General features: G+C 47.2%; 2 protein-coding genes across 2 annotated transcripts in view; both read right to left on the bottom strand.

The window, feature by feature from the left end:
• Window positions 1–587: 587 nt before the first annotated feature.
• PSKH1 (protein serine kinase H1) lies at window positions 588–31,868 on the bottom strand. Its single transcript, XM_015413957.1, has 2 exons — window positions 30,874–31,868; window positions 588–952 (listed from the first exon to the last, which is right to left on the bottom strand). The coding sequence occupies exons 1-2, from the start codon at window positions 31,819–31,821 to the stop codon at window positions 635–637; spliced, it is 1,266 nt and encodes a 421-aa protein (XP_015269443.1). The 5' UTR covers window positions 31,822–31,868; the 3' UTR covers window positions 588–634.
• Window positions 31,869–59,638: 27,770 nt separating this feature from the next.
• NRN1L (neuritin 1 like) overlaps window positions 59,639–71,908 on the bottom strand; it is a 31,193-nt gene continuing 18,923 nt past the window's right edge. Inside the window, exons 3-5 of the mRNA XM_015413950.1 lie at window positions 71,781–71,817; window positions 62,526–62,688; window positions 59,639–59,927 (exon numbers count right to left, since the gene is read on the bottom strand). Coding sequence (XP_015269436.1) covers window positions 59,639–59,927; window positions 62,526–62,688; window positions 71,781–71,817 — 489 coding nt within the window. The remainder of the gene's footprint in view (window positions 59,928–62,525; window positions 62,689–71,780; window positions 71,818–71,908) is intronic.

The following is a 71,908-nucleotide window of genomic DNA, read 5'->3' on the forward strand; positions in this document are numbered from 1 at the left end:
CTCCATCCCAACCACAGACCTGTGCACTTCCCCGTCCCACACTTCTGATGTTATGGCAACTTCTGGAATGTGTTTCTACGCAGTGCAAGTGGCTGTAGCTAGAAGGAAACCAAATGGGCAACCTCTGAGCGCACAGAGAAACAACCTTGAACCCCCCGATGCAGGGAACTCTTTGGACTCTGACTTGAGTCGAGACCCTAAGCCAGCCATCCACCAGACCCCCACAGGTGGGTTTTTAATCACTTGGAATCAATAAATAGTTAGAAGCAGCAAGAATCCTTGGTTGAGGAAGGGCTCTCTCCTCTTCGTGTGGCTCCAGGATTTCTGGCAATGAACTCTGGCCTTCTTCCAAGGCCTTTCCAAGAAGCGGGCATTTCCTCTTGTCCCATCTGGGGGGAAAGACTCTGTGGCTGACACTACCCAGCAGAGGTGGACTTCGCCCTGGCAGCAGTGAGGATACTGCAGTGTCCAGAAAGTCCCACCTCCTTTGAGGAGGGAGCGTGGACGCGGAGGCTGCTCTTTGAGAGAGGGAAGAAGGCAGCCACGGCCTGGGCTTCTCTTGCCTAACAGATGCAGCCCATGACACATCCCGATGGGAAGAACAAACGAGTCCCTGCAGCCTCCTGGGGAGCGGTCAGCCGTTGTACTGCTGCTGGTAGCGCAAGTTCAGCTCCCGCAGCTCCCGTTCCCGCACACGCCGGGACTTGTTGGATTTGGTGGAACGGCTGGAGCGGGTGGACTGGGCCGATTTGGTGCTTTGGCAACGAGATGACGCCCTCTTGAGGAGGTTCTGAGAGATGGAGCGGTGCAGGTTCTTCATGGAAGACGAAGCGGCCATGCTGACCACCCAGGGGTGCTTTAAGGCTTGCAGAGCCGTCATCCGGTCGGCAGGATCCACTGTCAGCAGACGGTCAATGAAATCCTTGGCCAGATTGGACACGCTGGGCCATGGCTGAAAATTCAAGAGACACAGGTAAGGGGAAAAGGTTTAATCACATATTTTGAAGAGCTAATAAAGGCATGACCGGAAGAGTGAGCAAAGCTGTTTGTTTCAAGCGCATAAGTATTTCCTCAGAGCTTGCTCAGGGAATATGGGAAGGACTCCACCAAAGCTCTATTCCTGCCCATGACATTCCTTCATTCCGACCTTTCTGGAGGAGCATGGAAAGAAGCCATAGAAAACCTGCTCAAATTCAACATGTATTTTTGGCAGGAGGACACTGGATTTCCCTACCCAATTCCTCCCAGACAAAGCTACAATTGTCAGGGGTAGCACATGGACTATCATGTCTCCAAATGGAACCCTGCTGAGGCCCAATTCACACTTGTTTGGCAATGTGCCTGGAGGACTTCCTGACGATCACATCTGCCACTAGCGCTGCAGGATTACTGGGACACAGGAATCACACAGGTGAGGTTCTAGATCAGAGGTGATAAACTCATTTGTTATGAGGGCCGGATCTGACATAAATGTCACTTTATCGGGCCAGGCCATGTGTACCATAAAATGTGACACCAGGTACTGGAGATACAAACTTTATAAAGGACACAGGCAAGCCCAAATAACAATATTACTTTTTACTCAAAATGCAAACAAAATCAGTTGATTCCTAGCAGTGAAAGCAACTGATTTACTGGGGAACCCACAAAAGCCCCAATAAATTATTTAACCGTATAGACTAGGTTTTTCCCAGGGATACCATAAAAGGGGGAGGGGGAGTACTTCACACTTACATCCATACCAGTTGCTTGTGGGCTGTATAAGAGCCCTGGACGGGCCTTATGCTTGACACCCCTGTTCTAAGAACATAAGAGATGCCAATGTTGGATCAGGCCAAAGGCCCATCCAGTCCAACACTCTGTATCACACAGTGGCCAGAAATACCAGTGCCATCCTGAGGTCCACCCAAGCACCAAGATGACAGAGCATCACTTGCCCCAGAGAGCATCACTTGCCCCAGAGAGGTTCTAGATGGTTCTTTTCCACCAGAACATTGCCTTCTTCAGCCAGGCAATGGCTGGGTGAAAAGGCACTACACAATTAACACCTTCAACATGACTCCTGTATCCAAAAAAGTTCCAGAGAGAGACACGGGGAACTGCCCATCACACTTCTGCCAAGAGTACATGGATTGGCCCCTAAAGTATGCCAAAAGACTGTTCAGGAAAGCAGTGAAGTATCACACTGGGGCAAAACAGGATTAAAAAGCAGCCATGCTCCAAGAACCAGTGGGAGGAACCACCTTATACAGCACTCATATCTGAGAGCCTGAAAGTCTATATTCCACAGCTACTTTGCAGTGTTAACCATCAGTCTCCATATCATTCTTAAGACAGATTAAAAGATTTCATGGTGTTTAGTTGCAACCGGTGCCAGTTCCAGAGATCCAATTAAACCAAGAGCCATCTTTCGGAGTGCTCTTATCCCTCAGGCACAATCGGAAAAGTGGGGATTTCTAAAGGATCCGTGCTCACACCACCTTAAAATCATTTCGAGACACCTGCACTTTTGTCAAGTTTAAAGGCAGGTTGCATTCAAAGCATGCTCAGCTGAGGTTTTTAAAGCCCCTTTCAGACAGGCCATAGGGCTGAAGGTTCAGCTAGACGATACATTAGATGCGAGTAAGGTTGGGTCGCCCTGACTCAACCGGTGTACGTGTAACATTGGGGACCTTACATTTCCAAGCACTGCAAGACTTAGCTCATGAGCGTGGGGGGAGGAGGGGCTTCCACCTTCTCACCATTTCCCAAGCTGAAATGGCCACAGAGAAGGCTGTTTGCCCTGCCCTTAAGCACCACACTCTGCAGTCAGAACACATGGGGCAAAGAGGGTGCCCTCCCAGCAGCCGAACTCAGATCAGACATATCCTCTAGTTGAGTCCTCAGTCATTGCTCAGCAGGGTGAATGTTTTAAAGTGCCCAAATGCAAACAAAACTGCCCTGTCATGTAGAAGACATAGATCTTCTGTCACCTTGCCCCTTATTGTAGACCCAGAAGGTACTTGCTAACTGATGATTTATACAACTTTATAAAGTAGCTGTCAATTAATCCATCAACCCATTATTAATCCATCAACCCAAGTCCACCATGATAGGCCTTCCAAATCCGTATTGGTTTGTTTTTTTTTAATTAAGTCCTGGGGTCTTGCTGAAGACCAGCTGACAGGTTTACCAGAATCAACTAGTAAAAACGTAGTTTGGGTCGTACCACCTTGGGTTGCAGGCGGGGCCAGGGCTGTTGCAAGTGTAAATGCTCTCTCACACCTATACAGAAGCAAACAAAACATCATACCAGAAAGAGAAAAACAGTGTGCCTGTAAGAAGAGTAGGTTAAATTCTTCTCCCTGGCATGCTAGATTTGTATGCGGTAAGAAGCTAAGATGGGGCACAGTCCAGTGGTACACACAGTCCAGAAATTATCACTGAATATCTTGAATATATATAAACTGGCCATGTCGGGGGTCAGAATTCAGAGAATGTAAGAAACTAAATTTGCCCAATGAGGATAGAAGCCCCACAATGCTGTATCACAAGCAGTCATTTTAAAATTAATTAATGCTGCTAGGTAGGAAAGAGTCAAAGGCACAACAAGCCCTTCTACACAACTCTAAAGAAGTTTGCTGGATTATGACTCAGATCAGCTATTTTCTCCTCTGCAGAACAGTCTTGGATAATACAGACGCACACAATTCTGTGAATACTCGGAATCTCTGCAAATCAATAATCTAAAGAGAGATTTGCTATTCAGAATTGTTAAGTGTCATCGAAACTGATCAAAGATTCCTATTTTTAAGGCAAAATGCTAAGGTTTATTCAACACGTAGGCAGGAAACCTGGGCCAGTTGCCCCCCTCCCCCAAAGTTTTAAGATTAAAAAAAGGATTAATTAGTTCGAGTTCATATTATACTCTAAATGTAACTCCTACAGAAAGCGTTAAACATGCTCCACTCTCACATAAGGAACTAAGATCCAAAATAGACAACTGGAAATAAATTACCACGTTCTGCCTCCATGGGCGAGTCAGCATTACCAGCCCAGCTAAGTGGAGCTAAACAGAAACAAACTCCCCCACAAGAGGGAATTGGATTTCTTATCCTTCCAATTAATCTAGCCCCGTCACAAACGGGGAAGGTACAGAGCACTAGTAATTAGAAATCTCTTCTGGTCAGCAAACACAAATCGGTTTATTGATCTGTTTATGCTCCTGGAGGTTTCACCTGCTGTACTGTACGTATCCATGCCTTGATTTAATTAAGCTACCTGCCTGAAAAAAAGAAAGCAAGAATATATCCTGCTGAGGTTACAAGTAAAGATGAGTTTAGCAGTTTCTTTGTCTAGCTCCTGGAGGAGCTGATCCATTTTTTGCAAAAGTACCACATTGGTTACTGGTTGCTCTAGTCTCCGCAACAAGTAAATCTCAGTGTTGAAATTGTGTGTGTGTTTAACAAAAACAGGAAATCAGGACAGAATCTTGCTTGCTTATAAATATTTGCCTTTGGGTTTCAAAAGCCATTCTAGGATCCTACATCGCAACCCATATTTTACTAGAGGCTGCAATGGGCCAGACCCACACATTCCTTGGATTCCTACTGTACCGTATATTTACCTGATTTTGGTCTATTTCGTTCATGCTCTTTAAACTGCTTCAGCTTCTGAAGGCAAACAGATTTTTTTTTACACACATGTACAGGATAAACCCCAACAACAACAAAACTGAATTCAAAAATGGTTTTGGAAAACCTGGGTTAAATCTTCATTAAATGCAAGAAGACAATGTTTTATCCTCAAGGTCCGTGAAACCATTAAAAAAAAACCCCTGTTAGCCTTCAAAAGCCAAAGCGGGTTTAAAGAACCTGTATGAAAGGGACTGTCTGCACAAGTTTTAAACATCAATGGACAATATTTACATGGTATTGCTCATACAGCAAAGTAATTTATTATTGTTCTCATTTTACTATGAGCTCAAAATGACTTGGCCAAGGAAGAAGAAGAGTTGGATTTATACCCTGCCCTTCACTCAGCGTGGCTTACAATCTCCTTCCCTTCCTCTCCCCACAACAGACCTTTTGTGAGCTAGGTGGGGTGGAGAGAGCTCTGAGAGGACTGCTCTTGAGAGAACAGCTCTGAGAGAACTGTGACTGACCCAAGGTCACCCAGCTGGCTCCCCAGTTTAGATTCTGTCGCTCTTAACCACTACATCAAACTGGCTTTCCCTGTGACCTTGAAACATATTTTAGTCTTCAATCAACATATTTCAGTCTTCAACCAACCAACACAGAGGAAAAGATCAAGAACAAAACCTAATGGGGAACACAGATACATGCATTTATCTATATTAATATAAACAACAAATGCTGATGGGGAACATTGTGATCAGATCTAACATGAAGCTAATATCCCTGTGCGCCGATGACAAACATCAGGCAGTCATCTGTCGGCTATCCCACCACTTAGGGTGGCTCATCTGGCATTGACCAGAGCCCAGGCCTTTCCCATTGTGGCCCTGGCTCTGTGGAATGGGTCCCTCAAGAGTTGAGGAGAGCCCCCTCCTTTGAGATTTTGAGGCGGCATCTTTTAACGGCGGTCTGAATGGCATGCATCTTTTGGGGGGGGCAAGAGGGGAGGGATTTTAGGCTTGCTATTTTATCTTTGATTTCAGCTGAGGATGTTTTAACTATTACTGCCAGCTGCCTTGAACCACGAGGAGAGGAGAGAATGGGAGAGACAGAAAGAAAATCTTGGAACTTCGGACATATGATCCTCCATTCCGGGATTATTGAAGTCACTGGGCACTTTGTTTACAATTTAGGATTTTAAGAAGTATTATATGTTTTAAATTATTAAATATATTATGTTTTTATTCTGGCAAGGTTCTGCCTTGCCTCTGTAAGCCGCCCTGAGCCCACTGGGGAGGGCGGGGTATAAACATGAAAAATAAATAAATAAATAAATAAATAAAATATATCCAGTTAGACCACCTGATCCAGTAGGGCCCACTCTCTCAGCAGGTCTCCAGGGTCTCGGAATTCTTTCCCGTTCCTACTATCCCGAATCCTGCAGCCTGAGATGCCAGCTGCCCAGACTGGGGCTTTGTACAGGCACTCTGTCACTGAGCTACAGGCCCTTCCAAGGACAGAGGTTAGCTGCCAGCAGGGACTGCGAACCATACAGAGCCAACAGGGCCAAGAGTATTTACTCTGTCTATGAATCCCAGATCTCAGACTTTGGATATATTCTTGAGAGTTTGCAAAATGAACTGTGCATTGTCAGACCTCTCTCTTTCCACCACCGCTAAAAGAACAGCGGCCATAAAAGTCAAAACACTGACTTATTTGCAGATCTTTTCAATTGCCTGCATGTTTGACTTTGTGATGAAAAAACTTTTCAAGAAAAAAGTAATGAATACCGAGACCTGTTGTAGCATCAGGTAACATCTTTCAATGTCATTTACTTTAAAAAAAAAAAAAAAAACGCAAACTACAGAAGCAACAAACAAAACAAAACCCAGACACAGAGATGACGCTTACTGGTCATAACCACACAGTTATAAACGAGCAAACTGGGGCCGTTTGTCTCATCAAACGTAATATCGTGCAAGAAACAGCTGCTTAGTGATGCCGAGAATGAAGACTGTCCATTAGCGGCTGCCTTAAAGAAGCCGTTGCTTATAAGAGATTGAAATCAGGTCTCCCGTCTTCTGTTAAGCGGGTCCTTTCATCAGTCCAGACAACATCACAGCGTGTGAAGCGCTGGACTGATGAAGTGCTCATTATGGTGATTGGTTTGCAATCTGTGGCGGTTGATGAATCAACCAACAGTCGCTCCTCTCTGGGTGCCTGCGAGACAGGGCCACACAAAGAGCTGGTCGGTTTGATCAGGCTAGCAGAGCCTCGGCACAGTTGCAAATTCACTGGTCCTGTGGAATGCAATTATTTTCCCAGCGTGATCATCTTTATTTCTAGTGGAGAACAGAAACACAGAGATCTACAAAGCTGCTGTAGATGGAGTTAGGCTACTGGTCCGCCCAGCCCGATACTGTCTATGCCAGGGGTCCCCAACGTGGTACCCGTGGATGTCATGGCATCCGCTGACACCCTTCCTGATGCCCAAGTGTTTTTAGAAAGAGGGTGGGGTCAGACTTGTGATTGGCCACTGGAGATCTGACGGGCTGCGCAGATTAAAATAACATTGTTTCGGTGGGAGCTGCCACCGCAGTGTTGGTTTTATTCTCTTGCACTCCTTTCCCCCCCAGTGTATCTTTAAAAAATATTTCTCTTGTCCCCTGTAATTGAACATCCTCTGGGTGTGTGACTCCACCTCCTCCAGCAGCCATTTTGTGTTTGCAACCACCACCCTGCGTCAGAATTCCAAAGGTGCTCACAGGCTCAGAAAGGCTGTTCTATGCTGACTGGCACCAACCCTTCAAGAGTTCAGACAGTGGTCTCTGCCAATCCGGAAGGCACAGAGCCTTTCATCCAGAAAAATTAGAAGCTGAAACGGTGACCTTACGCATGCAAGTCTGTGCTCCACCACAGAGCTCTGGGCGTTCTCTTTAAGAAGGGAGCAAGGCTCCGTTTTGGATGGTGTTTCATTTAGGATGGCGATACCAGCTAGCTTGGCAGGGCCACAAATCAAACTCTGTATTACCTTACCTACATGTGCATAACAGATGCCTGTTTTAACAGAGAACTCAAGAGTTTAAGCAAAAGATTACCGTCATACGTTTCATCAGCACTAAATGCAGCCCTGAGGGTGAATTATTCTGCAAGCAGTGCTCGGCGGATGCTGGGGGCTGGCTCCTTAGTAACAATGCATGCCGGCTTAACCGAGGACCTCAAAATGCTTGCTTATGCACACATTGAAGACCCAAGCACATGAGCTCTTTCAGTAGTTTCTTTAAAAATGCAATACTGGAAGCTCAGATAAAATGTATACCACAGGCTAGGAAAGGTATAAATAGGTATTTAAAAAGACCTGCATGGTTAACCAACAAAGCCATGGAAGTAATAAAAGGTAAGAAGGATTCCTTTAAGTGGTGGAAGGCTAGTCTGAGTGAGGTAAATCAAAGGGAGTACAGGCTTTGGCAAATAAAATGCAAGTTGGTGATCAGACAGGCAAAAAAGGGAATAAGAGGAACATATTGCAAAAAACATAAAGACCAACAAATAAAATTCTTCAAATACATTAGAAGCAGAAAACCACCCAGAGAGGCAGTGGGGCCCTTGGATGACCAAGGGTTGAAAGGATTACTAAAGGATGACAGGGAAATGGCAGAGAAGCTGGATGCATTTTTTGTTCTGTTATCACCGTGGAAGATTCAAGGTACTTAACCACTCCAGAACCATCAGGTTGAAAGACCTGAGTGGGATTGAGGTGACGAGAGAGGAGGTCCTACAACTGATGGACAAATTAAAAACTGACAAAATCACCAGCCCCAGAGGGCATACATCCAGGAGTTCTGAAAGAACTCAAATGTGAACTTGTGGATTTCCTGACAAAAATATGCAATCTATCACTAAAATTTGCCTCCATTCCCAAGGACTGGAAGGTACCTAATGTAACCCCAATCTTTTAAAAAGGTTCCAGTGGAGATGGGAAATTACAGACTGGTCAGTCTAACATCAATACCGGGTAAGTTGGTGGAATCCATTATCAAAGACAGAATTAGTAGTTACATTAATAAAGAAAAGCTAAAGAGAAGTATCAGCATGGATTCTGTAAGGGAAGATCTTGTCTCACTAACTTTTTCGAGTTCTTTGAGGGAGTGAACAAACATATGGACAAGGGTGACCAAGTATATGTTCTTTACCTAGACATACAGAGCAGAGATCCATGAGTGGCTATTAGCCACAATGTATAGATGGAACACTATGTCTGGGGCAATGATGCTCTGTACTCTTGGTGCTTGGGGGGCAACAGTGGGAGGGCATCTGGAGTTCCGGCCCCATTGGTGGATCTCCTGATGGCACCTGGGTTTTGGCCACTGTGTGATGCAGGGTGTTGGACCAGATGGGCCATTGGCCAGATCCAACATGGCTTCTTAGAGCAGCCAGTATGAGACAACTAAATATCTGCTCCCAAGTTCAGGGTTCCATGTGTGCTTAGATGCATGCATAGACTCTGCACATGTGCAAGGCTAAGGAGTTGTTCATTACAAAAGAGGGAGCCAATCCATCATGCACTAGCCTTCTAAACCAAAATGTTCCCTATAAACTTGTCTGGAAGTGAAAGGCAGCATGGTGTAGTCCAATCTTGTCAGATCTCAGAAGCTACTCAGGGTTGGCACTCGGAAGGGAGACCACCAAGGAGTACTCTGCAGAGGAAGGCAACGGTAAACCACCTCTGCTTCTCTCTTGCCTTGAAAGACCCTTACTGGGGCTGTCATAAATTGGCTGTGACTTGACGGCACTTTACACACACACACACACCCCTAAAGCACAAACTCGACTAAGCCAAATCTACCAGGTGCTGAACATTATTCTAGGAGAAAGACTGGTTTGCCATTCCTCTTTGCCATGGCAATAAAATCTTTACTTCACATGGCGGAATGTTTGGCCTGAACAAATGTAGGTGGGAGTTGGTATATTGAACACAAGTGAAAGTTTATGCAAAAAGTAACTTGTGAAATTGCATAATCTTCCGATTTCTTGATCCAGCACTCTTCCTCACTCAAAGCCCTGCCGTGAACTAAATGCTGGGATTGCTTTACTGGAAAAGGGATTATAATCTTGCACCAGAAAACAAATGAGTTAAGGTCTGCTGTAGCAACAAGGGAGCTTTTTCGGCTGCAAGAAGAAATATGCTCCTAATCCTGCAGTAAGCTCCCTGGGAGCTGGGGTCTGTCCCCAGGACTCTCAAACCTTGCTTTCAATCTAAAGACTTTTTAAAAAGGAAAACACTGAGCAAGGTTTTTTGGACCTGAAGGATCTTTCAGAACTATGAAATCCTTACTCTCCACCCGCCCCCCAACATCACACAGGCCAATTACTACTACTGCTATGTATGCAATAGGCAACTGAAAAACTATATGACCTTTGCTCGCAGCAAACCAGTTACACGAACCAATTCTTCTCAAGCACAGATCAGAGTTGTTGTTCGGTTGTACTGCCAAACTGGATGGAACACTGGTTTGCTAATCCAAAATTCACAGCGAGCTGTGATTTAATCCAATTCAGAATATCCTCAAGGGGGGGGGGGGGAATCAGACCGCCTGTATTTTTCCAAGAATAACTCTGCCTTAGCAAGGGCTTGCATCTGAACTGGAAGTACCCACCTAGGGCAAGGCAGATCCCCAAAGAGAGAAGAAAGCAGAGTCAATCTGAAAGGTTCTTAGAGAAGTAACAAAGTAATTACTCCACTGGCCACCCAGGAAGCTGCAGCAAGCAATGGTCTGGATCCTGCCAGTCATTTTTGTGCGGGCAAGGGATCCTGCCAATTCCCCCCCCCCCCCCCCCCCCCCCCTATTCTCCCTCAAGCTGTTCCCGGGGGAGCAGCATTTCAGGGGACATTCTGGGCTGCAAGCAGGACAGAGGAGATCTTCAGCCAGATCCAAACCACAGAATTCTCTGCTGCCCTTTGTGCTTCTGAGTCCAAGAAGCAGCCACACACTGACAGAGGAGGTGGAGCGCAAGAGGGCAGTGAGGAGAGTGGAGCGAAGAAGGTTCTGGATGGGAGGCTGTAGCAGATGTCACAATCCCTACTTGAGAAAGACACCTGGGTGGGGTCAAACTGGAGCATCTAGCAGCACCTGTGCATTCCCAATAGCATTGCCTCAACTTGCTGTCTCCATTCTGGTCATCCTGGCTTGATGATCCTTCTCAGACCCTGAAAAGCCAAGCCTTTGCAACTGCCTCTTTGGTCTATACAACTACTCAGCCAAGCAGGAGCTCTCTTACTCTTTCACCTTAGCCTGCTGATACAATTCCAGGAAACTTGAACTTGCCTGATTCTCGTATGACTTCCTGGGTGATGGACAACTGTGTAGAAGCATGGGCTGTGCCTTAGGTAGCCTGACAAGCTGTTACAGTCACCTTGAGATCACCTGAAGCCTCCTTCATGGGCTCTTTTGTGACTCAGAGCAATCTTGTCCAATCTCAGAGCAATCGTATCCAAGCTGCAGTCTAGGAGATGCCTGCCCAAGTGGTTTCCCCTTGCATTGCCCCATGCTCTCAGTCAGACATGGAGGAGCCACCAATGTTCTGCAGCACTGCTGATCGGGGGGGGGGGGGACATGTGCCACTTTGCTTTAGTGTGAATCAGCTCCAACATTATTGCAGAAGTGCCAGTGCTTTTGGGAGCCTTGCTGACACTTTTTGGGGCTGGAAAGTGTTACTGTTGGAGCCAGAGATGCTTTGGCAGGTGTCAACATTCAAGGGCAGTGAGCTGAGGGCCCACTTTCAGCCCCTACACAAAGCTGGATGTCTTCAGGGGGGTGGCTGACGGGTGGCTGGATTGAGGCAGATGTCAGCAAACCGCCTCCGTCTGGAAAAAACAACACTCCCTCTTCCCAAGGATTCATAGTCCAGGATGCCTGTAGGAATCGCAGCTCAGGAACTTCCTCGTCTCATGTCTACAGACCTGCCGCCCCAGTAACTGGTGGATTACCTCTATGGCCCAAACATACGCCACACCGCAGGATGTAGTGTGCCTCTGCTTTGCATGCAGGCGGTCTCAGGTTCAATCCCCAGCATCTCCAGTTAAGGGTCAGGTAACAGGTGATATGAAAGACCTTGACCCTGAGACCCTGGAGAGCCGCTGCCAGTCTGAGTACTGGCATACTGAACTTGATGGACTAATGGTCCGATTCAGAATAAGACAGGTCCATGTGTCACGGAACACGTCTTCACACTGAGAGTGGCTTCCAGGGCTCCTCTTTTCAGCCTGGAGTGCCAGTCAAGTGGGATCCAGTCAGCATCTGGGCAACAAATCTTAAGTAACAAGCACTCAAGAGGAAGACAGAAAGGATGAGAGAGAGACAACCCCTTTAATAATCCACAGCCCTCTAAGGGTATCTCAGGATACACAAACATCTGGTGCCATCATACACACACACACACACCCCCTGGGGAAGCTCACCAAGCTAGCTCTTCCCTGACATTCTGAAACCTTGTAAAAATGTTTTGATCCCAACAGGCTTTTGGACGGTGATGCGTGTGGCTGTTTTACATTGGGTTTTATTTTACCTCCTGCTGTGCTATTAGTTGGTGTTGTTTTTACGTAACTGCGTCTTGTACTTTAATTAGTATTTAGCTATGGAGTATGTTTGTTCTTTGATAAAGATCTTTTTGTCAGGCACTTCAATGACAGGCTATTTCGGGTCACCAAGAATGGTCTACATTCAATAAAAATGGCAAAACCAATTAAAGAGCACTTCGGTCGGGGTCACAACACCGGCTGGTGACCCCGGGCCCTAAGGAGGCCAAGCTTGTGGCAACAAGGGCCAGGTCTTTCTCAGTGGCGGCTCCTACCTGGTGGAATGAGCTCCCGGAAGAGATCAGGGCCCTGCGGGACCTTGTGCAGTTCCGCAGGGCCTGCAAGACGGAGCTCTTCCGCCAGGCTTATGAGTAGGAGCCGCCACGTCCACTTACACCACCGCTTCTTGATAGAGAGAGACCGCTGGGGGGCTGGGTAACATCTTTCTATTACCCCAGCCTTCCCCCTGCTACACAAGATGTTAGGAGTCTATATGTGCATCCACAGAATCGATTTTAATCTGCTTTATAAAATTTGTATTTTTGTATTCTGTAATTTTGTATATCGTATCCACTTAGTGCCCTATGTGAGCCGCCCTGAGCCTGTTCGTGGGGAGGGCGGGGTATAAACACAATAAAATAAATAAAAATAAATAAATAAATCTGCCATATATGGAGCCCAAATGTCATATTACTCTACTGAAGTCATAGTACAAAGATGAAGGAAAAAGAGGAGCTTATTGCCACAGCGGTCTGCTCTCTGGAGTATATATTTCCGCGCCAACCGGATCCAAATTTCACATCACGAAAAACGAATTCCAAGTTCTCCTATTTGCATACGTTTATTCTTTGTTTCCTAGTCATACAAAAGGGGGGAAAGGGGTATGTAAGTCACTGGTGACAAGAAATCCTGTTCAACGTGGTCCCTCTCTGCTCTCCATACACCTTCAAGTCACGCTTCACAGGCCTGAGGGCTAGAAACACGGATGCATGTTCTATTAAAAAGAAAAACAAAGATCCCCAAATTCAGTCCATTCAAAATAGGCGTGGGCACGGAATACACAGACAGCACTGCTTATGATTCTACAACGGGCTCCCTACCGATCCTACCAAGACCAACTCTGATCCAGGAACAGGGACTAGCTTTCTGGTGCCTCCGAGGAAGGCTGCAGATAGTCAGGTCTCAGTTTGCCAAGGCTGTATCTGAACAGAACATTTAGTTCCCAAGAGGTTGCTCAGTAGCATTCCCCTCGCCACAGATGGCACCCAAGCAGCAATACAAAGAAGCCAAGCAGAAACCTTGGTCCCATCTGCGTCACCCCCAGCACTAAATTCAGCTATGTGTCTGCACAGGGTCACAGTCTAAGCTGAAAACGACCTTCTGTTTATAAGACCTGGGGAAGACGACACACTGATGGACCGCAAAGGACTCATAATACATCAGTGGGCCCAGAGAAGTGAGGGCAAAGTTGGTGACACAGTGCAAGGAAAACTTGTGATGCCATCTGCCACCCAGGTGAGACGATACAACAGACCCGATAGCCACTCTTCAGCAATCAAGTCCTGGGCAATGGTCCCTCTAAGCTGTAGAGTCTTGTGAGCAAAAATTCTACTTTGTGAGCTCCTGGCATTAAAGCTGTGAGCGAGTGATTCGGCGGCTGCATAAATTAGTTTGCTCTGGAGCCATCCCTTCCTGTGCTAAGACACAGTTCCCTGTGTGAGCTGGAGGCTAAAAACCTGTGAGCGAGCTCATACTAACTCCGCTTAGAGGGAACATTGGTCCTGGGTGGTCCTAGAAACCTGACCCAAATGTCCCAGAAAGCTCAGAAAGGAGAGGCTGGATGACCTTCTTGAATTATGCATTCATACATACACATACACAAACTTTTAGTGGCATATGGAATGATGCATTCATCACGCATAGTTGTAGGAACTCTCTGTAGAAGGCTGGAACCTACCAAATCAGTCTCTGAAACCAATCACCTGAAATATGTCAAAAGAATGGCTCCCTCCAGAGTTCCACATGAGAATGCACACAGAGTACTCGACGGGCATGATCCACAGAACCGAACCAGCCAACGTAACAACAGCAGGGGTCACTAACTGCCAGCAGCAAGACGCTTCCACCGCACAACCGACTGTCTGCACAATTTACTGTTTCGCCAATCAACGCTGATCGCTGGCTTGAGTCAATTCTCAGGTTTCAGAGGAACCCCGCGCTTCTTCCAGCAATGAATGTAAACCCAGACAAAGAACTAATTGGTAAACGTGTTTGGGAACTTCAGACTGGCACTCTCCCAGAGCAGCAGGGCAGGAAGAGGGGAGTGGGGGGAGAGAGAAAACAAAGCTACTGACTTCCATCAGCAACAGAAATGTTGAAACACAAAAGCAGAACAAAAGAATTCTCCGCAAGCCCTTCAGCCTTGGGCAGAATGCTGGACATGTACTAGAACAAGCAGGGTAGTGAGGCTGGCTGCTTGAAAGAGAACAGCTTAATGGACTTCTCTGTTTTCATAATAACCAATGCAAGACACAATTAAGAGCAATACAGAGTAAAATGCCAGTACTGTAGATGCCTAGCATATTCAGCTATAATAATTTATGCTAAATACTATAGACAAAATAAGGTTCCCATCCCATCATTAAAAAAAACTTGACTGTACCATTGTATCTAAATTAGCACATCAACTGAACCGCAAATGTAATTGCTGTACTGTGATCCAGTCTAGCTTCCCTACAGCAACTTCTGCCTCACACAAAGAAACATCAATCTGTTGCATGCAACACCCTCGGCTTTGCTCCTGGGCTTGGCAAATTATGCGGATGTTCAAAAGAATGTGTAGGCAAAATGTCTGGTTCTTAAAAGCCACCGGGTTTTAGGATGTCACTAGGCTGAATGAGAAAAGAGACAACTGAAAGATCTTATTTCCTCGTCTAGGTACCTATCTGAGGGCTTACGCTGACAAATAACCTTTTTTTCTGGATGTCATCTTGCTTCAGCATAAGAATTTAGGAAGAGCCGTGCTGGATCAGACCAGTGGTCCATCTAATCCAGCGTTCTGTCTCACACAGTGGTCAACCAGTTCCTCTGGACGGACAACAACACAGCATGGAGGCTTCCTGGCTCTCCGATTCAGAGGTTTCACACTTCTGAATGTGCAGGTTTCCCTCAGTCACCATGTCTAGTAGCCATTGATAGACTTATCCTCCATGAATCTGTCTACCCCCCTTTAAAGCTGTTTATTCTTGTGGCCATCTCTACATCCTCTGTCAGCAAATTTCCACATTTTAATCACTCTCTGTGTAAAGTAGTATTTCCTTCTGTCCATCCTGAACCTACTGCCCATCAGTTTAATTGGATGGAGAAAAATTCTGTCAGCTCTCTCCACCCCTTCTATAATTTTATAGACCTCTATCATGCCCCCCCCCCAGTCAGTTCTTTTCTAAACTGAAAAGTCCCAGACTCTTTAGACTTTCCACACAGGGAATGTGCTCCAACCCCCAAATCATCTTCGTTGCCCTTCTCTGTACTTTTCCAGCTCTGCAATGTCTGTTTGGAGATACAGAGACCAGAACTGTACATTGTATTCCAAATGAGGCCGCACCATAGATCTATATAGGGGAATAACAATATCGGCCTTTTTATTCCCAATCCCTTTCCTAATAATCTCTAATACAGAGTCTGCCTTTTCACTGCCGCAGCACACTGGGGCTGACACTTTCATTGAGCCATCCACCATGACCCCAAGATCTTTTCCCCTCTCAGTCTTAGCAAGTTCAGTTGGGGTTTTTTTTGTCCCAATGTGCATCACCAACATTGAACTTCATTTGCCACATTGTCATCTACTCACACAGTTTGTGAAGGTCCTCTTGGAGCTCTTCACAGTCAGCCTTGGTTTTCACCATACTGAATAATTCTGTGTCACCTGCAAACTTGGCCACTACGCTACTCACCCCCAGTGCCAGATCGCTGATGAATAAATTAAACAGTACTGGCCCCAATACCAATCGTAATGGGACTCCACTGCTTGCTTCCCTGCATTGTGAGAACTGTCCATTGATTCCTGCTTTTTCCTTTCTGTCATTTAACCATTTTTTAATCCATAAGAGAACCCATCCTCTTATCCCATGACTGCTTTTACTCAGGAGTCTTTGATGAGGTACCTCATCAAAAGCCTTAAGTCCAAGTATACAATGTCTACCGGGTCACCACTGTCCACATGCTTGTTCACTTTCTCAAAGAACTTCCCTTTGCAGAAGCCATGAAGATTTTCCTTCAGCAGGCTTTGTCCCTCTGTGTGGCTAACAATTCTATCTTTGATTACAGTTTCTAATATTTGCCTGGGACAGACTTTCAACTGTCTGGCCTGTAGTTTCCTGGTTCCCCTCTAGATCCCTTTTTAAAAATTGGTGTAACATTTCCTACTCTCCAGTCTTCTGGTATAGTTACTGCATTTAGTGATAGGTTATATATATGGGTAGGTAGATCAACTATTGAAACGGATTGAAGTATTTCAGAAGCACAGCAACAAGACACAGCTTAACATCTAAATTACAGCTAGAGGCACTTTCTTGTACTTATCTGGTTATGAGTCCCTTTTCATGGACTCCATTTCCCTCCTTCCATTAAAGGACCAAGACCTACAGTTTCCAGTATATTACATCGCTCTTGAAACAGTTACATTGGCTGCCAGTATTATTCCAGGTTCAATTTAAGGTGTTTCATTCCAGGTTCAACTTAAGGTTTCAATAACTTGCACGGTCTGGGGCCCGTATCTGAAGAACCGCCTCTCCCAGTGCTGCGTCTGGATTGAAATTTTATTATTACCAAACTGTTATGTCATCTGTTTATGTAGATGCAACTATCCGTTCTTACTGGTTTTATAGTATGTTGCAACCCCCCCTCGGGACGGGAAAGGCAGTGTAGAAATTTTGCAAAACAAACAATGTGCTGGTTTTTGCCCGGGGGTTATTCGAGAAATCTCTCACCTCGGCCCAGATGAGCATTTGCCAGATGGTGTTCATTTTATGTAGAAAATTGTTTACCCCACTTCTGTCCTGCAGACTCAGAGCAGTTCACAATAAATAAATCATCATCATGGAAACAACACATGAAGGTGCCTTAGACTGAATCAGACCCTTGGTCCATCAAAGTCAGTACTGCATCCTCAGACTGGCAGTGGCTCCCCAGGGTCTCAGGCGGAGGTCTTTCACATCACCTGCAGCCAGATCTTTTAACTGAAGATGGCGAAGATTGTACTTGGCTGCATAGCGAGCAGATGCCCGACCAGTGAGCCACAGTCCCTCTCCACATGATGTAAACACTACAACAAATAATGCAATCTCTGGATGATTCTTAGCTATTTACTGGAGAGTTCAAATTCTTTGCATTAGCACAGCAAAAGGGGAACAGGCTTCTTGCTCGTTATTTCTAGGTATAAGAGCAGAAAGGCTAGAGGATAACAAATAAAGGCTAAGAAATTTCTTGTGGCAGGAGTTGTTAGTTTAAAAACTCCACTACGGGCATGGAGACAACCTAGGGCAGGCGCCATTCAATGGTAGTTTAACCTGCCTGGATCTAATAAAGCGGCAGGTGGTAGCAATGAAACCTTGAATTTAGGTGCCAGTGTTAACCCCGATTAGCCCATCCCTGCTTTTGCGTGCAGTGCATTTATGAGAAAAACTGGCCTGCAAACAAGTCCACAAAGCTACCCCCCCCCCAATTGCTTGCCTAAGTGCCCCCTGGTCATTTGCATCCACCTCATTGCTTCCCTTGAAACCTCTTTTTGTACAGTTAGTCACCTGTAGGGAATCTTTACTCTGCACAGGTGTGAAGGTGACCAAGCTATTTCCAACTCTGGTTTTCTAGCATCTTGGCTTAGCTAGACAGATTTCTGGGTCTGGTACAGTTCTGCCTGTTACACGAAGGCCGGTCAGACAATTAATCTCATCCAGAGGTGTCAAACTCATTTGTTACCAGGGCCAGATCTGACATAAACGTCACTTTGCCATGCTGGGCCATGTGCGCCATAAAACATAATGCCAGGTACTGGAGATATAAACTGTATAAAAGACAGCAGCTGGTAAGCTCTGAGTTGGTGTGTCCTCACTGCAAGGCCCCCTGCGCTGGGAGGAGGGTGCAAAGGAAAGCCTATATGGGCGGACTGGAGAGCCAGCAGTCCAGCACTGGGCAGACACTCCCATGCTGCTTGACTGCTGCAGAGAAGGCTGTTCTGCCATGCTGAAGCCACAATTGCAGCGGCTCTGCCCACTCCCCCCTGAGCAGTCTCCTTCCTGCTCCCTCCCTTGCACTAGTTGCTTGCGGGCCACATAACATCCCTGGACAGGCCGGTTCTGGCCCCCAGGCCTTAAGTTTGACACCCCTGATCTAATCAGACTGGCAAAAAACAACTCAAGCACGTCTGCACCAGCTTTTCTCAAGCAGCTGAAATATGGGTTTAGCAAAGGAGTGAAGTATGAAAGCATAAAGCCATGGGGAGAAAAGGAAGTCAGAGCTTTATCACAAAGTGTGCATTAGTCAGGCTGACCTCAGCATTCCACCTCAGGCAGAGAAGAGCCTATTTCAGGTACCAGTCAATGTTCCCCTTAAAAAAGGAAAAAAAGGGGGAGGGTGGAAAGAACATGCTGCCTCTTCAACCAAGTCCCCTCGGCTTCCATCCTGACTCGCTTGCCGCTCACTTGCAGCTCTCTTCCCCTGGGACGTAAGAACACATTCCTCTGTAAATGGATTTCTCTTATTCCCAGAGAAGAAAGTGACTCTTAAATGCACTTGAAACCTTTCTTCTACACAACAAAAGCTTCGTTTCCTTGCCTCTGTTTATTCTGGCTTGGATTGGGCTTCGGTTTGTTTGTTCATTTACGCACATTCACAACTCCAGGCCCTCAGTGCCGCATGCGGCACAGCTAATGGAGGAAAAAATTTCTACAGAGATAGCCAAGAGGATAAGAAGTTGATATCAGAGCATCTCCCGATGAGACCACTGGCCATATCTTCACATCCGGATTTAAAAAAAAAAGCAATCAAGCAATTAGGTGAGAAAATATGTAAAGATCTCTCTCAAAGAAAACTCAAACTGGTGCTGCTTTTGAGCACATTTCATTCACTGTGTTACGTAAGAATCAGAATGGGCAGGGCCAAGCACAGAAGACAGAGAAAGTGAACCCCAATTATTCCCCCAAACACCCTTTCTGCAGGTAAGAAGGGGGGTGGTTGGGAGGATGCTCCCAGAAAACAGATCTCTATTCTTTCACAGCAAAACGAACATATCAGCCACGGATAGAGAGAAGGAATCCTCTAGGCCCAGTTAGTCTGAGATTGTGGAAGGCCAAATGCTGAGAGTGGTTCACTGTAACCTACATGAAGAGTAAGATCCAAAGAGGTTCTGAGAGACCCATAGAGAGCAACAGAAAACAAACTCAGAAAACTGCCAGACTCAGCAAATCACCTCCAAGCGTTCTAGTACCAAAGCATTATAAGAACATAAGAGAAGCCAATGTTGGATCAGGCCAATGGCCTATCCAGTCCAACACTTTGTCACACAGTGGCCAAAAATACCAGGTGCCATCAGGGGGCCCAGCAGTGGGGCCAGGACACAAGAAGCCTTCCCACTGTTGCCCCCCTAAGCACCAAGAATACAGAACATCACCTGGCCCAGACTGAGAGTTCCTATCTATACCTTGGGGCTAATAGCCACTGATGGACCTCTGCTCCATATCCTTATCTAATTCCCTTTTGAAGCCGTCCATGCTTGTAGCATCACACCATTACAATAAGCACAGCACCCTTTACTAGAAGTAGAGAAGTCACAGCTAATTCCCATGGAGATCAATTGTTCTCAAGCACACATTTTTCTTCATTTCCATAGATAGTTCACTCAGAAAAGCAAATGTGTTGTTTTTGCACTGCCAGCACAGTGCAGTGGCTAGCGAGTCAGATTACGATCTGGGAGATCCGTGTTCAACTTTGGGTGACTTTGGGCCAGTCATGCACTCCCAGCCTAGCCGGCCTCATATGGTTGCTGTGAGGATAAATATATACAAGGGGGACCAGCAATTCAAAGCAGTACAATAATAATGATGAAAAATTGCTGTGAGTTCACAAATCACAATGAATAGACAATAATAACTAGTACAGAATTGACGCTTGATGATGTTTATAATTTCTATGTTTTCAGAACACACGACGTCAAATACGGAAGGTGAGCGATACGAACATCTCGAGTGGTTGTTCGTTTCGAGACAACTCTTTTTCAACCAAATTCAGTTCTCTGGTTGTCTTATTGTCCGAATTTAGAATTTGTTAGCCCTTGTGCTGTTAAAACTTGTTAGCCTATGTGCTTTACGGATGTTGGATAAGATTGATATCACAGCTAAACACAATAAGACAACCAGAGAACTGAATTTGGTTGAAAAAGAGTTGTCTCGAAACGAACAACCACTCGAGATGTTCGTATCGCTCACCTTCCGTATTTGACGTCCTGTGTTCTGAAAACATAGAAATTATAAACATCATCAAGCGTCAATTCTGTACTAGTTATTATTGTCTATTCATTGTGATTTGTGAACTCACAGCAATTTTTCATCATTATTATTGTACTGCTGTGAGGATAAAACAGAGGAGAGGAGAATGATGCCCAGCCACTTTGGGTCCCCACTGGCGAGAAAGGCAGGATACCAAATAAAGTGCATAAATAAATAATTGCAGGTTGAAAATCCAGATATTTTACCAGATTGATGCTTCAGTCAGCTCTTGCTTGTTTAAGCTGATTCAGTGGAGTCACAGAATACGAAAACACCACATTTGGGAACTATGCAAATGCAACAGTTCTTCAGAGAAAACAGTTTGGATGAACACAGACTGCACTCTCTCTTCCCAGATAACTCTGCATGTCTCCACTCCTTACCAACTCAAGCTAATGCCGACCGGTGAACAATTATGCACAATATCATGTTCCAGACATCTGTACCAAGACCCTTAGAGGCGCACTGTGCGTCAAGGGGTTCTATCATCTGGAGGTGGCATTCATCAGAGAATAAAAGCTGGCGTGAGTCACAAAAGCAGAGGGAATGGAGAGGGTGACGTTGGTGGATCACTGTCTCAGGCAAGCCGACAAGCATCAATGACAGTGGGTTTCAGGCGCCATCAAGACAAATGATGACGCCTCCTCTCTTGAAAACAGGAGCGGAAAACTTTAGGAAGCAGACTTGCAGTCGGCTTCTTTTATTTCCTGCTGGTCCACGCGCTCCCTCTGTTCTAGACAGCTCTCTCAGGGCTCCTTCAAGTGTTATTTTTCATGCCTTGAAACACATCTTGACTCTTAAGGCAGAACTGGAGATGGCAGCGCCAGAGCATGGATGGAGACAGCGGGACAAACCGACAGAAGATGGAACAGGGATTTAGGACTGGAAGCAGATCACGGGAAAGGCCAGAGACAGTTCAATGCCCAAACAGGGTACCAAACTGGCATAGGGCACCCGCGTAGGAGGTGAAGAAGTGACTGCTGTGGCTTATGCCTTTTATTGTCTCCCACCAGATCCACAAAACTACTGCCAGCATACAGGGAGACTTAGCATGACAGCATCGTTCCCCCTCCAGGTCTCATGACATAGAAGTGCGGGGGGGGGGGAGGCTTGCAAACTACCTCTACTGACTTGCTATCCGAAATTTGCAACTTGGTCAGACTCTTTAAGGCTTATTTCTAATTGATCCTCTTGCTGTTCTGTACACTTGAAAGATTCACAATCTGGACCCTTTCCAGTCTGGTTTCAGGCCAGGCTACGGGACACGGATGTCTCTGGTGGCTTTAGCTGATGACCTCCGCCTAATGTAGACAAAGGCCATGCTTCTTTGTTGCTCCTCCTGGATCTGTCTTGCAGCCTCTGATACAGTAGACCATATCATCCTATTGAGGTGTTTGGGGGGCAGAAGTAGATAATCAGGACTGGTTGGATGTGCCTTGGACGGGTTTAAATCATTCCACATGGATCAGACTTCAAAGGGTTGCCATTGGAGACCAGCTACCTTCAGGATAGGGGTTGTACTGTGGGGCTACACTGGGCACAATCTTATCCCCCATGCTATTGTACTGCTATGTAAAGCCTTTAGGAAAAATAATTTGTAGCTCTAGAACTGGATGCCGTCAATAGGCAGATCACACCTAGCTCCCTCTCCCTCTCCCCCCTCCAAATCCCCTGGTAGTTCAGGTCTTGAGCCACTGCCTGACTGCTGTGAACAAATGAGTGAAAGCAAACGAATTGGAACTGAAGCCAGACAAGACAGAAGTGATGCTAGTTGGGAAGGTGGAGATCTTGGAGGCCACTGTGCTCCTCAATGCCTATGGGGACCCTTGCTGATTCCGTTATGAAACCCAGAGGTTTTATCAGATCCAGCAATGCTGCTGTAAAAGCAAGTTAATGCAGCTGCAAAAAAAAAAAAGGCTTTCTTCCGACTCAGTCTAGCCCACATGATGGCCCCCTACCTTGACACAGCTAATCCAGCCACCTGGATCCACGCCACGGTAACACTGAGACTAAACTACTGTAATGCACTCTGCAGACTCCAGTTGGTGCAGCTTGGTTACTATCAGAAGCTAGACAAAGCATGCATATTACTCCCATTCTGCAGTCACTTCACTGGCTGCCCATCAATTACCCGGCTCAGTTCATGGTATTGGCTATCACATACAAAGCCGTTCATGGCCTTGGTCCCTCACGTCCACCTCTCGCCACATGCCCTGCCGTGACAACTTGGTTCATCTGAGCAGAGCCTTCTGCACGTGCTGCCAGTATTCTGATATTTTGTAATGTACTATTTTAAATACTGTGTTTTAATTCTGTATTATTTATGTTTTTATTTTGTATTGTTGAGTTTGTTGTCGGAAGACGCCCTGAGCCTGCTTTGCGGGGAGGGCGGGGTATAAATTTGACTATAAATAAATAAAATGGGCAAAATCAACAACTGCCTGTACATATGCGCTCACTGTTGCGCCCCTCCCCCTTATGGAATGGTTTACCTGAGGAGGGTAGGAAGGCTCCCGCTCTCCTTGCTTCTCACAAACTATGCAGAACTGAATGATTCAGGAGGGCTTTTTTACACAGGTAATAAGGCTGTATGGTAACAAATCGGTTTAGAAAGGTGGTTTGGTAAAGGGGCAGGGAGCTGCGGTGGCTCAAGTGGTTAAGACACTGAACTGCAGGCTGTGGAAGGTCAGTAGTTCAGCAGTCCAAGACCTGAGTGTGCCGCATGACGGAGTGAGCTCCCGTCTCTAGTTCCAGCTCCTGCCAACCTAGCGGTTCGAAAGCAAGAAATTGCAAGTAGATAAATAGGTACCACTTCAGTGGGAAGGTAACAGCGTTCCGTGCGCCTTGGTGTTTAGTCATGCTGGCCACCTGACCACGGAAATGTCTTCGGACAGCGCTGGCTCTTCGGCTTTGAAACGGAGATGAGCACCGCAACCTTAGAGTCTGACTCGACTGGCTTTCGAGCAAGGGAACCTTTACCTTTACTTTAGGGACTGTGAATTGTCTGTTGCTGTAGATATGCTCCTCCTCCTACTGTGTAATTTCTCCATTGCTTCATGTGTCGTGCTTACGGTTTTCTTCAGCTCTTTTCAGATTTCTCCACTCCAAACCCCATTGCACTATTTATGAGATGTCTCATCCTGCTGAGCATATCGACTTAACGCTGAGTCTCAGTGAGAAAGGCAGACTACAAGCGATGTAAATAACCAATATTAAAAATATAAAAATATAAACAAAAACATATATAACAAACATGTTGCTAAAATACTTTTTGTTCAAACCCTTATTAAGGTTTAACAGATTTTATTCGCACTTTAAACAGGGTGCAAATCATTTAAAAAGGGGGGTGGTGGTTCCCAGCCCTGACCCGGATAGCCCAGGCAAGCTATCATCACATCTCGGAAGCTACGCAGGGCTGACCCTGGCAAGTACTTGGATGGGAGGCCTCCAAGAAATACCAGGACTGAGATGCAGAGGCAGGCAATAGTAAGCCACCCCTCCGAAACGTCCAAGCCCCACTAGAGGTTGCCAGAAGTCAACCATGACTTACACACACACAAAATACTCACCCGGGGGGGGGGGATCTCTTTAACAACCTAAAACTTATAGTTCTTAAAAAATTCTACACTGCTGTTTGGAAGATCAGATAAGCTCCCCTGCTCTTAGTCTTGTCTTTGCCCTTTCTCATGCCCCTCTTGAAGCGTCCACCTAATGAATACAGACCCTCCCACTTAGAAGATCTGCTGAATTGCAAATGAAACTGGTAATAGCCGTTATGGGACACTGGTTGAGTAATAAAGCAGTGAGAAGTCAGCCAAAGGCTTAGGGAGTCTAGGAGGCTTCCAAGCTCTTGTGGCATTCCGTCCAGGAACAGACAGAATTCTTTGAATTCCCTGATTATTCCTGGAAATAGCCTTTTCTTCTCTCCTCCAGTGTAATGAGAGACATCAGCCAAATACCTGCCCTTTCAGGCTACAGCTGCAGTCAGGTGGCATAATAAGCCGGAGTTTTTAAACCACAGTTTGATCAAGCTTTGATTAGAGTAATGATGTCTGAAGGGAGGTTCCACTGTGGCTCTCACCCTTGACTTGTGCCTGGCACAATAACTGTGGCTAGTATTGACCTGTAAGTCCAGAACGGGTCAGTGGCACTCCCCTTCTTTGTCACCTGCATACAGAGGTGGTGGCACAGGCTTCCAGAAAATCGAGGCTAACTATGGTGTTTTCTTGGAACAGCCCCTCCCTCTGCTTCTCCCCAGTCTTCCCTCCCAGCGAGTGATGACTCAGCTAACAGGACTCCAACCTCAACTGAGTGGAAATTTAATTTAAACCATAGCACAACAGAAGATCTTGCTTAATCACATGCTTTCATTCACTTTGCCTACATACAAAACAGGAATCGCTCCACAAGACCCACTGTTATAGTCCAAAGCTCTCCACAGTCCACCTACCACCATACTTCCTTTTCCCAATGTGAAAGTTTTTAAGAGAGAAAAAAAGTTTTGGATTTCTGTCTAGTCCAATGCTCCCTCTAAGCTGTGGGATCTTGTGAGCAAAAATTCCAATCTGTGAGCTACGGGCATGAAAGCTGTGAGCGAGCGATTGGGCTGCTGCAGAAACTAGTTTGCTCTGGAGCCATCCGTCCTGAGCTAAGACAGAAATGTGTGAGCCGGAGGCTAAAAAACTGTGAGCTAGCTCACACTAACTTAGCTTAGAGGGAACACTGGTCTCGTCGCTTCACTGAAAGGGGACAGGACATGATCCTCAGACTGAAAACAGCGGGCTTGTCTTGCCCTAAGTTTCTCCTCCTCCCTCTCCTGTTCACTGAGCCAACCACCATTCAGCTCAGTAGAGCAAGTGCAAAGAGGCTTCATCAGCAAGCTGGGAATGCAAAGAAGCTTGGGATAACCTGGTGTTAGACCAAACTGAGGCTTTTCAGTACACCTGGTGAATTAAGCAGGGTTTGTGCAAAAACTATGGATTTAAACAAACCGCTTTATTATGACATCCAAAAACAGCGTACAAAATGAAGGAAATCGTTATTGTTGGGACACTTTAAAAACTAAGCTGTACACACTAAATGAAGGCTAAAGAGTGGAGGAAGAACAAAAAGTACTGTTTCATAAAACCTAATCCAAATTCTGCAAACGTGTTTCCATCCAAGAGAGGCAATCCCAGGAGAGGGCTCTGTCAAGACCTGATCAGAGAATCATCGGTTCACCTGCAGCCATCCTGTAGGCAAGAGCCTCAAAGGGGCTTTTGATCCAGCAAGGAAAGTACACTGCAACATACGCTGTTGTAAAATCTCACGGGCAGCAGCTAACTTGCGTCATGCAAGAATCTAATAAAGAATATGTTCCCCCTGCCTTGCCTCCCACCCACCCCCCGCCAAAGCCCAGATCTCCGCTGCTAATGCGACAGACATCGTGGAGTCCCATCAAGGAAGGAACAGAAGGAGAAATGCAGGCTGACTTGTGAAGTGGTCCCCGTTTCCTTGAGGAGAAATGAGTTGACACCTAACTAATGCAGTTGCCATTGGAGAGACCTGCCTGAGAGCTTACAGCTTGGGGTTCTATTCCGGGAGGAGTAGGCCTGTTTCAAGAGGCTATTAGGCGATCGATGGGCAAGATAGACCATAATAGCTCATTCAGGTCCTGCTGACCTCAACCGTTCTAATTAGCATTCTTTGGCTTCTGCGTGGCATAGAGCTGAGGGGCGACATGTAAACTTTAAGACAGCCCGGAGAAGTAATTTGGCAAGTGCTTCTGATGACGTTAGCTCCCTGGGTACGGGTTACGCTACTCATCAAAGACTGATCAGTGCAACCTATCCATCAAGAACTAATTGGGTCCCTCCCCACCATTCCCTGCAGCTCTTTCTTTGCTTCATCAGTATTCTGCTAAATAAGATGAAGGGCTAGTTTTACTTTGGGAAAAAGAATCCCACAGGTTAAACAGCAGCAAGCTTCTCTGTTTCTGGGGACTCCAGAAGGAAAAAGTGTTGAAAGTGCTGTGGAGGGGTATATCTCTGTTGTGTGTAGAGATGTGCAGGCCTGGAGGGGCGGAATCAAAGTCCCCCCATCCATCCCTGAGGACTTTTTTTGCTAAATTTATTTGCAGTGGGGGGGGGGGGAAGTCAGAGATTTTAGGACACTCTGAGAAAAAGGTCTAGAGAATATTGTCTCATTTGGAATGAGTAGAATTATTTGATAGACAAGGATTTACACATTAACATGTGCGCAAGACTGGATGTAAGACAACTGATAGCCTTCAAGAATTGCATAGTACAGACATACAGTATTTTCAATAACATGTTTATTGTTTAAATATGGCTAATTCTGTATAAATATGATACTACACTACTGAAGAGTCCGTTGATTTTAAGTTAACTTTCTTTTTTGTGTGTGGGTATTTGTGCATGTGTGTGTGTTTGCATGCCTGGAAGTCATGGTGACTTCTGGTGACTCCTAGTGGGATTTGGATGTTTCAGAGAGGTGGTTTGATAGCCTGCCCTGCGTCCCAAGCCCCGGTATTCCTTTGAGGTCTCCCCTCCAATTACTTGCCCTGCTTAGCTTCTGAGATCTGACGAGATCAGGCTTGCCTGAGCTACCCAGGTCAGGGCAATCTGAATTTAACTTTCAATTTGATTTCAATTTCACTTGACACCTAAGGAAGCTGTTAGTCCTGTAGTGGCTGTAGGAAGCTTTCTGTCCAAACAATACACAATGTCTTCTCTTTACTACAAAATTTGTGTTTTCTACTTTCAACTTTCCCTTTTTCCTACCTCTCAGATATTTGGCCTATGTGGGAGATCTTGGTTCAAACTCCTGCTTAGGACCGTATGACATATTACATTTTTAGGGCTGTTCTTAATATACAAATTTGACCAACACTAGCTTACAAACATGCACATCGTACAAGAACAGCCTTCTACTCATTGCTGCGGTTTGTTTTGTTGTACTCTCAATGGCAAACTTGAGCCTGATGCTGAATACCCTCAGAAATGGCCCTTGATGGTGTAGCTCACGGAGATGCCTATGGGCAAGTTGTTAAACCTCAAGGCTGTGGCAAGAATGAGGTAACCACTGTAATTGTATGAAGAAGGCTACCTACTAACCTTTCATGAAGAACGGGAAAGGAGAGCATTATAGGAAAAGTGGTTAACACTGGCTCTTAGCCACAAGCCTGAGCTTAGCAAGAAATTAAAGAATTATGAAAAACTTCCAAGACAAACTCTTGAATCTTTAAAAAAAAAAAAGAGGTGGAACACAGCAATCATATTGGTACTGTGCTATGACACAGCAGTGGATGTTTCTACACTCCCGTTCTACCAGAATTTATTTTGTATTCATTAGGCATAGGTCCATGGTCTACTCAAGGACCTGAAGAACACCGGGTGAAATCTGACAGGAGGACTGGTCTTACAGGAATACCTCTGGCAAAAAGAACTATTAGGTGTACCTGAAAGGAAGACTAGGGTTCCTTCCCCCCACACACACACACATGCCATGCAGAAAAGTAAGAGAATGACTTAAATTTACACACAAGTCAGTTACGTAAGAACATAAGACCATAAGAGACGCCAATATTGGATCAGGCCAAAGGCCCATCCCGTCCAACACTCTGTGTCACACAGTGGCCAGAAATACCAGTGCCATCAGGAGGTCCACCAGTGGGGCCAGGACATTAGAAGCCCTCCCACTGTTGACCCCCCCCCCAAGCACCAAGAAGACAGAGCATCATTTTTAAAACTGCATAACTTTTTTTAAGGGAACGTCTTCCTTTCAGGGTTGTCTTTCCTTCCAAGTTAAGTTCTGTGCAACACTGACCTACAGGGAATGTGAGAGGCATCACAGCTCTTTCACAGCCACATACTGTCTAGAGAACAGGAAATCTTTCTGAAAGAAAAGTAACTTGAGTTTCTAACGCATTCTTGTACCCTGATGCAGCACCGAGAACAATCCAAAGCACATGAAAAGAATCTACATCCATTAACTGAAATGCCATCACGCCTTCGCATTGCTAAAATGCCAGAAATATTAAAGCATCCTATTTATCTTCCAGACAGTTTACTGTCACTCTTCAGCCCCTGCTTCGGGAAATTGCTCTTAGTCATATATAAATACTGTGCTCCATTTCTGCTTGGATCGACCTTACAAAGCTGCAGTTAAGACCAACTTAGCTGAAACTTCCATTTCTGAATGTGATTCCTTGAAGAAAATGGGAAGTAGCCCCATCTCTATGCTTGGATGATGTTCCTTCTCTAACCACGTGGCAAAAGAACAGAACAGATCAAAAGAATAAAATGGCAGGGTGAAACCAGATATGTTGCTCCCCTGGATCTGGACTGCAAGGGCCAAGCTGCATGTAAGGCAGGAGATCTGTGATCTCCCAGGAGGTGGGCTGTGAGTGAGACCAGGGATGCACCACACAGTTACCATACCATACAGCTGGGTACCTGTACCAGGGCTATTTTGGGGCAGGAACGCACAGGAACGGAGTTCCGGCTGGCTCCCAAGTTGGCCACGCCCAGCAGGAACTCATTAGCATAATCGGCCACACCCAACAGCAGAAACTCATTAGGATTGGCTACATTGGGGGTTTGTGGCCTAACATGCAAAGGAGTTCCTGCTACAGAAAAGCCCTGGGTTTTGGCAACAAACAAGGTAAACAGAATAAGAAGCAAAAGGTGGGTGTGGCTGGATAACCATACTTCTGGTAACATGGGGGTGCGGACTAATGCGCTAATGAGCTGTGCTGTCAGGGTGTGGCCTAATATGCTAATGAGTTTCTGCTGTAGGGTGTGGCCCATTATGCTAATGAGTTCCTGCTGGGCTTTTTCTACAAAAAGAGCCCTGCCTGTAACAATTCCTTTCACAGGGCAGACAGCAACACAGGAGGTGGGTAGAGGGCACTTAAACCAGGGAACCAGTGTGGGAGGGGAGCTTCAACTCTCTCTTGCTCTCCGCACTGACTGGAGTCCAGACCATGCCTACTTCGCCACCACCGCCCTGTTCAAGGACGCATTTACCATTTAACAAACAAAGCACTTGGGACATCTCACCATGGATCCAAGAGCAGCAGCTGGAAGAGACAAGCCCATCCCTCCTCCCTGGCTCAGTACCAAGCAGACTCCGATAGTATGCTGCCTTTACAAAGAGCAGCTTATCCAAATACATAGATGGAGGAGGAGAGCAATGCAGGTTCTGAAAAGGCCTGGCCTCCGATGCTTCCACAGTACGAGAAGGAACAAAAGGGGAGGTCCCCGTTTAGAGCAGCTGCAAATCACCGCTTGCCTCCCACTGCTTCAAGCAAAACATCATGGGTTGTTTGTTTTTAAAGAAAGCACGGACATAGCTTTAGTTGCCGGGTACTCCCATCCCTGATTCCCATGTGTATCAAAAATCCTAAAGGCCAAGGAAGAGGTTTCTAGAAGTCCAGAGAAACCCCCAGTTTTCTGGGAAAAGTCCTGTTTTTTCTAAAGACACTACAGAGAGAGTTTTTTTTTCAGGAGGGTAGCCGTGTTGGTCTGCAGTAGAAGCGAAGAACTACGTTTAAGTCCACTGCCACCTCAAAGAACCACAAGATTTTCGGGGTATTAGCTTTCAAGAATTAAAGCTCTCTAGCAAAGAGAGTTTTGACTCTTGAAAGCTGATACCCTGAAGATCTTATTGGTCTCTAAGGAGCTACTGGACTCAAGTCTAGCTCTTCTCTTCTGTAGAGAGAGAGAGAGAGAGACAGAGAAAACACCAAGTAAGATCTCAGCTGCCATTTTGGGTTGCCTAAGCAACGCAAAACAACACTGAGACCCGCCAGCTCACATTGTGCTTTGGAAAACTGGACAACTGAATGACTCACCTGGCACACAACGCTTGGAAGAGAACACTCAAACCAGTTCGCAAATGCACAATTTAAGGGGAAGGTGGCAGTGGGGAAAGGAATGGGTATGTGTGTGAAATTTCCTTTGCAAGGCCTTATAGACCCATCTTGTATCTACATAAAATGGGTCTTGCTTTAAAGCACACTATATTATGTTAGAAGGTGCAGATCAGTTCAGGGGCCACAAAGTACAAGAGCAAATGGGTTTCAGACCACAATAAAATTCTCCTGCACAACAGGCACTCTGAGCTTTGACACACTCACCTCCCCTGAGTAACTGTACTTTCCTTTCAGGATCTGTCGGTACAAACGGGTCCGGTTGTCATCTTCGAAAGGCATAGTCCCACTTAGGAGGATGTAAGAGATCACGCCCAAGGCCCACATGTCTACCGAGTTGGTGTAAGGCTTTCTGACCAAGATTTCCGGAGCAATATACTCCGGCGTTCCACATGTGGTCTTCATTAGGCAGTCATCTCCCTTCTTCCGGGCGCTCGCCAGCCCAAAGTCCGTGATCATTATTTTAGAATCCATTCCTGGGTGATAGTACAGCAAGTTCTCTGGCTTTAAGTCCCTGTGTGTTATCCCCAATGTATGTAAATATTTAACCCCATCCAACACCATCTGCAGCACTCGGGTAGCATCTCTCTCTGTGAAGGAGCCTTTGGCAATGATCCGGTCAAACAGCTCCCCTCCAGTGGCCAGTTCCATCACCATGTAGACACGCTCCTGAGTCTCAAACACTTCAATGAGCTGGATGATGTTGGTGTGTCGCACACGACGCAACACGCACAGCTCGGACTCACACACTTCCCTCCCTTCCCGGTACTTGGTCTCTATCATCTTGATCGCGTACGGCTGCTTGGTGGCCTTGTGCTCCACCCGCACCACACGGCTGAAGCTGCCTCGGCCAATCAGGGCCTTGATGTCGTACTTGGCCGTCACCCTGGGGTCAAATTTGGCACGGTATTTGGCCACTCTGTTCTTGCGGGGCTCCGGTTGCTCCAGGCGTGTGGGAGAGCAGCCACTGGCGTAAGGGTTGGTGTGGCGGGGAGGAGAAGGGAAGCCGGACTTGATGGCGTCACCCCCATCATCCTTGATGAAGTGCTTATAGATGTCATTTTTGTAACCGCAGTATGGCTCAACCTTTTTAACGAGATCCAAGTGGACATCCTTGGGGGGCTCAGGAAGTACCTTGCTAGTCCCACAGCCCATCACTGAATGGTGTTAATTATCCATCAAGACGTTCTCCCGGGGCAACACCACAGCAACATGTCTGGAACAGCTGCAGACGTCACAACATCCTAAGGAACTAGGGGAGAAAAGAAAAAAAAGAGCAATAAGTGTACCATATTTATTCAAGCAAATATCCCCTGCAAGGCACTCCACCTGCTTCCTACCTTGCTTATATAAATCACTTGGAAGCGACCTCTGTTGTAATTAATCACTGCACAACTGTACCTTAATTTATTACATAACCAAAAAAAACCCCATCTTGCCAGCAAACATGCACATAGGATGGAGCAGGAATTAAATTGCTAGCTAATCCAGAGGTGAGAAGGATTCAGCACTCACTTTTCTTGAGCATCTAAACAAGAAATATCAAGCCAACCTACAGAGCAGAAAACATGAGATGAATATTATTAGCTCCCTCCCGAAACTTTTTTTGCTTTATTTGGGAATGTAAAAACAGGGGTAGTTATTTTATACAAGTTCTGTAATCAGAAGATATTCAGTCTTCAGTCTTTACACATTTACTTGGAAGTAAACCCTGTGGAAGCTAATGGGATTTACTTTCACACTAACGCAGCTAGGATCAGACTGTTTGCCCAAGCAATCATATTTCAGTCGTACAAACTGGTTTGACATTTTCTTCTTTCCCAGCAGCAGGTGCCACCGTTGCAATGGAAAGATGGATGCTGAAAACTGTAGGAGTGCCGATTATGATACCAACACAGCTACGCACATGAGAGACATATAAAGTCCTATTGCAAGCCTCAGCACTTTTACAAGGCCTTATGAATTATTTTAAATTCCCAAGTGATACACCTAAGACATTTCCAGTTCATATTCTGAGTTATTCAATACTAGCCTCATGGCTCTAGACACTTGTAAAACTTGGTGCTTGAGCTACCCTCCCCCCCCCCAACTCACCTTTTTCAGGAAAACTCTGAATTCACTCCAGTTTAGGAAAATTACGGTCTCCCATTCATCTGCTGGGAAATGAAAGCAATTCTGTATACAATAACGTTGACAAGTCTGCATGGTTTTAAGGTTTTTGAAGACCAGCACAAAGTCCTTAGTGGAGAGTTTTAAAGGCTACCCTACACGCTGTGACAGCCTGTCAGAAGGTTTTTAAGTTTTTATGAATATAAGAGGTGGTCCTGGTGGATCAGATCAGTGGTCCATCTAGTCCAGCATGCTCTTTCACACCAAGGCCACCAGTAGCCCTGGATGGCAAAAAAACAGGGCATAGAGGTCTGGCATTCATAAGTTTGCTGCCTCCTGTATATGGCCGTTTCCTTTAGCCAACAAGACGAGTAGCCATTAAGGACCTCTCCTCCGCCAATCATTCTACATTCTTTTGATGCTTTGGTCTGGCATCAAACTCACACTGTCCAGCAGAGAACACTGGGCAGCAGATCTAACAGCTTCCCAAAGACCTCTTGACATCCTGCATTTCATCGTTCCTCAGATGAAAGTGAAGCTCAAGCAACTGTGTGGTACAGTGGTTAAAAAGTTTCACGGGGCCTGGAACATGTATGTAATGGCAAGAGTTACAAAGGGTCTTAATGATACCCATACTCTAATAACACAGTCCAACTTTGCTACAATATGGTTACCTATTTTACAATATTTGACACAACAAGAGGAAATACCCAAAATAATAGATTTGCTGCATCTCTGGTAAAAATATGTTTTGACATTCCTATGGTTTGTTAAATATGTTCTACTATATTAATATCGCTGTAAGAATTTGATTGTATTTTTACACTGATCTCATTGGAACTCGGACATACAATCATCTTTGGACTATGACATCACTGAGCACTTTGTTTGTATAGGATTTTAAGATGTACTATGTTTTTAAATTTATTATGTATATTATGTTTTTATTATGGCAAGGTTTTGCCTCACCTCTGTAATCCGCCCTGAGCCTATGCGGACGGCAGGGTATAAATGAATAATAAATAAATAAAATTTATATTTATGTAACTTTGCTTACCTGTTCTCTACTGTATGTTATACATTTATTAATAATAATAAACATTGTTGTTGGGGGGGGGAAGTTTCACAGGGCCTAGGGAGACCCAAGTTCAAATGCCTGTTGTCATGAAACTCACCTTAGGTCAGACTCTTTCTCTCAATCTAACCTACCTCACAGCATTTGGAGAATAAAGGGGGGGGGGAGAGAAACATGGACAATCCACTGCCCTACTACATTCTTGGACATAGGGAGGGATAAATAAATATGTACACACACATACTGCAAAAGAATCTTCTACATTCAGAACAAAATGGATTTTAAAGGCATTACTGGAAATTCAGCACTCAGGCTTTCAAGCAAACAAAAAGCTTAAGGAAGTCAGTGTTCAAAGGTTAACATTTAATCCCCCAAATCTCTTTAAAGACAAACCTCCTCTGCATGGGATTTGAATTATTCCCAAACTCAAGATCTAGAAAGGGACAATAAGTACAGGGGTATGACTGTCTTCTTCCCACATCCCTGGTTTCACTGATGGTTTGTTTTGTGTATTTATGGCAATTTAAAGTACCTGAGGTACATATCAGCCATTCAGAGCTAAGCATTCAAGGTACCCACAAAACAGTTTTAAGTGTGCTATTAGTCATATGGAGCATAAAGGAATTTTTAAAAACACTTTAACAAGCTTATTAGAAGTACGCCTCCAAGAGATAATAAGCACTTTCCCCCTATATGTCATAAATATCTAAGCTATTGGAAATGCACACAAAAATACTCCAAATCCTTAAGAAAAGCTTGCAAGAAAATGTAGCATCTTGGCTTTTCCTGCTTTTAGATCACTGGCATCTATTGCTGGGCCTAGATTTTACTCCTTTTAGGAATATATCCCATTCTCTACAGTGCAATCCTATGCATAGCTCTTCCAGTCTAAGCCCATTGATGGCAATAAGCTTAGACTGGAGTAACTCTACACAGGATGCTCTACTGTGGCCCCGGTCACACGGCAAAGTTGCCGCGGGAGAGGCACGGGAGTCCCGCGGATTTTCCGGGCGCAATCTCACCCCAACATCTGGGAAGCGCAGTGCTCCCGTGGCGAACCTGTGGCTCCTCGCCGAAGGTGAAACCGCGGGCCAAGGGCAGGCGTCTGATCGCATTCCTGGTGGACTTATGTGGCATCCGGCGCCCGCCACTGTTCGTCTCCGCAGGTTGCGCAATAGCGCCCAACAGCACATGCGCACAAAGAGCGATTGCTAGTGCGATTGAGCGGCGCAGCTTCTGTGCTGCACTGCAGGATACCCATCTGATCGGCATTTCCCCCGAACCACGGGACCTCGACCAGGACGTGTGCTCGGGCAGCCACGCGTTAGTTTCCTCTGGGGCAATTAGCCACGCCTCCCCCCCCCCGCGATATCCGGCCCGTGTGACCGGGGCATGTATTATGTAAAAGGATTTAAACACACTAACTCTTCTCAGGCTGCAATTTATCAATAGCATTACTTTTAAGTAAGTTTTTCTTTTTTTAAATAAGAGCTTGGGTTATTTTCTTCCATCCTACATAGGTCACAGGATATGGGAAAGAGGTTATGATCACCATTCCTGCCTAGAAGCTTTTGTAGAAGCTACCAGGCAAGTAAAATATTTCTCAGTATTAGCCTTGTCAGTAGTTATAAACATATGATTGGATGGCAACTAGGACTGTCAGGTCTTCATCTAGAAAGTGTATCTGTTCTTTTCTATACTGTTTTTCTCCTGACTCAGAGAGATGCAAGCTGTCAAAGGAAAACTATTAGACCTCTTTCCCCATAACCATTTTGGGATTCGCTTATTTTTTGTTGGTTTGATTCTGTTTTCTTTAAGCCTTAGGACGGGGCGCTGCTCTTTCTGTGGAAAAGCCAGGAGGAGTGGCAGAAGAACGACAAGGCTGACAAGAGGCCCCGGATCAGGCGAGGGGAAGGATCCGACGGCCAGGCCTTGTGCAAGTGGAAGAGACAGCAATGCAGGCCCCTCTGAGGCCAGCGATCTCAGGACTCCCCACAGCCGAGGCTGCGAGGAAGAGCGCAACACGGAGCCAGGCCGATCAACCCCACACTCACCTCAGCCTGTGGCCGGAAGGGCACCGAGTCCAGCTCCAGCCCAAGCCCAAACGGGGGTTCTAACCCGGCGCGCGCGTTATAACGTCATCAGTGTGCGCTCAGAAAAACACACCACATGGTGCGCAGCCTTTTCTCTCTCCCTCCACTGCGATTGGCAGAGGTGGCTTCGGGGCGGGCCTAACGCACGGGGGCGGGAGAAAGAGGTGGTGGTGGTTACTATGGAAACCCTAGAGGCTCGGCGCGGCCGTTCACTGGAGCTCGAGCGCGGAGCTGAGTTAGCGGCCGCTGAACTCCGGTCTTTGGGGGAAGAAAGGCGGTCGTTATTTCTGGCCCTTCCTTTCCCGTTCCTGCATTTCAGTTTTATTTCCCTACGGGCTGTGCTTACAAGCCACTTTTTAGCCGCAAGAAAGGCAGTTTACTTGTAAATAAATACATAAATAAAATGCACAGTGAAAATGAACACTAGTTTACGAGTTTTGGTTGTCTGCTATTTTATTTCGGTTTTACTGGGTGCAATTTTTCACTCTAATCTTCAGTTTTCATTGTTTTTACAGGCTTTTTAAATTTTATTTCTTGTTAATACAAACAGCACAACAATAGATTTATAAAAGCAATTGCATCAAGAATATCATGTCCGGGTTTACATCATACAGTTTTATCAAGTTGCTTTTCGAAAGGAAAGGAAAGGAGACTGGAAAGATGATCAGCGCTATCCCACAGTTATACCCTCCTGAACTCAGTGGGCTTAGATAGGTGTAACTGTTTAGTGTTATTGTACTACAAACGATGTCAGAGAGCACATTGTATCAACCGTTACATTCCTGGCACTGAGATCACATGTGTGAAATGAATGTGCTACATGCAATCCTCCCAATACACATAACAGCCATTTCTTCTGAAAAGGGTGGATTTTCAGCCTCAGTGCATGCATGTAGTATATAACATTTCCCAAGCACATAACTTGTTATGGTTTTAATATTACACATTGTTTCCTTAAGAATTTAAAATGCCCTGGAGGTCCCTTTCAACTCTATGATTCTATGAAATACCTGCAAATAAACATATTTAAGTTTAAACATAAACTTAAAAAAAAGTTACATAGCAGAAACCCCAGGACAAATTAAACAGCATAAAACAAGACCAGGAAAAATGCCTAGCTCTTACAAGTTAGCAAAACTAATTGCTTGTTAGCAAAATCTCCAGGTATTTCCTAACCCAGAGATGGTGACCCTACTAATATACTTCTGGCTTTTCATGGCCTTTTTGTATTGCTGTTTATAATAATAATAATATAATAATACCTTTTGATTTATTGATCGCTCAATCCGGCAGAGCTGCTGGCTCTGAGCGATTCACAGTTACACGGCTTCACACAAGGGACTAACAATTTCATAGGGGTAAGGGAGGACAACATATACGTAATTCTTTTGCAGCCGACGGGGATTTTTGTTCAGCTGTAGGCTTCAGACGTGTTCCGGAGGCATTCACTTTTCGGCTTGGCTTGATGACGTTGGTTCTTCCTGGGCTGCTTTGAATCGTAGCACCGCACTGCCACTGCCTGGCCGGATTGGCCCATTACAGGCTTCTTAATGCCGAAGAGGTCTTTTTATCAGGCTTCCGAGCTGGACATTCCATTCGCCGGCTACCACCTCCCCTACGGGGGTTTAGTGTGCCCACCCTCTCTAAGGAGTGGTACCCATTTTATCTACTCGCTGAAGCTTTCGAACCACTGGGTGGACAGCGAGCTGGGGACAAGGCTCGTAGCTCACACCAGCGTGGGCTAGAACTGACAGCAACTCTGTTCAGTTCACATGTTAACCAGAGGATAAATCCTCTGTGCCACCGCTCTTTTTTCTCCATACCATGTGTCTCTCAACTGAGGATCTATGGAGTGGATCTATGGCTCAGCAGTATAAAAAAATTTAACCTTCCTTCTGCTGTGCTGCATCACTAGAAAATAATGCTGCTAGCAAACTCCCTTATTCCCATGAGAATAAATGAGATCCAGTTCATTATCCCATAGATACCAGGTCATCGAAATACAGCATGTGGGAATGAGTCCAGTAGCACCTTAAAGACTAACAAAATTTGTGACAGGGTATGAGCGTTTGAGAGTCACTGCTCACTTCTCATTTTGATCTATTAGCATGTGGGAATGTTTTCTGTGTAGGAAACAGTTGTCATTGTGTACATCACATCACATGTATGAATTTTATTGTTACGGCACCCAGCCAGCAAAATAAAACCATAGAAATACAAATCACATCACATGTATAAAATTATTAGTTCCTAATCCTTATTGCTAATAAATACAACCTTGTGTTTTCATTTTTAGATTTGCAAACTCTCCTTTGAACAACCAGTTTGCCTTCTCATCCACACCATCCTCAACTTTGATTTATTGTACAGACAGGGGACGATCCCAGACTCATTACTAAAGATTACCCTTTGCTGTTTACACAGCACCTACATTTTCCCTGTGTTGCTATTAAATTCCTGAGATATTTATAGTAGGCCTGTAAATGCACTGCACAATGTGTTCCAGGAATTCACAAGACAGTGGTGTGTGGGTTGACCGGTGTAAGAGCCCATGGAGCAAATAAAGCTTTGATAAAAATTACTAAAACAATGCGCCTTTTCAAACATGTGGTCAGTTAAATATTCAGATCAGGAGCTGGCATTGTATAGGGGCTAAACATGAACCTAGAGCTGTGTGATCAGAAGTCCAGATATTGTCCTAAAAAGCAACCATGGGGGGGGGGACTGAAGTGACACTGCCAGGGGTGGGCACGTTATTCCCACTACTGGTTCTTTTACAAAAAAAAAAAATGATCCCCCCTGCTTATGCCACAGGAGGAGGTAAAGAGGGTCACACTGCTATTGGGCCTGTCTTTTTCCCTTTCTTGGGACTTAACGCAGCGCAGGAAAACCATTTCCAATTAGAAAAACATCACACAGGGGACAATTCACACACATGCACCTGCCCAGCACTGTAGCAGGGATCTGTATAGCCCCCCCCCCAGCTATTTTATACAGACTAAATACAGGACAGATATTCCAGTCATGAAACTCCATTGTCTCCTGTGGTTTGGCCCTAGCTGTCTTCACTGTGCATTGGGGAATCTTCCAGCTCAGATTTTCACTCAGAAAAACAATGTTGATGTTCAGCTACCACAGAAACAGCAGCAGCAGACCTCCAATGCATGGGGAAATCAGATGTGTAAACTTATAATAATATTACGAATACAGTCTGATATTATTCAATGGCATTTGAACCTCCCACAAACTGGCAGCCCTGTGGTATGTGGTGGCATTTGTCCGCAGCCCCTGTTGGCAACAGCTGCAAGCAGTATTCCTGTGACAGCTTCACATGGTAGCTAAAATACATACAGTCAGCTATGAAAATAATATATACAGACTCGTGCTAGATGCCCAGTTTAGGACTGTGTGTTATTCCTTTGGATTGGCAACCATACATAGCCTGTATGGTTGCCAATCTCTAGGTGAGGGCTGGAGTTGTCCCAAGAATTGCAACTTATCACCAGTGTTGTGTAGTGGGTTCGTTGCAGGAAAGCTCAGTGATTCAGCATAGTGATCAGCTTAGTTTATTGGCACACATACACACAACAACAAAACAAGCCCGCAGTGTCCTGTATTTATTTGGTCCCTAACCAGGGGTCATTTCCTGCGGGAGCGCACAGGAGCAGAGCTCCGGCAGTAAGGAGCCCAGGGGGTGGGCACATGCAACAAGCCCCGCCCCTGCTCCCAGCAGCCCTCAGTCAGGCTATGAGGAGCAAAAAGCAGCCAGGTAAATTGCCGAGCCCCCCCCCCCCGGCCCGCCTTCAGGTACAAGCTCTCCCTCCTCTGTGAGGGCAGATCTGCATGTTCTCCCCCCCACCCATAGCTAGCAATCCAAAACAGTCCAGTGGCAGATACAAGCTCTCCCTCCTCTGTGAGGGAAGATCTGCATGTCCCCCCTCCCCCAATAACTAGCAATCCAAAACAGTCCAGTGGAGCCTGAGCGGTGGGTGTTGCCTTCTGACACACTTCCGGTGATGTCAGGGGTGTGTGGCATATGCAAATATGTTATGCTAATGAGTTATGCTAATGAGCTCCTGCACCTCTTTGTCTACGAAATGACCCCTGTCCCTAACCAATCCCTAGTCAGCTCTCCTCTTCCTACTGGTGGGTTTGAATGCCCACCTCGGGATCCTATTGGTGTTCCTAGGATCCTTGGTCCTTTTGTTATTCAGGACCAATCTTTGACTAAGGCGCTGGCTACCTAGTGACTCTCTGCAGACACAACAACCAGATTACAGGGGTCAGTTCCGCTGGAGAATATGGCAGCTTGGGGGGGCAGACTCTATGACATCACATCCCTGCTGAGCTCCCTCCCTTCCCCTAGCCCCGCCCTCCCCAGGCTCCATCCCCAAGTCTCCAGGAATTTCCCAACTCAGAGTTGGCAACCCTAGTAGCACCACTTACTACCCAGGTTTAGTTCCATGTCACGTGGAAAGTCTCCTCAGCAGCAAATACTCCTTGTAACAGCTGATGGGAAGATATCCCCTCTGACCCACAGGTTTCCTTTCCTTGGGCCTTTGGGCCCACCCCTTCCCAGATCTGTGGCCTTCCAAGAATTAGCAACCTTAATGGAGTCCTATTATCTACCATATATGGGGGGGGGGGCAATCATATTGATCTACCTCATGGGACTGTTGGAAGGAAGCCACCTTCAATTCCAGTCACCAGTAACCAATTCCCTGCCAATAATAAAGAAAGGCTTCAAAAAGCAACTGGCTTCGCTAACAGCCTGCAGGCCTCGGGCAAGGAGAATGGGTGGAAACGAAGGTGCCCTTCTCAGGCCTGTATCTGCTAAATGGGGTAGGAGCCAAAAGAGAAGGATTTGTGTTTAATGAAATCTGCTTAAATCCAACTTCACACCTGCTAGAGTGGGGAGCATTCCAAAAAACATTGCTTGTTTGGGTACAGCCAGTGGTAGCCAGACCCTACGTAGCATTGGGCAAAAATAAGCCCACTTAAATCTATGCTCTCAGGCGCACCACACTCTGTCTAGGATCCAACTGAAAGACTCCAGTGATGTGGAGTAAGGTGACTTCAGATCAGCTTGCCTCACACAGATTTGCAAGAGATCTGGCTATTTTTGGTTTCACATTCGTAACACAGTAAGCCTATTGCAAAGCTGAAAACCGGGTCCTTACCCCACCCCACCCCATTAATTGTTTCGATATGAAAGGATTGCCCAAAATATAACAAGATGCCCATAATGTATGCCTTCTTTTGGATAGTGCTTGTTCCACATAAATAATTATCCTGCAATAGGGAGACTACCATGAGCAAGACTATTTGTCGTTTATCTCTTTCTTTCTGTATTCTTATCTTTCTCTCGTCTCTTGTTTTTATTACACTCCTAGATGTATATGTTCTCTGATTGCTCATCATTCTGTAAGTAAAAACACTCATTTAAAGATTCAAGTGAAAAAATACACCAAAATAAACAAGATTCTTGATAACCATCTATCTATTTCTTCTACTCTCCTATGAAAAATAAATATGTTCTTATACAACTATTATGTCTTCTCCGCCTTGGATACTGTCGAGATCTCTTTTCTTTCTCTCAGTTAGACCCAAAATACCTCACAACATTGATCTCCCCGACTCCATTTTGTCATCACAACAAGGACTTATCAGATCCTGATCCGACATCTCTTACCACTACAACTACACTGTCACCTACCCAGGGTTACCAACTCTGTGCTGAGAAAATCCTGGAGATTTGGGGTATAGCCTGAGGATGATGGGGTTCGGGGAGGGGAGGAAGCTCACCCCCCATAGAGTTCACCCTCCAAAGTAGCCATTTTCTCCAGGAGAACTGATCTCTAAAGTCTGGAGAGCCACTGACACTCTGGGAGATCTCCAGGCCCAACCTGGAGGTTGGCAACCCTATACCTTTTCCATCTGAACGTTTTCTAGAACTGTTGATCTTATTGGGCGGGGGGGGGCGGCCCTGAGTGTGTTTTGTCCTGTCCTAACTTTTTGACATGTTACATCAGGCTGTCAGAAATAATTATCACAGCTTTTGTGAATAAATATATAACCTACAAAAAAATGAAATAATTCCAACATATTGCTGTGTGGCTGTAACATCATCTCCCCAGTGTCCTGAGAAAGAATATTTTCCCCCTATTACCTGGAAACATGGAGGCATCGCATCCAGGGATGTTACAGGAAAGTAATTGCGGGAAGTCCTTGTCCTTAGAGATTGAGTTACCTGGAAACCAGAAACAGGCCAAAACACTCTCTCCTTGGCTCAGGGGACTGACAAGAGGCCCCCAGACACTGGTCAAAGAGGCATTCCTTCCGCCTGGCGGCAATGTTATACCCACAGCAGCTCAGACTTTGGACTCTGAAGTCAGGCAGAAGACTGCTAAAGAAGATGGACAATCAGACACCAAGGATCCTGAAATTGTCTCCCAGAGAGGCTGCCGGTCTGTTTTAAGTGCTTAGAGCAGTAAGAAAGAATTTAACAACTGCAGTTCCAGCCTCAACATCCTCTTCTCTCCCAGCTGATATGAAACAGCTGAAGTCCAGCCTGTGGGAACAAGCAGAAGACAAGGAGTCCCCATTGGAGCAAAGTCTCTGAACTCTCAAAACAACACGACTCCACTGCCAAATCAGCATCTGGCAGGCTTAGAAGCAGTAGGCACACAGGAATCAAGAGAAGGTGCCCATGGTGTGTGTTATGTCCGCGGACCGCCATTGAGCACCCGCGATACAGCGGAGCTTGAGTCCAAAGAACAATAAGGACTAGGCTCCTGCACCCTGCCTCTAGGGGAACCAATGGGACATTGGCGGGAGGTTTGAATGGGCCAATGGGATTCCGCGGGGGTTCCCCAGACTGTATATAAGCGGCCGGTCGGCCGTTGATGGGTGTGCGTGTTGTGTACTAATAAAGTGTGCCGTGTATCCTGCGTGCTTCGGTAGTTCTTCCATGCGGCTAACCCACTACACAACAGTGTGGTATAGTGGACTCCAGTCAGGAGTGGCCTTCTCAGTGGCCTTTGGCAAGTAGTGGTTAGTTTCCCTCTGCCATGCCTGGCCTGCAGAATTGGGTTGCCAGCGAACTGGGGGGGGGGGACAGGCTAGCTCTTGTTACAGCACCTTGATCTACAGCTCTTCACAACCTGAGGATCAGCGAAGCACTACAGCACGGCGTGGTGGATTATTTTAAACTGGTTTTATTGTATTAATTTAGATTGTTGTATTTATTGTTGTGAGCCGCCCTGAGCCCGTTTACGGGAAGGGCGGGATATAAATTGAAATAATAAATTAATAACTAAATGAAGACTTCCGCTGCCTAATTCAAATTTTACCTCAACCATGAACTCACGAGGATTAGGCAAGCCACTACCCCCCCCTCAGCCCTATATCTGGAGGAGGAATGATGTACGTTCCAAAGAGCTATACAAATTGGGCCACTGGGTGGGGATGGGCAATATTCTGCTTGTTCTGTGAGAAGCAATCATGGAGCTGAGCAAGTAATTTGATTAGCTGTCATGTGATGCTTGGGTTGGCTTGTGGAATGGTGTAGTATAGCCCGATCTTGTCAGTTCTTGAAAGCTAAGCAAAGTCAGTACTTGGACGGGAGAGCACCGAGGAAGACTTTGCAGAGGAGGGCAATGGCAAACCACCTCTGCTTCTCACTTATCTTTAAAATCTTTTGGGGTTGCCATAAGTTTGCTGTGACTGTGACTTGACAGCACTTTATACACATGACAATCTTTAGAGTGTCAGGGTAATGTGGCAGATCAGGGAATCTTTATGTGTTTAGTTGAATCCAGGCCAAGGATGGGGAGGGGTCCTAGTAGCTCAGTGGCAGAGCATCTGCTTTGCATGCAGAAGGTCCCAGGCTTAATCTCCAGCATCTCTGGTTGAAAGGACAAGACAATAGGTCATGTGAAAGACCTCTCTGCCTGTGACCCTGGAGAGCGCTGCTGCCTGTCTGAGTAGAGAATACCGACCTTGATGGACCATTGGTCTGATTCAGTATAAGGCAGCTTCCATGGGTTCATGTGAGCTCCAGGTAGAATACACATCCCCCTCCTCATTTTATCCCCACAACAACCCTGTGAGGTAGGTTAGTCTAAGAAAGAGCAACTTGCCCCAGGTGACTTTGTGCCTGAGGGACAGGGTTGCCAAGACACCCGGAGAAAAATGCCCTGTCACCCTTTAATAGAGGCTTAATGTGTGGAGCGGAAGTGGCTCAAGTGGATAAGACGCTGAACTGCAGGCTGTGGAAGGTCAGTAGGTCAGCAGTTCGAGACCCGGGTGCTGCATGATGGAGTGAGCTCCCATCTCTAGTTCCAGCTCCTGCCAACCTAGCAGTTCGAAAGCAAGAAATTGCAAGTAGATAAATAGGGACCACTTCGGTGGGAAGGTAACAGCGTTCCGTGCGCCTTGGTGTTTAGTCATGCCGGCCACATGACCACAGAAACGTCTTCGGACAGCGCTGGCTCTTCGGCTTTGAAATGGAGATGAGCACCGCAACCCTAGAGCAGTGTTCCCTCTAAGCTGAGTTAGTGTGAGCTAGCTCACAGTTTTTTAGTCTCCGGCTCACACATTTTTGTCTCAGCTCAGGAAGGGATGGCTCCAGAGCACACTAATTTATGCAGTGGCCAAATCGCTCACATACAACTTCAATGCCAGTAGCTCACAAAATAGAATTTTTGCTCACAAGACTCCACAGCTTAGAGGGAACATTGCCCTAGAGTCGGATTCGACTGGCTTTCAAGCAAGGAAACCTTTACCTTTACCTTAATGTGTGGAAATGAGCAGCTGAAGATTTTCATGCCATGAAGAGAAATAACATAACTGGTAGATAACATCCCATTAAAGTTCTAGTAATGGTCTGGGACAGGGGTGGCCAAACTGCGGCTCGGGAGCCTCATGCGGCTCTTTCACACAGATTGTGTGGCTCCCGGCAGTGTGCCTACTGCTTCCCCGGCTGGAGAAGTGAAAGGGAGGCATGCCTCCACGATCAGTCTTCCCTTCCCCAGCCAGTGTTCCCCTCCCTGGGTAGGATTGAGGTGTGTGTGTGTGGCGGGGGGGAGCAGAGAAAGAAAGCAACATAACCTTTAAATGCGTTCTCAAATGCATTCTCTCTCTCTCAAGCAAATAAATATCACTAGCAAGCAAGCAAACATCATTCGACAAATAAGTATCATTATTAATATCTGGTTTGACCCCTTTTGGTTTTATTTTTAGCAGTCTCATTTGATGTGAATAAAAAGCAAATCTACGTATTTTTCAATAAAGCCCTGTGTGTAATAGTTGTCCACGTCTTGTGGCTCTCAAACATCTGACGTTTATTCTATGTGGCTCTTATGTTAAGCAAGTTTGGACACCGCAGGGCTAGGACAACTTTCCCTCCAGGCAGTTGGCAACTCTGAAGCCAGCCCTGGCTCTCAGTTTAGCTGTCCTCCCAAGGGCAGCCTATGTACGCCTGTACATTCTCCTCAGTTCCCACATGGGCAGTGCCCGATTCAGATCACAACTATGGAGTGTGTGGAGGAGATAAAGCCTTCCTTCCCCTATGCCATTTCCCCCAAGTAGCAAAGGTTGGGGGTAGGGCTGCCAGCTCTGGGTTGGGAAATCCCTGGAGATTTTGGGGGTGGAGCCTGAGGACAGCAGGGTTTGGGGAGGGGAGGGACCTCAGTGGGGTACAGTGCCACAGAATCCACTTTCCAAAGTGGCCATTTTCTCCAGGTGAACTGATCTCTGTTGCCTGGAGATCAATTGTAATCCCAGGAGATCTCCAGTCACCACCTGGAGGTTGGCAGCCCAGTTCAAGGTGCTATTTGACCCCCCCCCCGTGTGTTTCCCCCACAAGCCAAATGGTGCCCCCACAGACCATTTAAGGCAGGGGTGTCAAACACGTGGCCCGGGGGCCGAATCAGGCCCCCGGAGGGCTTCTATCAGGCCCGCAGTGGAACTGGCTGTCTTCTGTTTCTTCTTCCAGTTCTGCTGCTGCTGCATCATCATAGCTTTGCCGCTTACAGATACACACCTGAACAGCACACCCAAGATTGCAACAGCACAGACATTTTGATGCAGTAATTCAGAGCAAGAGGTGTCAGTTATCAGACACTGTTAAATAAACAAAATATTGCAAGAGTGCTAATGTTTTAAGCATGTTTTTATTTTAAGTTTAAAAAAACCACCTTTGTGTTTGTGTCCTTTATAAAGTTTATCTCTCCGCTACCTGGCATTACATTGTATGACACACATGGCCTGGCCCAACAAGGTCTCATTTATGTCAGATCCGGCCCTCATCACAAATGAGTTCGACACCCCTGATTTAAGGTCAGGAAAATACTGTGTGGGGAAGGGTAAACCCCTCCCTCCAAGGCCACAGTAGTGATTTAAATTGGACACTACCTACGGGGGGGGGGGGAATGGAAGAGAACCTGCAACTCACCTGTGAATGGCACCTGTGTTCTCCTTGATTAGGGTTGCCAGCTCTGTGTTGGAAAATACCTGCTGATTTTGAAGGTGGTGGGGCCTGGGGAGGAAGGGCTTTGGGGAGAGGCAGCTCAATGGGGTCTAATGCCATAGAGTCCACCCCCCCCAAAGCAGCCGCTTTCTCCAGGGGAACGGATCTACTGGCCCATGGCTACAGTGGGGCTCCGCACCTTCCTTAAAAGGCCAGGCCCACAAGATTTTTTTGAGAAGAATCTTTTAAACGCTTTTGAGAAGAAGCGGGGGATGGTGCGCACCCCTCTCCCTCCCTCCCGCAAGATGTAAAGGGCCCTCCAGCTGATCAGTGGGCCACGTGTTCCCCATGGATCAGCTGAAGGGCCCTTTAAATCTTGCAGGAGGGCTGCCGGTGGTCAGACTTGGGGGCGGCTTGGAGCTGACATAAAAATAATGGCAGCCCCACCAGATAAAAATGTTGCCCCACAAAGCCACAAAATCCTGGAGATCAGTTCTGATTCTGGGAGGCCTCCTGGCGCCACTGGGAGGCTGGCAACCCTGTATGTGAGATTCAACCGGACTGGAATGCTGTTCTCCTTTACCAGACCCGCACTGAGGTCCCTGGCAGGGATATCCCTCCGATCCCTGCTCTGCATTGCTTCCGCCGCTGTCGCACAGCTGCCCAGAATAGGGTAGCCATCTGGTACCCTCCTCCCAATAATGGGTCCCTTCCCCTCCCCTACGATTACAAAGAGCAAATCTAGACATCATCTCTTTTTAACTCTCCCCACTCTGATCCTTCCCCCAACCACCCCGGGGCCCTCCCAGTTCAGGGAGGTTTGTCCCTCCAGAAAGAAAAAGGGAAAAAAGAGGGAGGAGGAGGAGGGGATAATGTCTGCAAAGCATTTAATCCTCTGTCCAAAGAACAGCAGAGAGCAAATTAGGATTGACTCCAATTAATTTGCCTTGATGGCCAGAATCTGGAGCGCAGCCATTTCTAGGAATTAAGAACAAAGGCAGGGAGTTAAAAGTAGGTCGCGGGAGAGGTTGGCAGTGGGCGACAGGGGCGCTGACTGTCTGCCTGGCTGTCTCTGAGATGAGGCAGTGCCCCCTCAGGCAGTGGGGCTTTGCGGGGGGGCGGGGGAGATCCTCTGTCCCGGCCTTATCCGAGACAGTTTGGTGTAGTGGTTAAGTGCGCGGACTCTAATCTGGGAGGACTGGGTTTGATTCCCCACTCCTCCACTTGTACCTGGCTGGATGATCCTAGGCAAGCCATAGTTCCGTCAGAGCTGTTCTCTCAAGGGCAGTCCTTGAAAGAGCTCTCTCAGCCCCACCGACCTCACAGGGTGTCTGTTGTGGGGAGGGGAAGGGAAAGGAGATTGTAAGCCGGTCTGAGACTCCCTTGGGTAGTGAAGGGCAGGGTATAAATCCAATCTCTTCTCTTCTTCTTTTTCTTCTTCTTCTTATCCCCACCTCTCTTAGTGCCCCACCCAAGAGCCAGACTACCTGATGCTCCTTCCGCCATTCCCAGGGCATCACAGAAAGTGCGGCAAGCCGTGCATTGTCCAAGAGGGCTTCCAGAGATACTTGCAGGATGGTTACATGTAATTTTACCCCAATACTGGAAACCAGGGCTCCCCTGGGCCAGTTTAGATGAGGAAACTGGCACTGTGGAAGGCTTAACTCCTCCCCCCACCATGCTCCCAGTCCCAATTGGACTCCCACATGCTTGAGAACTGAATTTTAAAATAATTGGGGATTCTGAGGACAAAACTCCTGGGGCACGTCTGGTTTGGCCCACTGTCCGCCGCCACTACATTTCACCAGCTTTTGTAGGGGCAGCAGGAGGAATGGACTGGGAAGGAGAAAATAGCCCTGGCTGAAAAGGGGCCCCAGCCCCACCTGAGAGAAGGAGGCACCCCTATGAGCCCCACATCTTTCTTTGCCCTACATGAGGTGTTGTATGCTGGTTCACAGTGTCTTGTGCCTCCCCTCACTGGGGGCTAAGAATTATATCTGCTCTCCAGACTACAAAGATCAGTTCCCTTAGCAAAAATGGCACTATACTGTAGTGAGGTCCCACCCACCCAAATCTCCAGGAATTTCCCAACCTGGAGCTGGTAACCAGCCCTACTTGGAGCTGGGGTGGCCCTGGATGGGGGGGGGGCAGGTGCAGTCTCCCAGGCCATCATCCCACTGGGATTTTTCCTGGGGAGGTGAACAGCCAACCGACCCCTGGGAAGTAGATGCACTCCTGTCTCAAAAACCAGGGCTATTTTTGGGCAGGAACGCACAGGAACGGAGTTCCGGCTGGCTTCCAAGTTGGCCACGCCCAGTAGGAACTCATTAGCATAATAGGCCACACCCAGCATCAGAAACTCATTAGGATTGGCTACATTAGGGGTATGTGGCCTAAAATGCAAAGGAATTCCTGCTACAAAAAAGCCCTGGGCTTTGACAACAAACAAGGTAAACAGAATAAGAAGCAAAAGGTGGGTGTGGCTGGATGAGCACACTTCTGGTAACAGAAGTGTGGCCTAATAGGCGAATGAGCGATGCTGTCAGGGGTGTGGCCTAATATGCTAATGAGTTCCTGCTGTTGGGTGTGGCCTATTATGCTAATGAGTTCCTGCTGGGCTTTTTCTACAAAAAAAGCCCTGTCAAAAACCATTCAGAAACTCCAGTTGTGGCAAACCAGGGAACCCCGTTGGGTAGCTCCACAATGAGAAGGGCTAGAGGGTCACTCCTTTTCTTAAAAAATGAAAGCTAGAAAGGAATAGACTGGGACAATAGTTCATAATAAAGTCGTTGGGCGACAGCCATCTAGCAATGACCAATTTTTTAAAAGAGGCGCAGGGAAGGGGGTGGAATGGTGGCCTGCAGAGGGGGTGAGGCGAGGCAAACGCAGGGCAAACTGCTGCATAGAGACTCAATTGCCGATCGGGATGCTTCTGCATTTGCAGCAGCAAATTAATTAATTATCGCATGGCATTGTGTGTAGAATGTACAGGAGACTGTAAGATTGTCTGGGAGCCAGAAGTTCAAGCTCTTTAGCGTTATGCACCGCTAGGTGGTGAGCTAGACTTGGTTTTTTTAAAGGCAAGAGATGTCTCAGAGGTGGTTTGCCACTGCCTGCCTCTGCGTCACACCCCTGGTATTCCTTGGAGGTCACTCTTCCAAATACTAGCCAAGGTCGACCCTGCTTAGCTTCTGAGATATGACAGGGATCAGGCTTGCCTGGGCAACAAGAGCTACACAGAAAACTGCCACCATGTGAAAGCAACCCTGCAAATGCAACTGAGCCAATACTGAACAGGGGCATCCAGGCAACCCACAGCCAAAGAGTCAACTTCCTGTCCTGTTTTTGTATGCTTGAGTCGCCTTTCAGAGCAAGTCCCCCAAACGGAGTGTTCATTGAGTTGGATGTGGTTTATTTCAAATGTCAGAGAGAGGCTGCATCTTGGTGACCACGCTCGGCCTTAACGGATAGCCATTTTGTTCAGATTCTCCAGTTCACATTCACTGCACCCATATATGCTTTGGTCCTCATTGTCTAACTGAGCACAGTCAAAGGCGATCTGGCATTGTCTGTCTTCAGCAACAGCCCTTCCCCCAACTCAGCTCCTCTCACCTCGTATACAGCTTGCTGTGAATGCATCAGTGGAAGATTAAGCCCCGAAAGAAAAAAAAACACAGGAGGGTGGGAGGGCGCTCAGTTCACATAGGAGTAGCATTTGATGGAGATTTGGAGTGTACGACCAAGTAGGTCAATGTTGAATGAACGCACGACAAAGTGCCGCCCGCTAGGCACTCCACAGCCCCAAAGATGATCTGTTTTGTCCAGGCAATAAGAGGGTCAGTCCATTGACCTCTTACTGAATTGCACTTCCTGGGATTTCAGATGGTCAGCAACCTCCAGATTATTATGATTATGAAAATGCATACAATATATTTTTCTATTTATATACTCAAAGGACAGCTAAGGGAGTCCAGAACAATTACAGTTGTGTTTTCTGGGGCCAGCCAGTCTCCATAAATAACTTAAGCAGTTACTTTGGGCAGAAGCATTTCTAGGATCCCCAACGAAACCATGTGCAATCCAAGGAATGACTTCTAAGATTTCTTGCAGTGTTGCGGAGGATGCTATGATATGATACCTGGGCAACAAAATACTTTGGATTTCAGCCAAAGGACATGTCCTTATAATTCCTTGAATAATTGTATTTAGGAATCAGACTGCAATGTGTTTTTATGACTGTCTCCTTGTCCAGTACTATCTACTAGCGAGTGGTGATCATAAAACATTTTCAGTCACTTCTTTTCCAGTGGATGCATCTTTATCTCAACACTAGTTCATTGGGGTGCTGTTTTATTGAGGTGAGCATCAGATAGCGGCCTGGCCTTCTTGTCTTCCAGTTTTCCCTGCTGGGAATACCTGAGCATTTACTCATTCCTGTCAGCCAGCCTGGAATAACACTGGGTTGTATCCAGTGCAGAATTTCTGCTAGTGCTACAGCTGTTGTGCAAGCGGAAACACAAGAAAAAGACCCCAATAGCAGCTTGCACTAAGTCACATTTATTGTATGCGCACTTATGTTTCTGCCTGCACAAAAGGACCGGTTTCTGGGCACTATAATGTATAAGCTGGAAAGCAGGGTCCCCAACCCCCTTGAGCCTATGGGCACCTCTGGAATTCTGATGCAGCACAGTGGGCACAGCCACAAAAACGTCTTCCACAAAACATCTGCTGCGGGAGGCAGAGCTTGACACGAAATGACTGCTGAGGCTAGGGTTGCCAGGTGCCCCTTGGTCACCGGTAGGGGTGGGGTGTAGGGGTTGTCAGCTCCAGTTTGGGACACTCCTTGAGATTTGAGGGTGAAACCTGGGAAGGACAGGGACCTCAGTGGGGTACAATGGCATAGAGTCCACCCTCCAAAGCATCCATTTTCTCCGGGGGGAGTTATCTCTGCAGCCTGGAGACTAGCAGTGATTCCGGGGGATCCCCAGGTCCCACCTGGAGGCTGGCATCCTTCACTGCAGCTTACCTTCAGTCACACAGTGAAGATCCTTGTGTCGTAGGGGCAGCTGCTGCCAAGGCAACATTGAAAAACATCTGCACAGCGAATCACATTTCTAGTGGCCAATCAGAAGGCTTGCTGGGCAAAAGCCCAACCTGGCCACGTCTACTTTCTAAAAACACTCGGTGGGCACCAGAAAAGGTCTCAATGGGTGCCACGGAGCACCATGTGGCGACCCCCCAAGTGTTGCACAAGATCTTGCCCAAACAGAACTGCCCTAATCCGTTTAGGTTTACTTCTGCACATTGCTGGATCCAAGCTGTTGTCTGGTTCTGTCCCCGGAATCTAACTGTTGCCGTACGGAATGAGTTTAAAAAAATCAACAACAGGTTTTGATTACATGGACAAAGGAGTGGCTAATCCATGTTGAATGATCTTGAGAACATGTCCTGGATAAATCACACATCCAGCTGAGCCGAGCGGCCTCTGTTGTTCACACATGCTTGTAACCTCGCTTATCCTCTTAGCTGAATCCTGCAGGGATCCAGCACTAATTCACTCTTAAACACAGGATTGTCAAAATTGTAAATGAAGACTAGGCAGATTATCTGCCCTGCTGGCTGTTTTAAATGCTGAAAGACCTTGCAGAAAGTGCTGGGTTTGCATTCAGAAAGGGCAGCCCAGTCTCTGCCTCTCCCCGCCCCCCAACAGCTTGGCACAAGGCAGTGTTTTAAAATTTGCACGCATTTATACTAATTAACATATGTTCTTAAGTGAGATGGGACAGTGCTAACCTCGAGCCCTGTTCTGTGTTGCTCATAGGCTTCATCCTGGGCTCCTGTTCTCTGCAAACTTCCGTCACACTTGCCAAAACTTTCAGAACGGAAAACGAAAAATTTGGTAGAGTGAACTTTGTATGCCAAAACCCCCCATACATTTCAAGAAGAAATGCTGAGAGTTTGCATTGCGTCTCCATTGCAAAGGGGTCTCCTTTAAAGTAAGGAGAAGAAACTTTCTACATGGAGCAGGTAACTGCATTTATAACTTTGCTTCTTGGCACAGTGCAAAGCACCAGGGCGTGGAGGAATTTTAATGGGCCCAGGGCACGGGCCAATAGAAACGAATGCGCTCAACTATGACCTTGGGCCTATCACTATCCTTCAGTCTAACTTACCTCACTGGGTGGTGGTTGTGCGAATACAATGAAGTAGGGAGGACAAAGTTGTATGCTACTTTGGGTCCCCACTTAGGGTTGCCAAGTCGTAAATAATTGGCAGCGGGGGACTCCCGGCTTCCTCCGGGAGCGCGCGCGCGGCAAGCATGTCACCCCCAGGGGCGGGGCTGCGATCATCGGAGGGAAAAACATAGAGTTTTCCCTCGGATGACCACGGCCCCGCCCCTGGTGCGCCCGGCGTGGCTGCGTCACTTCCGGGTGACGTGCTGACGCCGGGCACGTCCCGTGCTTTGGGGGTGGGGTTCCCCCCGGGGCCCGATCCGCCATCGGCGGGGAATGGGGCTCGAGGGCGGGGGTTTCCCCGCCCCCCGGGGGAACTTGACAAGCCTCTCCCCACTGGAGAGAAAAGGGGGGTATAAACAGCTAAAAAAATAATGCTTAAGTATGTCTCATGAAAAAAAAACATGTGAATAGCTTTGGGCCATTAACAGTGGTAGAGCATTTGAGAGCACAATAGTCTTGAGTGAAGGATCTGAGCTGGCCCACAGCTGATTTCTAGGAGCAGATGTACAAACAAGCTCTCACGGCACGCTGTGTCTAGGGTCTGAATTGGAAGGGGTCTTAGAAGCCATCTAGTTTAACCCCCATTCAGCGCAGGAAATCCAAAACTAAAGCATTCCCACACCCTAGAGCTCTGGGACTCCCCGAATGACAGCTGATCTCCAGATGACAGAGCTGGGTTCCCCTGAATCAAATAGCCGCTTTGGAAGGTGGAGTGTCTGGCATTATGCCCCACTGAGAGCCCTCCCATCCCCAGACTTCTCCCACAGGATTTCCCCGGCCTGGAGATGGCAACCCATAGAGTTCCCAGCTCGGATTTGCCTTTCTGTACCTGGCATCAGGAATATCACCTTGGAATGGGGATATTTGCTGGAAGACAGCCAAGACGGCTGGAGAAATCTGCACAACCAGAGTCCTGCACGGAAAAGGTCACGGGAACCGGTGCTCTTGTACATCCAGCACTTCTGCACTAGCTGGCGCAGCCCATTTCCCCCACCCTGTCTTGGTAGCTCAGAGCATCCACCTCCCACGTAGCCCCAGCACACCTGCGGCTATATTAAGCCTTAATAAGGAAGAGACGGCTTCTCCCCGAAGCGTGCCTGCACACCGCTCATGAAATGGAAACAGAGCCGGACCCCTCGGGCCACAGCTCTCCAGGGGCTCTCGCTCTTGTTTGTGCCTTTCAGAAAACGCTGAGCTCATTGCTCCAGAGACAGCAGCAAGCCAGCCTGGGTTTCTGCCCTAAGAGCAGCACATGGAGGAAAGCTACAGGCGCAGGAGCTAGCTCAAATCGGTAAACAGCCGCCAAACAAGCCTGTGTACCCACATGGCGTACGTACATTCCTGGCACAACGTGGCTAGCGCAACAAGCTCTCAAAGCCAGCAACTAAAAAAACCTGCAGATGTTCCGGCAGGAGTGGATCTCTGCATTGCACATGGAACCTCTGCAGGGTGATGACCTCCTAGCTAGCTGTATGTTTCCTGCCCGCATGCTGAAGCTGTAGTCGAGCGGGAAACAGGGCTATTTTTGGGCAGGAACGCACAGGAACGGAGTTCCGGCTGGCTCCTGAGTTGGCCACGCCCAGCAGGAACTCATTAGCATAATAGGCCACACCTAACAGCAGACACTCATTAGGATTGGCTACATTACGGGTGTGTGGCCTAACATGCAAAGAAGTTCCTGCTACAAAAAAAGCCCAGGGTTTTGACCACAAAGTAAACAGAATAAGAAGCAAAAGGTGGGTGTGGCTGGATGACAACACTTCTGGTAACATGTGGGGTGTGGCCTAATATGCTAATGAGCTGTGCTGTCAGAGGTGTGGCCTAATATGCTAATGTCTTTCTGCTGTTGGGTGTTGCCTATTATGCTAATGAGTTCCTGCTGGGCTTTTTCTACAAAAAAAGCCCTGGCGGGAAAGCATAATCTCCTCATGCAAACACTGCTGGAGGAGGCACAAAAGCAAGGCCAGCACAAGGGGGGTAACAAACATAAGACCCCGCTGCTGGGTCAGACCAATGGTCTATCAAATCCAGCATCCTGTTTCACACAGTGGCCACCCAGGTGTACTGGAGGGCCAGCCAACAGAGCACAGAAGCTGAGACCTCCCCTTGATGTTGCCCCCTTCACACTGGTTTCCAGAGGTCGGCTGCCTCTGGATGCAAAAGTGCCCTTTAGTCATCAGGGCTAGTAGTCACTGATGGACCTCTCCTCTACGAATCTAACCCCCTTCGAAAGAGCCAGTTTGATGTAGTGGTTCAGTGCACAGACTCTAATCTGGGAGAACCAGGTTTGATTCCCCACTCCTCTACTTGCACCTGGCTGGATGACCTTGGGCAAGCCATAACTCTGGCACAGCTGTTCTTGAAAAAGAGCAGTTTCTATCAGAGCTTTCTCAGACCCACCTACCTCACAAGGTGTCTGTTGTGAGGAGGGGAAGGAGTTTGTAAGCCGCTTTGAGACTCCTTTGGGTAGTGAAGGGCGGGGTATAAATCCAGTCTCTTCTTCTTCTTCCCTGCTGACAACTGTCTGTCTCTCCATCCTCTAGCAGCAAATCCCCCAATTTAGTTTCAGGAGGGTAGCCATGTTGACCTGAAGTAGAAGGAGCTATATCCACGTCCACGAGCACCTTAAGAGACCCACAAGATTTCCAGGATGGAAGCTTGCAAGACACAAAGCTCGCTTTGCCAGTTATCGACGAAGGGAGCTGTGACCCTCAAAAGCTCATACCCTGAAAACCTTGTTGGCCTCTAAGATGCTACTGGACTCGGATTTAGCTTTCCCTACAATTTAAGAACATAAGAACATAAGAGACGCCAATGTTGGATCAGGCCAAACACTCTGTGTCACGCAGTGGCCAGAAATACCAGTGCCATCAGGAGGTCCACCAGTACCGGGCATTCAAAACCACCCCCCTAGTGCCCCCCCCCCCCCCAAGCACCAAGAAGACAGAGCATCCCTTGCCCCAGAGTCCCTATCTATACCTTGTGGCTAATAGCCACTGATGGACCTCTGCTCCATATGCTTATCTAATTCTCTTTTGAAGCCGTCCATGCTTGTAGCCGCCACCACTTCCTGTGGCAGTGAATTCCATGTGTTAATCACTCTTTGGGTGAAGAAGTACTTCCTTTTATCCGTTCTAACCCGACCGCTCAGCAGTTTCATGGAGTGCCCACGAGTTCTTGTATTGTGAGAAAGGGAGAAAAGCACCTCTTTCTCAACCTGCTCTTTCCCATGCATAATCTTATAAACCTCGATCATGTCACCCCTCAGACGTCGTTTCTCCAAGGCTAAAGAGCCCTAAGCGCCTTAACCTTTCCTCATAGGGAAAGTGTTCCAACCCCTTTAATTACTCATTCAGTAGAGGAGTGTTTCCTTTTGTCTGTCCTGAACCTACTGCCCGTCAATTTCACTCCTACATTCATTTGAAAAAAGAGAGAAAGTTTGGGGTGGGGGTGGGTGGGAATCGAACCCATCTCACCATCACAGCAATGGAAATGGTCTCAACCTTGGAGACAGCAAATAGACACAGGGTGTCAGGAGACGCACAGCGTGGCAACAGACCTGACGCAAGGGTTTAATGGGGCTAACAAAGAGGTGGGTGTTGAATGGAAGCTTTAGGCAAAAAGGTCAGATTAATTACATTGTGGGCAAGCGATGCTGGGAACCCTGAGCTGAAAGCCAAGCCAAGCTGTTAATACCCTTAAGGGCACGCCCTCTCCCCCCCCTTCCCCAGTCCCTGCGTCTCCAGCATTCTGTGTGCCAAGGCAAAGGGGAGGGGGGAAAATGACCCGAGGCGGTTTCCCCTCAACTTGTTCCAACCCAAGATCCGATGCCGAGAAGGCAGACATGAAGAACTGCCAAGATTTCCTGCCCAATTTTAGAAAAAAAGGTCTTCTTGCCACGGTGATTTATTTATTTCGTTATTTATACCTCACTTTTGAAAATACGCCCAGCCCAAGGAAGACGGCTCTCACTCGGTAAGGCATCGGACAGCCTTAAAAATGAAGTTCCGAACACGTTGACCTGAAAAGCCCAATTCCCGAGTGATCGTCATGACTGGGACTGGAGACTTCATACAGGCAGAAAATACAACCCACACAAGCCTCAGGCGTAACACAGGTGACAGGACAGGGCAAGAGAAATGTAAAAGTGCCTTTTAATATAAATATATAGATACATTAAAACAGCTGATGATACCAGCGAGGTGGGGGGGTGGGAGGGAGGGGGGGAGGGAGGCTCTGAACGAACATGGCTCATCCATTTTCCTTTAAGTCGGCTAACAGATACCTCTGTCAGTAGAAAAGAGCAAGGGTTCAGTAGCACCGTAAAGACTATCTTTCATCGAAATGAGCGGTGACTCATGAAAGCTCCTACGCTGCCACAAATTAGTCTTTACGGTGCCACTGAACTCTTGATCTTTTCTACCACTACAGCCAGACTAAGACGACTACCCGTTTTGAGACACCTGTGCGGCAGTAACAGAGGAGCCGTCTGAATGGATCCCAGACCATACTGGAAAGCCCCCCCCCCCCCAATATCCTCCTTGGGTAAACATCTCCTAACTAGCCGCCTCCCCAAAATGTCTCCACGAGAAAGAAATTAATTATACAAAAGCGTGTTCCGGATCTAGCCCCGAGAGAGCCAGACGCAGAGACACGCTCTAACGCAATGTCTTTCAGCCTTCCTAGGTCTGTGACTGACTTCAACCTGTGCCCCTGCCCCAGAATCAGTATGGCACGCACTGAGCTGCAAGCACATGACGGGAAGGGGAGGGGCCAGAGTGATGACCTCACTGGTGGGGTGGGGAGCACTGTATTGCTAGCACAGACAGAGCACTGGCAGGGCCCACTGGCAGGGCTGGCTGGTCCAGTCTGTGGCAGGCGAGGAGCAGGCAGGAAAAGCTTTTGCAGGGAGGGATGCCTGCTGGGTCGGCCAGACCAGTAGGCAAAGCTAGGCAATTGCCTCGGGCACCAGATTTCGAGGGGTGCCCGACAAAGGCAAGAAGGGCTTATTCTACTGGCTTGAAGTGAAGCTTAGCATCAGCGGGCTTCTAGAATCTCCATATCGGTTAGCTCTGGCCTTCTCCAGCTGCCAGGATGGGAACTTTTGGAGAGCTTTTTAAATTTTTTACACTGTGCATTTTGAATGCCTACTTAGTAAAACGTTTGCTCTAGGCTTCACAGTATCCGTTGTATTCAATGGAGGTGGGGTGCCAGAGTCAGAACTTGTCTAGGGCATACACAGAAGCACAAAACAGAAAACTTGGTCTGGCCCTGGCACCAGCATTAAAACATACGGAAGCTGCTGCACCATTGAATGAGCTTACCACCAATGTTCCCTCTAAGCTGTGGAGTCTTGTGAGCAAAACTTCTACTTTGTGAGCTCCTGGCATTAAAGTTGTGAGCGACTGATTTGGCTGCTGCATAAATTAGTTTGCTCTGGAGCCATCCTTCCTGAGCTAAGACAAAAATGTGTGAGCTGTAGGCTAAAAAACAGTGAGCTAGCTGAAACTAACTCAGCTTAGAGGGAACATTGCGTTACCACCCTGCTGATTCTCTCATCAAACGCGTGCGCAGAGAGAGAGAGAGAGGCAGGAAGCACGGGATCCTTGCTCTCCGTGCATGCACACTAGCAACAGATGCTTCCAAAAGCAGTAATAAAATAAAGATGAAAATAAAGGCAGGCGGCTCTGCAGGGGCCCAAAACATGGCGGGTGTGGCTCTGAAAGCTACTCGAGGGTCACAACCCATGGATTGAAGACCACTTGCTCTGGCAGGGCAATGGGGCAGGAATCTGGGGTTGCCAGGTGCCCCCTGGCCATCAGCAGTGGATGAGGGGGTAGAGTTGCCAGATCCAGGTTGGGAAACTCCTGGAGATTTGGAGATGGAGCCCGGGGAGGACAGGGACCTCAGTGGGGCACAATACCACAGAGTCCACCCTCCAGAGCATCCATTTTCTCCAGGGGACCTGACCTCTGTAGTCTAGAGATGGGCTTTAATTCCAGGGGGTCCCCAGGTCCCACCTGGAGGCTGGCATCCCCTACAGAATGTGTGTCAGTTCAGGGGGGTCACAGAGGATCCTTTTGGCATTGCCTATTGTACAAGCCAGTTCCTCTACCATCTGTGCCCAGTGGGTAAATGCAATGCTGCAGGGAGCTCAGGGGAAAAGGGGGGGGGGAAACTCCACAGGCACACAAACAAACAAACAAAATCCCACCAGTGAAGGAACTGCACCCTTCAAAATGGCAAAATAATAATAATGGAGGTCCAGCAAGCCCAAGGAATGACTGATGGTTGCAGATCGGGATGTCCAGCCACAAGCCTCTCTTGGGCACACTGGAGGCAGTGGAGAGAAGAGCCATATGCAATTAGCCAAATACATATGCGCAGAATTCGGTGTGCACAGAGTGTATCTGTGCATACCCTGGGTTTTGCTCCGAGCATGTCGCAGGACTCTCTCCATACGAAGAGACATCGGCTGCCATTTCACACTGGCACGACCACCTCTAGGTCTCCCCGGAGCACCAGCAACCCGTGAGGATGGTGCAAAGAGTGGGCCGAGCCGACACTCTCATTGCTACAAGGGTTGTGGCTCTGAGATGCTATTTCTAGAGGTCTCCCGGGCCGAGGGCAACAGGAGAGTCCGGGGGGGAAGAAGGGCTGGAAAGCTAGGAAGGTATGTAAGGTGGAGAAACACGGGCGGCGGGAGGACAGGGCAACGTCGGGGGGTGCCTGCAGGTTGCAGACTGGCACAGAGCCAAAGGGAGCACCTTTATCACTAGCCAGGTCTCCTGAGCAGGGCAGGCAGAGGGCGGTGAGCTCACGTCCCCTTGCCTCCTTCACCCAGCGAGCCACCCTGCCCCTGCATGGGCAGAGGCTGCCAACTTCTGAGTCTGAACCGAGTCCCTGGGACAGGGCAGTGCCCGGGCAACCAGTCTGTACTACGGCGGGCCGCAAGGGAGGAGGGCCTCCCCCTCCCCCCACTCCTCGGCTAGGCCAAAGGCGCCAAAGCGAGCAGTAGAGTCACGAGAGTCAGGCTGCCCCAGAGGCTGGGCCGCGGAAGCCGGGCCGACCCCCGCAGGGTTTCCTTGTTGGTTTCATCCACATCCAGAGCTCTTCCGTTGCCAGCCGGCTGGGCCCGCGAGCTACACAGGTCGTGGAGGTTTCCTTGGAACTGGAACTTCCGGGACTCTTGCCGAAGCGACTCCCAGATGGCTGCTGCCTCGTCGGGGCATCGGGACAGCACCTGGCTGGCACAGGTGTGGAAGTCATCCCAGGACCTGCGGAAGAGGGAATCCGAGTGAGCGCCAAGCAGGACTCGCAGCTAGTCTTTGGGGGGCTCTTCACTGAAGCACTTCCCTACGTAAAAATAGCTGCACAGAGCAGCGGTTGTATTCCCCAACGGGCTGGGCAGCCATGCCCGAAATTGTCATCCCTATACTTGGTTCAAGTGCAGCATATGCACATCAACTTTAACTGCAAGGCTGTGGCTTTTTCCTTACAGTCACCCTGCAGCACCTTACAGCACATGCACAGAACTCCCAGGCAGTGTTCCCTCTAAGCTGAGTTAGTGTGAGCTAGCTCACAGTTTTTTAGCTTCCGGCTCACACCTTTTTTGTCTTCGCTCAGGAAGGAGGGCTCCAGAGAGCAAACTAACTCATGCTGTAGCCAAATCGCTCTCTCACGACTTTAATGCCAGTGGCTCACAAAGTAGAATTTTTTGCTCACAAGACTCCACAGCTTAGAGGGAGCATTGCTCCCAGGTGTCTGTATCTATTCCAGATCACATCCCCTCCCACACCTTGTATAATATTCCTTCTCTCCCCACTCGCAAGGGACTGCTTCTCTTGTTGGAGGCTGGAATAGCATCCCGCTCTCTGGTCGAATTCCCATTCGAGGGCCACCAGTTTCTAACCCTTATCTGATTTGGGCTTCTTCTCCTGTTTCCCCCCTCCCCCACACTGAACTTCCTGCGTTCTACCCCTTTCCTTTGTTGAAGCAAACCATCTTTATACCAAAGCCCTTCTCAGTCCACTTCCTTCTCAGCGTCTCTTCCCTCATCCCCACCGCACTTATCCATCTGTTCTTGATCTAGACCTTTGGATCTGCCATATCCATCTGACAACTGCCTCAAGTATTACGAAGTTCTTACAAGGAATGCTTAACCCTGCAGGAACTGGATAAATCTTGTGGTGGCCTTGAGGCAGATGGACATCTATGAAGCTGCCGTGTACACTGTCAGACCATTGGTACCTCTTGCTCACTGCTGATTAGTAGAGAGCCAAGTTTGGTGCCATGGTTAAGAGCGGTGGACTCTAATCCGGAGAACTGGGTTTGATTCCCCGCTCCTCTACGTGCAGCTGCTGGTGTGACCTTGAGTCAGTTATAAGTTCTTTCAGAGCTGTTCTCTCAAGGGCAGTTCTCAAGAGAGCTCTCTCAGCCCCACCTACCTCACAGGGTGTCTGTTGTGGGGAGGGGAAGGGAAAGGGATTGTAAACTACTCTGAGACTCCTTCAGGTAGTGAAGAGCGGGGTATAAATCCAATCTCTTCTTAGTAGCCCCTTCGGGGTCTCAGGTACAGCAAGACCTTTTCCCCACACTTCCTTTAAGAGGCCAGGAACTGAACCTAGAACTTTCCGCATGTAAAGCATTTGTTCTACTACTGAGCCACCGTCTCCGACTACAGCTGTTCTATGTTTCTCCATCTATACCATTTTGAAAGCACTCCTATGAAGTGAGATACAATAAATAATAAAGTGTGCTCTCGTTCACTCGCAGCAGGGAGACGGGCTATAGCTGAGCAGCAGAGCATCTGCCGTGCATGCAGAAGTTCCCAGATTCCCAGTGTGAGTAGACAATTCAGACCCTGATAAACCAAGACTCAGTAGAAGGTTCGACATGGGTTCAGTAGAATTATATTTAATATGAAAGGAAACCCTGGTGGGTATGAGAGAACATGGCTGCTAAGGTCTATCTTTAGATCTGGCCTCATGTGGTCCAGTGTGAATAATTCCCTCCATGTGCCACTATATGTGTGTGTGCGCGCGCGCTTTTTTCTTAAAAAAAACCCGCTACAATCTGCTAAATAATGTGGGTTTCTCCCAAAATTTAAGATAGATTCCAATGCCTTAAATAGACTAGGATTTGGTTTAGCGTGTTCACATAAATTATGTTTAGCTTTTTAAAAAGGTATGCCATGTAAATTTGATGTGTACCTCAAAAGCTTTTCCAACAGCCAAAAATAGTTGCTTGGGGAAGTGGGGGAAGCATACTTAATATGTTTTATAATTTGTGTGTAAAACAAAGCTGAAATATATCTGTCATCTACTCCCATGGTGTGGATCCATCTTTATGCTTACTCCTGATAGTCACCTGTGGGAGGGGGGGGGGGGGGTTAATCACAACTTTGAAAGGGCCAACTTTGAAAGGGCCAACTGAATTCAGTTGGACCCTACTAGCTTCTCTATTTGACATCATTTGACTACGCAAGTCCAATGATCTCCAAGCCCAGCCTTTTCAGAGGTCAAAATGGTCCCCTTCTCCATCTTATATGGCAGAAAAACTGGTAGGATCCAACCCATACGGTTGCCAGTTTCCAGGTGGGGCCTGGAGATGTTCCAGAATTACAACTGATCTCTGAAGTCAGTTCTCCTAGGGAAAATGGCTGCTTGGAGGGCGGACTCTATGGCGTTATACCCTGCTGAGCTGTCTCCCCTCCCCAAACCCCATCTTTCCTAGGCTCTCCAAAATCTCCAGACCCAAAGTTGGCAACCCAGTAATTTTATGAAAAGATGCATTTTTAGACATGCAGAATTATCTGCCAAAGAGTATAGTGGTGGACATCTGAAAACCCCATATTCCGGTCACCCCGTCCTCACTTGCAAATGGTCTCCAACTCCTGCAGTTCTTGGCTGCTCTCGTCCTGCTGTTGCTGAACACTCTGAGACATGCTGTCCCCGAGGCTGATCAGGCAATCCGCAAAGCCCTTGTAGATGGTGTTGCACTTCCGGCCGGCCATGCTGAGCGGCTCCTCAGACAGTGCTGCAAAGGGGACAAACATGAGGAGATCCAGCTTGTTTTGCCTACAGCCTCCTTCCCTCTCCTTCGTCTTGCAAGAAGGACTGAAGAAGGATTGAGTAGCGTCCACCAACAAGGAATGACAAATTTACAAGTTCATAAGCACAGGTAATCTCATAGTTCCTTCAAGATCTCAAAAACACGGAGACTTATGCCAAAAATGTGTAAGAAGCAAATCTATCGAAATATTAGAAAAGATTAAGAGTCCAGTAGCACCTTAAAGACTACCAAAATTTGTGGCGGGAGGGGATGATACCCTCCCCCCCCAAATTTTGTTAGGCTTTAAAGTGTTACTGGACTCTTACTCTTTTCTACTACTACAGATGGACTAACATGGCTACCCATTTTGATCTATTGAAATATTAAAAGTAATCAGATCAGAGTAGGGTTGCCAAGTCTAAAAAACTCACCGGTGCGACGTCGACCACGTTGAGGGCGTGGCCCTGATCATCGGAGGGAAAACCATAGAGTTTTCCCTCCAACGATCCGGGCCACGCCCCCAACGTGATCAACGTGGTTGCGTCACCTCTGGTGACGCAGTCACGCTGCGCTTCGGGGGGCAGAGTTCCTCCCGGGGCCCGATTCCGCAGCGGCGGAAATCGGGCCTCCAAAGCGGGGGTTTACCCACCCCCCGCCCCCACTTGGCAGCCCTAGATCGGAGTGAAGTGGTATAACACAGTAGCTAAGCTAATGACCTGTGACCTGGGAGGCCCATCTCTATCCCAAACTCACTAGGTTGGCTTAAGGGACAGGGTCCCCAAACCTGTTAAACCTGTGGGTAGTTTCAGAATTCTGAAAAAGGGCAGTGTATATCTCTACAAAATGGCTGCCATGGGGAGGGAGCAATCCCAAATACTGGGCAGTTCTCTGCTCAGGATCATCTGTGATGGAGGCATCAGTTTCTGGAGAGATGTTCCCTTCAAACCCAGAGATGATGCCTCCTTGGAACTTCTGAATTCCCCCCACCCATATCAAAAGGAGTGCAGGACCATGATGACTGGCCCTTAACTTTAGGCCGCACTGGTTCCCAAAGTGGGCAACACCACCCCCTCAGGGTGTTGAAATGATCCAGGTGGGCAGTTGGAGCCTTGGGTGCAATTGGGGGGTGTTAAATATAAATAAGGGTGCGGTGGCATAAAGAAAGAAGAGTCTAGAACCTATCTAAAGCAGCCTTTTGGCGGTAAGCCAAATACGTTTGGGAACCTATGTAGGGGAAAAGCAAGCAGCCATCAGGAAATACATTGGTGGGTGCCACACTGGGGATTATTGCTTTAAGACAACTGTTGCTCTCAGCCTCATCGCCAGTATAGGGACAATAAGAACACCACCAGTCTTATTTACAGCACTGTTGTAAAAGATTAGAACAAGATAGCATGTATGAAGCCCTTTGAACACTGAAAGTACAATGTAAGGGCTAAGTATCAGTGTAATTTTTTTTTAAAAAAGCATTATCATCAATCACCTAACAATTCTTTAATTGGTTGACAGCACTAGTTCGAATCCATTTGGACCCCCTTCAACATACCAACCAGACTAGTAAACACAGTAATTCTGCCACCGGCCCTGTTTGTAGAGAAGTCAATACTCCATTAAAGCCAAGCTGGTGCAGTCTTAGTGGGGAGGCTGGCTGATGCTCGCCTACGCAACGCGGCCAGAGAAACGCTGCAAGGTGTTTCAGCGTCAGCAAAGGAAGAAACCGATTAATATTTTAAGCGAGCCGGCCTAGTTCTCTCTGATCAAACACCTCCCCGGGCAGCCCAGCCCTTCAGAACAGCAGGAAGAGGAAAAGCCGGATGAGATGCGCCAGGCCAGAGATGAAGGGATCCCCTTGGAACCAAGGGGGGGAACCAGCAAGATGTTGATTAGCAAGTCTCCCAGATACGGTTTGACAAAAGGAAGCAAGATGGGACCTGGCCAACACCAAAGGACTTCCGGAACAGCCCAACGTTTCCTCAGGATCCCTCTGTGGGAAGTGCTCTAAGCTCACCACAAAGCTCAACATTACAAGCTATTAGGCTGCCACTAAAATGCCAGAGTGAAGCCAGGTCCCCTAATCGCTCTGCTGGTGGCAAGGGATAATATTAGGCCGAGACCCATTATCGCAAAACCTCGGCTTTTCATCGCCTCCAGTATACTCCTGGTTCTTTGGGCTCACTCCCCACCCCCGCATCATCGCAGGCTGAACAGACACACCGCCTTCACTCAGGACTTGAAAGTTACATTTCCCCCCTTCATCCACAGACTGTATGGGAAGGCACTGTGGCGTTCAGCACTAAAAAGAGCACTTGCTTCAAAGGCAAGGTATGTATTCTGCAGTCATGGATTTCTGCCATCTACAACCACACCAGAGAAACTGGTACTGGGCACAGAATTCAGCAACTTGCAAATCTGTATTTTTTAAGAGGGGACGTTTGAACTTCCTAGTCCTCAAGATTCTTCCAGCAAACTTGGAAACATGTATGCAATATCTGGGTTTTTCAACTCTCACGGAGAGTGTGAACAGTATTCCCAATAGTCAAGAACAGAAGCTCTATGACTTGTGTAGCTTTTTTCTACTAGAAGCAGAATACCAATGAAGTAGGGTTCCCAGCCCCCACTTTTCAGGGCTTTGATCTGCCGTCTCCAGTTGGCTGGTGGGAGAAGCCCCACACTGAACATGGACGTCGCCAGGCAAGGTCCCCGATGCTATGATGTCACCTGGAAGTCGCCGATGTCAGGGGGGTGATGCTCTAGTTTTTTGGGAAAACTCTTGTGGTTTTGAAGGCAAAAAACCATAGAGTTTTGCCAAAAAAAACCTAGAGTGTCACCCCGATGTTGGTGGCATGATGATATCACTTCCGGGTTATGTCATCATGCTGCACACACTTCACATGTGCAGCAGAAGATCCCAGGAAGGACCCAGGAGCCCCCCGCTGGATGCCAGGTAGGACCTGGCAACCCTAAAATGAAGCTGCCTTATACCAGATTTAAGGAGCTGCGGTGGCTCAAGTGGTTAAGACGCTGAACTGCAGGCTGTGGAAGGTCGGTAGTTCAGCAGTTCGAGACCCGGGTGCCGCATGACGGAGTGAGCTCCCGTCTCTAGTTCCAGCTCCTGCCAATCTAGCAGTTCGAAAGCAAGAAATTGCAAGCAGATAAATAGGTACCACTTCAGTGGGAAGGTAACAGCGTTCCGTGTGCCTTGGTGTTTAGTCATGCCGGCCACATGACCACGGAAACGTCTTCGGACAGCGCTGGCTCTTTGGCTTTGAAACGGAGATGATTCGGATTCGACTGGCTTTCAAGCAAGGGAACCTTTACTGTTACCTTATACCAGATTTATCCAGGACTGCATGGGCTGCTCTAACGGGCAGCAGCTCTCCTTTGTCTTAGGTAGAGGCCTTTCATATTATCCATTCCCTGATCTGTTTAACTGGAGTCAGCAGCAGGGTTTTGAAACGGTTGGCAGAACGTTGATATGCAGTAAAGCGGAGCATAAGCTGTTTAAATAATAAAGTAGGTTTATTAAGAGAAGGGAACAAACTTTGTAAGAAAGAGGAGACAGAAAGAGAAGTCTAACTGTCTAACTAGCAGGGAGAGAGTCAGTAACCTAACAGCTCTCACCAGGAGCAGGAAGAGCCTAACTAAGCCAAACAGGAGACAGGAAGGAGACTATTTGAAGACAGTAGGAAGTCCGTAATCTCACTATGCTAACTAGTTGTCCCCTCTGCTGCCCCCTGCAGGATGTTCTTGTCATTTCCTTTATCTATGGACAATAGACCTTGCATATTTCAACAGAAACTAGGGCTTTCTGCATGCAAAGAAGACACTCTACCGCTATGCCACAGCCCCACCCCCTTAAACATGAATTCAGAATAAATTATGAAACAGGGAATATATGCAAGTCATGGAATGCAGTGTGGTTTGGTGCAGGATTTTTAGCAGCGAGGCATGGGGAGGGGAGGGTCTGTTCCCCGCCCAGCCCAGCAGACTTCCTGTGTCAAAGCTTGGCATGGACAGAACACAGCAAGGATGTGAAGAAGGGTTTAGCTCTTCTGACCCACACTCTTCTTCGGATGCTAAAAAAAGAAACTCCCCAGCCCACTTTATATGTGAAAAGAGCAGACATATCACTTCAGAATCCCTCTGCACAGTTTCCGGCCAAACATAACAACTGCATGGGAAAAAATGCACATGCACAAAGGGATATTTTTAAAGTTGCATGAGTGCGAGTTTGTGGCCCAACGAGGTTATTTAAAAATAACCCCTGAAAAGTTTCCCTCCCCCTACAACAAACAACTAGAAAAGAACTCCGACGGGGCTAAGGGGGCATAAATCAGCAATAGAAACATGAGGTTTGTATGTACGCGACTAGGAGTTCTGAAACCCTTGGCGGTTCAGGATTCTCTGCCACTCCACCACAGAACAACCATGGCACCATTTCTGCCCTAAACCAAAACAGCCACAGGGCTGCCAGTTCCGGGTGGGCAAATTCCTGGAGAGTTTGGGAGGGTGGGGTTTGAGGAGAGGAGGGGCCTCAGCAGGGTAGAATGCCACAGAGTCCATCCTCCAAAGCAGCCATTTTCTCCAGAGGAACCGATCTCTGTAGTCTGGAGATGAGCTGTAATTCTAGGACAGTGATGGCGAACCTTTTAGAGACCGAGTGCCCAAACTGCAACCCAAAACCCACTTATTTATCGCAAAGTGCCAACACGGCAATTTAACCTGAATACTGAGGTTTTACTGTAGAAAAAACAACTCATACATTAACTTAAGATGATCCAAACAAAGTAAGGAAAGCAATCCCAAATGCTTTCATTTACTTAAAATTATTTGGCATAGAATTTGACACTTTAATGATGGTCTGGGCCTGGCTGGGGCGATGGCACACATGCCCACAGAGAGGGCTCTGAGTGCCACCTCTGGCACCCGTGCCATAGGTTCGCCACCACTGTTCTAGATGTCCTGACCTGACTTCACCTGGAGGTTGTACAAAAAAAAAGAACCACAGAAAATAGAGACAAAAATTGACTGAAAATTTTGGCACAGAGTGAATCGTGATTGTTCTTGAGTGCATTCTGTGAGACGTGAAGACGAATATGATGTTTGGACAGTGTGGAGTTCCGTCTTTGATAAAGTGTCCTTGAAATGGATTCTATCTGCAGAAGTCCGTCAGATGAAATGACCTTGTCCAATAAAACTGTTCAAATGTAAGAAGAAATTACAAATAAGAGGACAGAGGGGAGTAACAGCATTTGGAATCTGCCGCACATCTCTAATGTGTTTTATACATCTACAGAGTGACTAGAGACTTTGTGTCTATGTCAGTGTTATAAGAAGAGACTTTTTCTTTTTGCCACAAGGTTCTTTGGGAGACATATTGTGTATTTATGACAAGAGGTTTGTCCTTATTGCCACAAGATTTATTGAGAAACCTTTGGTGTGCATATTAGCAAATGGACGCTTTATGCTTTACACTCGATTGAACTTCACTGAGGATTTGTACGGTATATATGTGAAATGTTTCATGAATGAGTATTATGACAAAGACTGGCAGAGACTGACCAAGAGAGAGATCTTGGAGTTGTAGTAGATAACTCAATGAAAATGTCTAGAAAGTGTGCGACTGCAATAAAAAAGGCCAACGCTATGCTGGGGATTATTAGGAAGGGAACTGAAAACAAATCAGCCATGATCGATTTATGCCCCTGTGTAAATCGATGGTGTGACCTCATTTGGAGTACTGTGTACAGTTCTGGTCACCACACCTCAAAAAGGATATTATAGCATTGGAAAAAGTGCAGAAATGCACAACTAGAATGATAAAAGGATTGGAACACTTTCCCTATGAAGAAAGGTTAAAACGCTTGGGGCTCCTTAGCTTGGAGAAACGACGGCTGAGGGGTGACATGGTCGAGGTTTATAAGATTATGCATGGAATAGAGCAGGTAGAAAAAGAAATACTTTTCTCCCTTTCTCACAATACAAGAACAATGAAATTGCTGAGCAGTCGGGTTAGAACAGATAAAAGGAAGTCCTTCTTCACCCAAAGAGTGATTAGCACATGGAATTCACTGCCACAGGAGGTGGCGGTGGCTACAAGCTTGGATGGCTTCAAGGGAGAATTGGATGAACATATGGAGCAGAGGTCCATCAGTGGCTATTAGTTACTCTCAGTCTGGGGCAAGTGATGCTCTGTATTCTTGGTGCTTGGTGGGGGGGGGGCAACAGTGGGAGGGCTTCTAGTGTCCTGGCCCCACTGCTGGACCTCCTGATGGCACCTGGTATTTTTGGTCACTGTGTGACAGTGTTGGACTGGATGGGCCATTGGCCTGATCTCACAGTGGCTTCTCCCATCATATGTTCTTATGAATCAATGAAGTTTTTCTTTTCACCTGGAGGTTGGCAACCCTAACAACAGATAACCCACTAGCTTGCTGACTTCATTGGGGTATAACGCCAGAGAGTCCACCCTCCACAGCAGCCATTTTCTCCAGGGGAACTGATCTCTATAGTCTGGAGATCAGCTGGTATTCCAGGAGATATCCTGGCTTCACCTGGAGATTGGCAACACTAACAACAGGTAATCCAGTAGCCTGCCGAATTCCCCAGAGAGTCACATCTCCTGCAAAAGGAACAACCTTCTGCACTAAAGTTGCAAAGCAAGCCACAGAATCATGATGCAGCGAAGACTCGTTTTCACGGAACTGCCAATTTGCTAACGGTCACAAAAATTATTATTCAAAACAGCATGCTCCTAAAAACCTGTCAATTAAAGAGCAGATTTGAAAGATCTGGCAAACTGTGAAACTGGCCAAGCTGACCGAGAAGCAACACTGGAAGGAGGGAAGACAGTCGAAAACAAAGTTCATTAGTGTTTGGGAACCTTTTATACACGTCTGGAAATCCACACTTAATTTGCAGATTGAGGTTACTGTTTTTCTCTCTTTTTAAAAGTCTGCCGCTTTAGACACTTAAGCTTTGTTTGGTGTAATGGTTAAGTGTGCGGACTCTAATCTGGGAGAACCAGGTTTGATTCCACACTCCTCCACTTGCACCTGCTGATGTGACCTTGGGTCAGTCACAAGCTCTGGCACAGCTGTCCTTGAAAAAGAGCCATTTGTGTCAAGAGCTCTCTCAGCCCCACCCACCTCACAGGGTGTCTGTTGTGGGGAGGGGAAGGGAAAGGAGTTTGTAGGCCGCTCTGAGACTACAAGTGAAGGGCGGGGTATAAATCCAATCTCTCCTTCTTGTTGTTACTATAATTTGCAAAAATGTATTTTTTCAAAGATAAGGATTTTAGTTTATGGCTGGGATACTGTGTGCAATTCTGGTCACCACACCTTAAAAAGGATATTATAGCTTTGGAAAAAGTGCAGAAAAGGGCAACTCGAATGATAAAAGGGTTGGAATACTTTCCCTATGAGGAAAGGTTAAGGCGCTTAGGGCTCTTTAGCTTGGAGAAACGACGACTGAGGGGTGACATGATTGAGGTTTATAAGATTATGCATGGGAAAGAGCAGGTAGAGAAAGAGGTTACTTTTCTCCCTTTCTCACAATACAAGAACTCGTGGGCACTCCATGAAATTGCTGAGCGGTCGGGTTAGAACGGATAAAAGGAAGTACTTCTTCACCCAAAGAGTGATTAACACTTGGAATTCACTGCCACAGGAAGTGGTGGCGGCTACAAGCATGGACGGCTTCAAAAGGGAATTAGATAAGCATATGGAACAGAGGTCCGTCAGTGGCTATTAGCCACAAGGTATAGATTGGGGTAAGTGATGCTCTGTCATCTTGATGCTTGGGGGGGTCAACAGTGGAAGGGCTTCTACTGTCCTGGCCCCACTGGTGGACCTCCTGATGGCACTGGCATTTCTGGCCACTGCGTGATACAGAGTGTTGGACAGGTTGGGCCTTTGGCCTGATCCAACATTGGCAACTCTTATGTTCTTATGATGCAAACAGCTAACTTAGCCTGGCCTGAAAAGCCACTTGCTCACCACTACTGACCTTCCCTCCAGACTACGGAGACCAGTTCCCCCTGGAGGAAAGGGCAGCTTTGGAGGCTGGACTCTATGGTATCCCATCCCCACCGAGTTACCTCCCCTCCCCAAACTCCATACCCCCAGGTACTACGCTCCAAATCTCCAGGAATTTCCCAAGCCGGAACTGGCAAGTCCCCACACTCCCAGTCCCTGAGACTCACGGGACTGGTCTTGGTGAGGTCACACCAGACTGCAGTACTAATGGTAGTACTCCCATGTGGCAATGAGAATGGTACCATTTGGTTCCTGTGAATGTGTGCAGTCACAACCACGTGGCTTTGAAGGGACGGATCTTCACAAGATCCACAAAAATACCACAGAAATTAACTACAAACTTAACATTCAATGTAGCTGAAAGGTTGGTGCCAGAATGTTCCTTTCTATCTCCAGTTTACGTATTCAGTAGTTATCACAAGCAGACTTGCATGGAAGAAGCCATGATAGCTGACAGCCCTGGAATTTTACCCCGCTGCCCTAACCCCATGACCAAAGGAGTGTGGCTCAGGGGCAGAGTATCTGTGTGGCATGCAGAAGGTCTCAGGTCCAATCCCTGGCATCTCCAGCTAAGAGGATCAGGCCCATAGCCACAGTGGGGCATCTTGGGGCCAGGCCCCCTGACTTACTGCCCAGGCCTCCTGGCTTCCCATCCATTCGGTTTATTTTTCATGCACGAACAGCTTAACCATTGCCCTGTCCTGCCTGCCAGCAGTGTTTATGGGTGTTTATGGGTGCCTGTGAGTTGCACTGTAACCCACAGAGTGTACAACCAGTTCATACCCTTGAACCAAGAGGAAAGGCAGGGTACAAATATTGAAATAAACAAACACCCCACTGGTCACTGTATATGCTTTACCGTAACCCCGCCAAAGCCTCTGCTTCAGCCTTTGCCAGGCTACCCACCAGCCTAGCATGGGATGCCCACTATCCTTGCAGGTGGCAAACCATATGCCAGGCACAGCCGATCTCAACTGCTCCATGAGATTAGCATTAAAATCCATCAAATGAAAGTCACATTTCAGCTCAAGGACTCGGTACCCACTATCTCGGGATAAAGGTCCTCCTTGGGCATCATCTGCAAAAGAAATGCCAGGGAATTACGGGTCATAACCAGAATGCCATGAGAATGTTCTCTTCATCCAGGACTCCCTCTTTCCATTTAAACC

The sequence above is a fragment of the Gekko japonicus genome, unplaced genomic scaffold (genome assembly GCF_001447785.1).
Source record: "Gekko japonicus isolate JY-2015 unplaced genomic scaffold, Gekko_japonicus_V1.1 scaffold1921, whole genome shotgun sequence".
Lineage (NCBI taxonomy): Eukaryota > Metazoa > Chordata > Lepidosauria > Squamata > Gekkonidae > Gekko > Gekko japonicus.

Bases quoted from the DNA above. Each gene is read 5' to 3' on its own strand.
- PSKH1 (XM_015413957.1), bottom strand. From the start codon at position 31,821: ATGGGCTGTGGGACTAGCAAGGTACTTCCTGAGCCCCCCAAGGATGTC. The intron at 953-30,873 runs GTGAGTGTGTCA...TTGAATTTTCAG, and splicing joins AGTACAGTTACTCAGGGGAG to CCATGGCCCAGCGTGTCCAA.